The 69,912-nt window shown below is 48.0% G+C and overlaps 3 protein-coding genes across 4 annotated transcripts; 2 read left to right on the forward strand and 1 right to left on the reverse strand.

Moving 5' to 3' along the window:
• The first annotated feature begins 553 nt into the window (after positions 1–553).
• On the forward strand, positions 554–11,629 carry PLK1 (polo like kinase 1). The gene is made up of 10 exons (XM_039234441.1): positions 554–1,076; positions 1,741–1,909; positions 2,668–2,812; positions 3,798–3,891; positions 5,234–5,453; positions 9,002–9,157; positions 10,178–10,255; positions 10,422–10,576; positions 10,678–10,860; positions 11,109–11,629. The coding sequence occupies exons 1-10, from the start codon at positions 669–671 to the stop codon at positions 11,313–11,315; spliced, it is 1,815 nt and encodes a 604-aa protein (XP_039090372.1). The 5' UTR covers positions 554–668; the 3' UTR covers positions 11,316–11,629.
• A 46-nt stretch (positions 11,630–11,675) lies between these two features.
• ERN2 (endoplasmic reticulum to nucleus signaling 2) lies at positions 11,676–27,609 on the reverse strand. 2 transcript variants are annotated; one of them, XM_039234439.1, is made up of 22 exons: positions 27,514–27,609; positions 25,713–25,818; positions 25,311–25,344; positions 24,998–25,070; positions 23,557–23,629; positions 23,310–23,417; positions 22,912–23,013; positions 21,702–21,966; positions 19,790–19,868; positions 19,555–19,702; positions 19,322–19,443; positions 18,443–18,598; positions 17,997–18,174; positions 15,311–15,395; positions 14,973–15,162; positions 14,792–14,891; positions 14,481–14,683; positions 13,121–13,268; positions 12,904–13,031; positions 12,224–12,347; positions 12,070–12,137; positions 11,676–11,983 (listed from the first exon to the last, which is right to left on the reverse strand). In XM_039234439.1, exons 1-22 carry the CDS (start codon positions 27,607–27,609, stop codon positions 11,771–11,773), a joined length of 2,799 nt encoding a protein of 932 aa, XP_039090370.1. In that variant the 3' UTR covers positions 11,676–11,770. The 2 variants fall into 2 exon arrangements, with proteins under 2 accessions (XP_039090370.1, XP_039090371.1); XM_039234440.1 differs by lacking the exon at positions 18,443–18,598.
• A 17,862-nt stretch (positions 27,610–45,471) lies between these two features.
• On the forward strand, positions 45,472–48,040 carry CHP2 (calcineurin like EF-hand protein 2). The gene is made up of 7 exons (XM_039234379.1): positions 45,472–45,538; positions 45,968–46,040; positions 46,148–46,228; positions 46,344–46,474; positions 46,660–46,721; positions 47,656–47,778; positions 47,977–48,040. The coding sequence occupies exons 1-7, from the start codon at positions 45,472–45,474 to the stop codon at positions 48,028–48,030; spliced, it is 591 nt and encodes a 196-aa protein (XP_039090310.1). The 3' UTR covers positions 48,031–48,040.
• The last annotated feature ends 21,872 nt before the right edge of the window (positions 48,041–69,912 follow it).

Consider the following 69,912-nt stretch of genomic DNA (forward strand, 5'->3'; position numbering starts at 1 on the left):
GATTTCTGACTCGGGAGGTCTGGGGTAAGGCCTGAAATGTTCTAACAAGCTCCCAGGTGATGGTGATGCGGGTGGTCCCTGAGCCATATATGCTGAGTAGAGCCGCTCTATCTTCCCGAGGTGTTTAGGAGCAGCTGGCAAGCACCGGGCTTTAGTTTATTGGGGTGCCTTGGAGCTGAGGACACAGGAGGCAGGTGCTTAAGGCCCCGCCAGGTCTCTATTCTCAGAGTTTATAATCTAGAAGGCAGGTGAGTGTGGAGTAAAGTGTATGGAAAAGCTTCCTGGAGGAGGTGCATGGGAACTGCGGGAACCTCCGGGGCCGACGAGAAAGGGAGAAGCGCTGAGCTCCCCCTCTCCTCGGGCTGGGTCTCGGCATCCCCACGCCGTGTACGGTTTCCCAGGCATCCCACGTGTCTGCTGTCCGCGAGTCCCTGTCAATCAAATTTCTCCCCCCACCCCGGGCTGCGTAGGGTTTAAAGGCAGCAGCGGTGCAGAGCGCTCCCATCGTGCCGCGCGGCGGGCGGGTTTGGATTTTAAATCCCCGCGGCCAATCAGTGGCGCGTAGGCTCTTGTAACGTTCCCGGCGCCGCGTTTGAATTCGAGGAGGAGCGAAGCTGTGCCAAGTGCCTGCCTAGACTCTGCTAGGTCTGCGGAGCAACTCCGGGAACATGAGTGCGGCTGCAACTGCAGGGAAGCTGGCGCGGGCACCAGCCGACCCAGGGAAAGCTGGGGGCCCCGGAGTTGCAGCTCCCGGGGCTCCAGCGGCCGCTCCGCCGGCGAAAGAGATCCCGGAGGTCCTAGTGGACCCGCGCAGCCGGCGGCGCTACCTGCGGGGACGCTTTCTGGGGAAGGGCGGCTTTGCTAAGTGCTTCGAGATCTCAGACGCCGACACTAAGGAGGTGTTTGCCGGCAAAATCGTGCCTAAGTCGCTGCTGCTCAAGCCGCACCAGAAGGAGAAGATGTCCATGGAGATATCCATTCACCGCAGCCTCGCCCACCAACATATTGTAGGCTTCCACGGCTTTTTCGAGGACAACGATTTCGTGTTCGTGGTGTTGGAGCTCTGCCGCCGGAGAGTGAGTGTCGCTCCCTGGGGACCGTGGTTGGGGGCTCCGGGGCTCGGAGCTGCTAAAGAACAGGTGCTGGGAACCTTGGGCTAGGCATTGTCAAGGTCTCGAGGAGAGGGTGCTTTGCACTTGGAGCTGCCAGGGGAAGGGGTTGCGATTAAGTGGCGCTGGAGTCCTGTTGCTGCTAAGGAAGGCAGCTCCTGGGCGCTAGGTGTTGAGCGGAGCCGGGGAGGCGAGGATAGGACCAGAACCCTGGTAATGGACGCAAGGGCTTCCGGAGTTGCTAAGGGAGGAGTCCCGGGTAAGGGGTGCTGCAGACCCGGAGCTTCCGGAGTAGGGCTGTGTCAGGAGCGGGTGGTTGGAGCCAGACCAAGGAGCTTCCGGGAAGGGAGGCGGCTGGACCGGGATCTGCTGCTGCGAAAAGGCCTGGGGAGGGATCCTGGGGACTCCGAGTTTCCGGGAGTGGGGCTAGAAGAGGTATCCTAGGTAGCGGGCTTGAGAGGGAGCTCGTGGGAGAAGGGGTGCTGTGAATGGTTGTGGCCAGGCTTAGGCGAGAGAACAGATCGTAGCTGTCCTGGGGAAGGAATAGGGGTGAGGGTGGGCCGTTCAGGGCTACCTTTATCTAGTGCATCGGTACGGGCTCCGCATTCCTCCTCTCCTTCCCCCTACTCAGTCTCTCCTGGAGCTGCATAAGCGGAGGAAAGCACTGACCGAGCCCGAAGCCCGCTACTATCTGCGGCAGATCGTCCTTGGTTGCCAGTACCTGCACCGAAACCGCGTCATTCACCGGGACCTCAAGCTGGGCAACCTTTTCCTGAACGAGGATCTGGAGGTGAAAATAGGTGAGTGCTGGACCCGCAGGGGTGCTGGACGCCACCGGAAGTGGGAATGAGGAGGAGCTGGAAGAGGGGAAATAGGAAGAAGACAGGGAGGGAGGAAGAGAATGGTAGAAGTCTGGGCTGTTGATTGCCTCTAGAGTCGTCTTTAGTACAGAACTTTAAAATATAAAGAGCTACAAGCCAGTATCCTGGTGATGCATTGTTTAGTGCTCCTACACAGTACTTTTTAAAAAGAATTTGAATTTCTATTTTTCAAATTGGGATGCTTGACATAAAACATTGGATTTGGGACTCCTCTTATGCATATTAAACATATATTATTGGACGCTCTAGCAGTTCTGAGACAGTATCCCTTCCAGCAGCACTTTGCTCTGCTAAAAGCTGCTGTTCCTCTAGGCCCCCTGGGATTTGCCATAGTCCACCATTCCCTCTCATTTCCTCACAAACTTGCCAAATAGCAGTACTGACCTTTACTGGCTTGATCCCTAAAGGCATTTGAGTTGTGCTGTTTCCATCAACTCCCTTCTAGAAGGGCCCTTCTAAGGGGCAGGGCAGGGGGAGGGGCAAGGAGGCTCCCTGGGAGGCCCCTCCCCTGGGCCAGCAGGGTGGGTAGAAGCCTGGGCAGCCCTGCCCCCTACAAGATACAGGGGCAAAAGGGGAAATGACCCTGGTTCTTGACATTCAAACCTGTCCCAGCTTTCCGCATTGGCAGATGACAGAGGCCAGCATCTGAGCACCCCCTCTTCCTCCCTCTGTCCCAGGGGATTTTGGACTGGCAACCAAAGTCGAATATGACGGGGAACGCAAGAAGACCCTGTGCGGGACTCCTAATTACATAGCTCCTGAGGTGCTGAGCAAGAAAGGGCACAGTTTCGAGGTGGACGTGTGGTCCATTGGGTGCATCATGTAAGTTGGGAGTTGTCTCAGGACCCATCTGGCCTTAGCAGGGGCCCTTTTGGACATCTCGCCTGGCTGACTTGATCCTGTGGACCTTTCTGCCTATGGAGAGGCTGCTCCAGAGAACAGATGGCCCAAACACAAAGCCCAGTTTCCATAGCTCTCCTTGTCTCTGGTGTATCCTGTAGGATTCCTGCAGCCTGGGCTGTGTGCCTGGGGAAGGCAGGGGAGAGGGGTAGGGGTGGGGGTGAGGGTCTCCATAAATCTGCTCTAGGTCCTTGCTACTCAAAGTGTGGTCCACAGAGCAGCAGCATCACCTAGGAACTTGTTAGAAATGCAGAATCTCAGGACCCAGACTACTGACTGGATCGGAATCCAGATTTTAACAAGATCCCCGGGTGGTTCTCATGCACAGTAGAGGTTGAGAAGCCCTGATCTAGAAAGCAGTCCTGGGAGGGAGGAATTGGGTCAGGAGTTGGAGCTGGCAGGAGGCGCCTGTGGTCTGTCTGGATCAAGGCCTTCCAAGGTGGGTGGGCAGTGGGCAGAGGGTTGGGCCTTTTCAGGTGTTATCTTTTTTACTGTTGTTGACCTGGGTACTAGAGAGCTAGAAATGAGTTGTAGCAATGGCTTTTATACTTATTTGCAGTGGAGTTTTTAAAATGAAAACTCCAGGCGTTGAATATAGAACTATCAAAATGAGGCTGCTTCTGTAGGGGCAGGTACCCCATGCACTTGGACCTGATTTGTACTATCCAGCAGCATCTGGGGCCCTGGATTACTACAGGCTATAGTAGAAAAGTCACTGCTGCTGTGACTGTTCTCCTGAGTGCTCATCCCAGCCCATGGCTCCTGTGGACCTGAGGATTGTCCTCAGGACCCCAAAAGTCAGAGTTTCCAGATGCCTGGCCTCCCTTCTGGCCCTGAGATGATTCCTCTGGCATCTGGGTCTTGGCTGGGGGTCTTGAGCCAAATCTACCGACCTTGTGCTTTACAGGTATACCTTGCTAGTGGGCAAGCCACCTTTTGAGACCTCTTGCCTAAAAGAGACCTACCTCCGGATCAAGAAAAATGACTACAGTATTCCCAAGGTGACTAAAAACACTTGAAGTTTAAATTTATTTTGTTTTGTTTTCCCCCAAAAAGCTGTTGACTGAACACAGCCATATCCTGGGGACAGAGATATCCCCACTGCAAGGGGAGCCACAGAGCTTTAGTGGATTTGTGTTTTTACACAGAAATTACGGAACTTGACAGATGGGCACAAAAGCATTTATTGTAAGGGGAAAGGATCTGTAGATTCTCAAAGGTTGGGTATATAACCCAAAATGTGTAAAGAGCAAGAAAAGGGGGCCTGGAGAACAGCAGGAGGCAGATGTAGAAAGGCCACTTCAGCTTTGGTAGTGGACTTTCTCGATTTGACTGGTCTCTGCCACGTAGCAGCCAGATCACAGTGGGCAAATCTGAATCTGTTGACCTCCAGTTTCCCATTTATGAAGTGGAGTCACTACCTCTGGAGTCGCTCGCAGAGCACCTTGTAGACAGTAAGTGCTCACAGAACCCTGAACCACTGTGGTTCAGAGTGGTGTGCGTTTTCACAACCACTGCCGTCAGCGCGTTGAAAGGAATAGCCTGTTTCTGCAGAAGCCTGACTTGTGGCTGCTTTCCAGTTTGAGATCCCTGACTCATGTGAAATCAAGAGCCCCGTCTCCATAAGGACAGACGGGAAATCTGTCACAAAGGATCATTAACTGTCAGATGGGCAGATCCTGGAGGGTTCAGAGGGTTCAGAATGGGTGAGTGAGACTACCTTAGTGCTGGCTTCCCACTCAGTAGGTATGTATTCTTTCCTCATCTGCAAAAGAGAGATGGTAATAGAGACTGCCACCCCTTGTTTTTGTGAAGGGTAACAAGCTAATATACACGATGTGCTTGGAACACTGTCCTGGCACATAGTAAGTGCACAGCTAGTGCTAGACTGTCACTATGCATTTGACCTGTGCTGGGTTATCTCCCATTGAACGCTGCAGGGCTCCAGGCTCGGTACCATGTCCTCTCATTTTCCAGATGAAGAATCAAAGGCCCTAGAAAGTCAGGTTACTTGTCCCAGCTGGCATTAGGGACAGAACAGGGACTTAAATCGGGTCTTTATGACCTCACAGCCTACATTCTCAAGCACTACTCTACTGGTGAGCAATTTAAATTATGCGAGAAAAAAATTCAGAGGAAATCAGATTAATATTGAGTCTCAAAAGGAAGGAAAAGTGATCATTCTGGACAGTTGTCAACTCAGCAAAGCCAATAGTGGAGCACCTGGAAGATTTATGACCACCGAACATGCTTATGTGGGCCAGGGGCCATGGTTCCTTTGTGGCAGTGCTGCCCTTGGGTCCCCCATCACCTCCTGCTTACAGCTCTCCATCTCTGCTCCAGCACATCAACCCCGTGGCCGCCTCCCTCATCCAGAAGATGCTTCAGACAGATCCTACTGCCCGCCCAACCATTCACGAGCTGCTCAATGATGAGTTTTTTACTTCCGGCTATATCCCCGCCCGGCTCCCCATCACCTGCCTCACCATTGCACCGCGGTTTTCAATCGCTCCCAGTAGTCTGGACCCCAGCAACCGGAAGCCTCTCACAGTCCTCAATAAAGGTAAAAGAAGGGTCTGTGTAGACAGCAGACCCCCAGAGAGAGCCTAGGCTTCAGATGTGTGTTCCCCTGGTCGGGCCCTAGCAAGAAAGACAGACCTTACCATGCCTGGACCAGACCTGTTGTGCCCAAAAAGAGGAGAGTGGACTGAATGCCATGCCCAAAAAACTTCTTTTAAAAATTCCTAACATCTCTCTTTCATGGTTCATCGAAAAAATATGAAAAATTCCAAATATACATGTAGGGCATAATGCAGTGGACCCCCACCCTTCCTCCCCCACCCCACCTGGCCCACATTCAACAGTTAGCAAAATTTTTGTCACATTTGCTTAACTGTTCCATTTTTGTTTCTTTGAAATATTTTTGAAGTGAATCCCAGATGTCTTGCCATTTTACTCCCATAAGTTCAGTAGGCCTCTCTTTAAAAGGATAGCCACTTTTTAGGGGCACCTAGGTGGCTCAGTCGGTTAAGCCTCCGCCTTTGGCTCAGGTCATGATCTGAGTTTGTGAGTTCATGCCCCATGTCAGGCTCTGTGCTGACAGCTCAGAGCCTGGAGCCTGCTTTGGATTCTGTGTCTCCCTTCCTCTCTGCCCCTCCCCCACTCACTCTGTCTCTCAAAAAAATAAATGTTAAGAAATTTTTTCTTAAAGGACAGCCACTTTTTTTTTTTTTTTTTTTTATAAAACCACATGCCTTGCTTGTGTTGTCATCATGTCTATTTCTCTTCAAAGGACAAAATGAGGAAGTGCATACTTTTGGGGGGAAATCTGGAGTTTGTACTGCTATTTCTGAGTCACATTTTTTTCACCACATTATTTTGGTATTATTTCGAACTTATGAAAAGGCAGACAAATAGACAGAAGCTCCTGTATCTTATAATTCCTTTTCTCTACCAATTAACATTTTTCTACATTTACTTTACCTCTTTTTTTTAATATACGTAAAGTTACATATGCTTTTGTATGAGTGTGTGTATCCACTTTTTTCTCCCAACCACTTGAGAGTAAGTTGTATATGTCCTGTCCTTTACCACTTAATACTTCTGTATTTCCTAAAAACAAAGATTCATTCACATAACCACAGCATATGACACCATTAGCAAGTTCAAGAAATTTAACATTGATAAAATCTTGTCAGCTGTGGAGTTACTACTTTTTTTTTCTTTTTATAATTTAGAAGTGTCCAATTCAAATACAATATTATATGACTTTTACTTCTTTGATTTTATTTTTATTTTTTTTTTTTTGAAAAAATTTTAATGTTTATTTTTGAGAGAGAGAGAGACAGAGCATAAATGGGGGAGGGGCAGAGAGAGAGAGGGAGACCCAGAATCCATATCAGGCTTCAGGCTCTGAGCCATCAGCACAGAGCCCGAAGCAGGGCTCCCTCCAACTCATGAACCACAAGATCATGAGCTGAAGTCGGATGCTTAACAAACTGAGCCACCCAGGTGCCCCATGATTTTATTTTATTCTTGTATTTCTTTTCAACTGACCCTCTGGTTTCCTCACACTAATAAACATAGCTTTTTCAGCATCTATACACAAGTTCCTCTTATTAAATGATTTCTTGAACCTCCATTCGTCCTTAGAATATTTCACTAAGGATATATAATGGGTTTTTTTTTTAATGTTATTTTTTTTGAGAGGGAGAGAGGGAGACACGGAATCAGAAGCAGGCTCCAGGCTCTGAGCTAGTTGTCAGCACAGAGCCCGACGTGGGGCTCGAGCCCACGAACCACAAGATTATGTCCTGAGCCAAACCGACTGAGCCACTCAGGCGCCCCTATATAATGTTTTTAAAAAGGTCATTTGAAATGTTTTTTTTTTTCCCTCTGTGTGGATATAGCACCAATTTAATATTGCACCAATTTAACATAAATTAATTTGTTTCTGTCATAATCTAATACTGTTAAGGATTTCTTTTTTTGTTTTTGCCATTTCTTTTTGTTGGTGATGTTAATCTTGGTCACTTGGTTAGGGTAGTGCCTGATGGATTTTTCCACTGCAGAGCTACAGGTTTTCCCTTTGTAATGAATAAATAACTTGCCGAGCTACTTTGAGAAGACCCTATTTCTCCTGAAACTTTTGCCCAATGATGTTAGCATCCTAGGTAAATCTATGCATCTGGCCTGGAGCAGTTGCTACGGAGGTATTCTAATGCAAATTCTCTTCCCTACTCCTTCTAAATTAATTCATGGGAATTCTTCTATAAGGAAGAGCTGTCGCTTCTCTCTCATTTATGTATTTGGTCATTTATACCAGTGTACACCCATGGATTTATTCTTTTGGGCTATAATGTAATATTGCTATTTTATTTTTTATTTTTTTGTTTATTTATTTATTTATTTTAAATATTTTTATTTATTTCTAGGAGAGAGAGAGACAGCGTGACCAGGGGAGGGTCGGAGAGAGAGGGAGACACAGACTCTGAAATAGGCTCCAGGCTCTGAGCTGGCTGTCAGCACAGAGCCCAATGCGGGGCTCAAACCCACGAACCGCGAGATCATGACCTAAGCGAAAGTCGGATGCTTAACCGACTAAGCCACCCAGGCGCCCCATGTTTATTTATTTTTGAGAGAGAGAGAGACAGAATCTGAAGCAGGCTCTAGGCTTCGAGCTGTCAGCACAGAGCCTGATGCAGGGCTTGAACTCACAAACTATGAGATCATGACCTGCGCTGAAGTCAGATGCTTAACCAACTGAGCCACCCAGGTACCCTGTAATATTGCTATTTTAAAGATTGCTCTTTTTTCTTTTTTTTTCTTTTTGAGTTTGAACATTAAAGGTTTTTTTTTTTAACATATTTTCCTGGAAATTTTCAAACTTCCTCAAAAGTAGAGAGAATTAACTAATCTAATTAATTATTAGAATCCCCATGTATGCATCATCCATTTTGAGTCGTTAGCAACATTTGCCTATACTTATTTTGATCTGTTTCCACCTTCTCCCCCTTTTTTGCTAGGGTTTTTAAAGCACACCCCAAGTATATTATTTTCACATTTAAGTTCTTAGTATAGCATAGTTTTTTTTAATTGAAAACTCTGATCTTAAAAATATTATAAGATAAATGCCATATTCTACAAGAACTACCATGTGTTGGTGGGGAAAGAAACACTTGAGCATAAAGACAATAAAAATCATCCAGGTTTCTACCACTCAAATAGAACCTCTGAGAAAAATCTCCGCAAGTGTATCTTTTCAGACTCTTTTGACATCTATATAAAATTTAGGGGTAGAAAAAAATCTCGTTTCTATCAAATGCCCAGCTTTGGGGCAGAGGCTTGAGCATCTGAAGCTCAGTGGCTGTGTGTGGCCGTGAAACCTTCCTCAAGGGCTTACCTTGACCTGAAGGTGTGAGCACCATGTTTCTGTCACATGAGCATGGCAGCTGCTGCTCTCTAATCCCACACTGACTCAGTTTACCCAAAGCAATGGCAGCTAAAATGATTTTCTCTGGGGAGGATACCAGCTCTGGCAGACGGTCCCATGCCCCTCCCACTCCGCTGCCTTTGCACCCAGCTAATCACTGTGTGTCATCTTCTTCCCAGGCATGGAGAACCCCATGCCCGAGCGGCCCCGGGAGAAAGAGGAACCAGTGGTCCGGGAGACCAACGAGGCGGTTGACTGCCACCTGGGCGACATGCTGCAACAGCTACACAGCGTCAATGCCTCCAAGCCCTCAGAGCGGGGCCTGGTGAGGCAAGGTGGGCACTGCTGGAACCTGGGGTTGCGGGTGCCTAGGCATCTGGAGAGGCCAGGGAAGTCTCAGCTGCAGAGGGTCAGTGGCTTATCCAGGCCCCGGTCACCATAATACCTTTAGTTCCCTCATTTTCTGTAGATTAAAATCCAAATGGGTTAGCCTGGCATTCAAGTCCCCTCCTTTCTTTTCCTGATTCATTTGTTCTGTCTCCACAAGTGCCCCATCTTCCGGCACCCCAGCGTGCTGCCTTTATACATCTGCACATGCTGCTTCTGCTGTTCAGTGGACTCCTGCCTCATCTTCAGGAGCCTCGGGGCTCTTGCTCATACTGCTCCCTTCTGTAATGTACTTCCTCCACATCTGTGCATGGCTAACACTCCCCTCCTCCCAATGGCTGCCCCAGTGTGTCCCCTCCATGAGCATTTCCAGCCCCCACTCCTAGCACTTGTCTTTCCCCTCAGCTGCTGTGGATTTCTCCATAATTCTTCATTTCTGTATTTGTTTCTTGCGTTTAAATAGGGGATTATTGCATGCACCGAACATAACATTTTGACATATTTGGAATTGTGTATTGTCTCACAATTTTTTAATCATTCAGACCAGAAAATTCACTAATCCATCGGCCACTGACTCTCACCATGATAGAAGTAACTTAGAGATCTTGTCCATATTTACGCTGCTCAGCCTCTGTCCTTATAACAAGAACACAAGCTCCGTGAAGCCTGGGTTTTAGGCCATTGCTCACTGTACCTGCAACAGTGCCTGGCACACGGTAGGCCTTTGATCAGTGGATGGACTGACTGACCGAATGAATGGGACAGGGTGCTCTGCACTGGGACTTGTCTGTCCTGCTTCTTGCCAGGGCTTGGTGGTGACACAGCCCTGCTTGGCTCTTCTCTGGGTCCCAGGCCTCTTGACGGAGCCGGGGCAGGGTGCCCAGCAGCCCTCCCTGGTGTGGGCCACCTGAGTGGACTGGAGGGGAAGAGGCTGGTCCTGACCAACCATCTGTCTGCTTCTGTCACAGAGGAGGCTGAGGATCCTGCCTGCATCCCCATCTTCTGGGTCAGCAAATGGGTGGACTATTCAGACAAGTACGGCCTTGGTAGGTTGCTTCCAGAATGGGTGGGTGGCTCAGATACGGCCAAGTGACTCTTTGAGCTGTTCCAGGCTCTTGCCTTGTGTAGCTCCCAGGTCTTCTTGTCCCATTTCCACCTCCAGTGCCCCCCGCCCCCTACTGCCCCATCCTGAAGCCCCTCTCCACCTACCAGGGTACCAGCTGTGTGACAACAGTGTGGGGGTACTCTTCAACGACTCAACACGCCTGATCCTCTACAATGACGGCGACAGCCTGCAGTACATAGAGCGTGATGGCACAGAGTCCTACCTCACCGTGAGCTCCCACCCCAACTCCTTGATGAAGAAGGTAAGAGCTGGCTGGTCCCTGTGGCCTTGGGTCGTCGGGAGGCAGGCACTTGCCAGGGATCAGGCTCCAACTCTGGCCTCCCTCCCTCCTCTTCCAACCAGATCACCCTCCTGAAGTACTTCCGGAACTACATGAGCGAACACTTGCTGAAGGCAGGCGCCAATATCACGCCCCGGGAAGGCGATGAGCTCGCCCGGTTACCCTACCTGCGCACCTGGTTTCGCACCCGCAGCGCCATCATCCTGCACCTCAGCAACGGCTCTGTGCAGATCAACTTCTTCCAGGTGAACCGGCGTGGGGAAGAGTTGGGCAGGCTGCCTTTGCCTGGCAGCAGGCCCCCGGGGTTGGGTGGGGAGGGGCCGGTGTGGGACCCGTCCTTGGCATCAGGCAGTAGGAAGAGAGGGGGTGGGGGAATGGGAACCCCTCATCAGCCGAAATGTCTCCCCTCCACTCCCCAACACACACTAGCAGCTGGGGTCTTCAGTCTGCCCATAACTCCCCTTCCGTCTCTCTGCCCTCCTTTGCCTCCTAGGACCACACCAAACTCATCCTGTGCCCGCTGATGGCAGCTGTGACCTACATCGACGAGAAGCGGGACTTCCGCACATACCGCCTGAGCCTGCTGGAGGAGTATGGCTGCTCCAAGGAGCTGGCCAGCCGGCTGCGCTACGCCCGCACCATGGTGGACAAGCTCCTAAGCTCCCGCTCAGCCACCAACCGTCTCAAGGCCTCCTCCTAGGCCTTCCTCCCAGGCCTTCCTCCCCTCCGGACTGGTGCCCTTCCCCACCCCCAACAGCACCTCGGCCCGTACTGGTTAGCTCCCATGGTGCTGTTTTCTAGAATGTGCCCCCCGGCCCTGGGGGCTGGGGAGAGCTACATCATCCTTGCTGGCGGGTGTTGCCATGTAAATTATTTTTGTACATGTTCGGGTGTGGGTTCTGTGACCTCTTCCCCTTCCCTCTCAACCCCGCCATGTGAATTGTACAGAATATCGCTCTAGAATCCGGGACTGTCCTTTCCTTGCCTTTATATACATTAAACACGTGAATCTTCTTTTTCTTCTTGTAGTCCCTGAGGGGTGCCTGGGCTCTGGGCACATCTTTGCTCCAGAAGCCCCAGGCTGCCAAGTCTCTGTCTGTCTCTTTCGCTGCTGAGGCCAGCCTCAGCCACAGGCTCAACTCCTTGTCAGTGACCTCAGCTCGCGGCAGCCCCTGGGCACGGCTCCCTGGGCCTCGAGGCGGGCGGGTAGTAGGGCAGGAAGAGGCTTTCGGAGGCACAGCTCCTCATGGCCCCATACGTGTGGAGCAGCAGCTGCGGGAAGCGGGTTGTGAAGTACTGGACAAAACTGTCCGGGACGCAGCCTAGCGCCTGCCGTACCTCAGCCGGGAGCTCCCTGTAGTGGTGCTTCTGGAGGGAGTTAGAGCAGAGAGCCGCTGCTCAGCCGTGACCAGACTGCCCCGCCACCCAGGCCCCCCTCAAACCCTAGAGCACACCTTGTTCCTCATCGCACGGAGCAGGTCTCGCACTGATGTCCCCTTGTACGTCCGGAACCTTCTCAGATCTGTGGGCAGGAAACTCCTTGGCAAAGCTGCCCCCAGCAGACCCCTCCGCCACCCGGACCCACCCTGGGCCGAGCCCGGCCTCTACCTGTCTGCAGCGGCACGGAGATGTGCGTGTGCCAGTTGCACCGGACCACCGCGAGGCCCCCTGCCTCCAGCGCCATCACCAGGGGCCCCTGCTCAGGCTCCTTCTCCAGCCAGTCACTGACATCCTAGGACCCCATAGAGCTCCTGAGCCTTGTGACCAGTTTCAGAGGCCACAAAGCCAGCAGTGCCCTATGGCTTGGGGGAGCAAGTCAGCAAACACTTCTTGGTTTAGGGTAAGGATTGAAGCCCCTTGAGTAGAGCTTCTCTGTGCCATGTCTCCGTGTTACCTGCCAGGGCTTCACCAGCCTTTGAGGTAGGTACTGTTGTCCCCATTTTACAGATGAGCAAACAGGCTCCAAGGCACAAAGTCCCTTGCTCAAGGTCCCACAAATGGGGTGGGCTATCTGGGCACCAGTGTAGCACGAGTGACAACTAGGCATGGGGCGTGTCTCGTACACAGTACGAGCTGAGGCTCGTAGTAGTAGTAGCTGGGGCTGGGGAGTCTGGTAGGGGGCAGACTGGGGTGTCAGCACGGCAGCTTCTAGCTCCGAGCTTGGTTTAGAGGAGGAGCTGGGGTGCCCGGAACAGGCCACTCTTTCCCCAGCCACTCTGCCCCTCCCCTTATCACTCAAGACCCAGACTTGGGACTTTCTGGGACCGTTCCCAAGCTTTCCCTCTGACCTGGAAGAACTGGAGCTGCTTGGCTCTGCTCCAAAAGAAGGGGTGGGTGAGCACTTGGTGAGCAGAGGGGCGGGCCTGCGGCAGGGGGCTCAGCATGGCCTCAACCAGGTTCCGGGCAACCACCTTGTCTGTAACAGGGACAAACGAGGGATGGCTTCAGTCCTGGCCAGCCCCATGCTCTGCTTCCTCCCTTCTCTGCCAGGTCTAGACCCCTCACCGTGGGTCTCTTCCTCCAGGTGAGCCAGACTGGGAGCCGCTGCAAGGATGTTTGCCTGGCGGTAAAGACTCTCTCCGAAAGGGTGGCTGCCGCCAGAAAGCACGTAGTAGAACACGCAGCCTGCAGAGAAGATGTCTACTGCGCTTGTCTGGGGGCAGAGAGACAGACCTCAGGAAGCAGTCGCTGCTTCCAGGAAGCCTGCCTGGTTCGATTCTCCCATGGGTTGACACAGTAGCCAGGGCTTTGGTTCAGACTAGAATTCCAGGGTGCTTCCTGGGTGCCATTTCCTTGGCCCGGGATCTCCTCCCCTCTGCACCCTTGGAAGGGGCCCATGGTCTGCATCCAAAATCTTTGTGCCACTGAGCCACTAGCGCAGGTGACCAAGCTGTGTTCCTCCAGGTCTGGCAGGTAACAGCAGTGAGCGAAGCTGGCCAGGCACGAGGCAACGAAGTGGCACCGGCCCTCCCAGAGGTGACAGCTGGACTTAGCTCCAGCTGCTTGCCTCCAGGGGACTCTCCCTGGAGACTGAGTTTTGATTTCCAAGAGGATTCCAAAATCCAGATTATAATGTGGAATTTCCCAAAAGTTAAAATACTGGCCACTAATAAAATAAATCTGTACAGGCTCGTAACATCAGTTCCTTTGGTGGCCAGGTGCCCACCTGCTTTCTCTCAACTCAGGTGTGGCTTTGCCTAGTGCCTGACCGTTCCTGTTAACTCCCGCCTGTGTGCATGACTTCATCTTCCATTTGCACCCTGACAGCTCAAAAATCCAAAAATCCTGGGGTCTCAGACTCAAGCGTCTCTGGGGGTCAGACACTGCTCTGGGCTTCAACTCTATTTGCTCCTTCGGTGCTCCCCAAGCCCTTGGCACCAGTGGCCCTCCCCGGCTATGCGTTGGAACCAGTTGGGCCCTACTCTAGGCTAATCAGGTCAGAATCACAGTGTGTGGGGCCTGGGCATCTGGCTTTTTAGAGTCCCCCAGCGATTATGCAGCACAGTGTGGACTGAAAACCTTTTTCCAGCTCAGGATTTCTCAACACTAGTACTACTGACACCTGCGGGCGGATAATTGTTGTGGGGAGCTGTTCTGTGCATTGTAGGGTGTTTAGGCCTCTAACCCACCCAATCCAGTAGCAAGTTCTGATTCCATTGCCAGGTGTGACGACCAAGAAGGTCTCCAAACAGTGCCCAATGTTCCCTGGGCAGTGAAATAGTCCCTGGTTGAGAACAGTTCCTCTAGGGATGGAACTGTACCCACTTTACAGAGGTTGATAAAGGCTTGGCCACATCCCATCCGAAGAGGCATGCGGCCGGCAGGGAGCCCCGCGCCCTGGGGTGCGGCAGGAGGACTCACTCACAGGGCTGTCTTGGGGTAGAAGCTGTAGGAGCTCCGGTGCCATCCAGCCTTCCGTGCCAGGGATGCCCGAGCGGAGGCTGAAGCTGCAGCGGCCGGCAGGCAGCTTTTTGCAGAGGCCAAAGTCTGAGAGCACCACCCGGCCTCTGCCCTCAGGGCTGTCAGGCCCGGCGATGAGGACGTTGGAGGGCTTCAGGTCCCGGTGCACTGAGCACAGAGCAGAGGTGGGCAGAGCTGAGAGAGGCGGTGGGGAAGGCGGAGCCAAGGGTGGGGGCGGGGCCCAGGCCAGGGACGGAAGGTGGGGGCGGGGCGTACCGATGTGCAGGGAATGCAGGTGGGCCAGGCCTGACGTCAGCTGCTGCAGCGCCTCCTGGGGCTCCAGGCCCCAGCGCTCCAGCTCAGGGTTTTCCACGTACTGAGGAGGTGAGGGACAGAGCGTCACTCTGCAACCCGGGACCCCACCAACACCCCACGTCCCCTCCGAGCTCTGGCTCACCTCCTGCAAGGAGGCCTGGCAGAGCTCCAGGGCGATGTAGTGGAACTGAGGTCCCCGCTCCGTACAAAAGTAGCGGAGCACATTGGGGTGCCTGTCTGACTCCTGCAGCAGCTGGACCTCCCTCCGGACCAGGCCGAAGCACTCACGGAGCAGCCGCTTGACAGCCACGGCCCGCCCCTCCAAGTGGCCTCTGGGAGATTCGGAGAGGGAAGACGAAGGAAAAGGCTCCCACCTGCACCCACCTCGGGGAGCCTTGGGAAAGAATGGCTCCCGGAGGGACAGTGGCCAAAAGTGTGGCAAGAGCCACGCCTCCAGCCCGGCTCCTGGCTGCCACTCACCGGAAAACGAATGTCCCGCCTGCCCCGCGGCCCAGCACGTCCTTGGGGTTGAAGGAAATCTTGCCCACCACCGTGAGCTGCTCGGCTAGGGAAGATGACAGAGTCTCAGGGAGTCTCTGCTAGCTGCCCACAGCCTCCCCTCTGCTCATCCCTCCCACTCCTCTGGAATCCCACCCTCCAGGCTCAGCCTGGGACTGCCACTTCCTCTTTGTGGTCCTTGGCAAGTTACTCAACCCCTATGCCCTTGGTTTTCTCATGTGTAAAGTGGGACTCCTGTTGATGATCGCACCCAACATTACTGTGGATTAAATGAAGGTGTGGGAGAAGGGCGGGGGTATGGGCTGCTAGATTATCCTCTTTATCATTCTCCCTTCCAGGGGTTGCTGCCCAGATTAATTTCTTTACTTCCTCTGCTAGAAATCCCCCCCCCCGCCCCCACTCCTCCCTTTGCCAGTTATAATAAACCCTTTTCACTGAGGAATTGGCTTCAAACAGCTGGCAGAATGGTGAGGCTGAGTGCAGTTCCAGGAGAGATACCCCCCACGGGAGGGGGCAGCAGTGAGCATTCCCATGCTAAGCCATCCCAGAGTTAGTTCTAGAGTGGCAGGGAGCCCCTGGAATGCCTTGGTTTCCTGTTAAGAAGGATGAAGTCGGCTCAGGCAAGCAGAGGGCTGACTTGGACAGTTACACTCTAAGTGTAACTTAGTCTACACTCCAAGGGTAGACTTGGACAGTTACACTCTATCCTTTGGGTAGCTTGCAAAAGTTAGTGACCCAGGCATGGCTATGCCCTGCTCAGCTCCAAGAGACACCATTCATACATTTCAATGTATATGGCTCCCCAAGAGCCCTGAGAACACTCTACTCAGAGCTGCCCGCTCTAGCCTCTGCAATTAGCTCCAAGAAAAGCAAATGAAAATTAGCATAAGGATCAGTGAGAAGGGTACCAAGCTGTCCCTCAGTATTGCTCTGGATTATTTTGGTAAAAATTCACTCTCCTCTCTTGGCAAAATGCGGGCAGTAACCTAAATTTGAAGACCCTGGACTCTCGAGAGTGATGGTCTCAGGGCCTAGAAGCACAGGTAAGGGCAGGCCCATTTCTGGCAGCTCAGAAGGCAGGGACAGGGTTGCTGGGGTCTGACAGACTGTGGTTATGAGGGGCTAATGAAGGACAATGGGAAGAACCACAGGGCCCTTTGGTGAGAACCATTCTGGGAAAAGATGGAGTCTGGTCTGTCTGGGGAAAGACTCAGCTTGAGTCCGAAGACCCGAGGAGATGAGTGATTCTGGGGGCAGTGGGTGAGTATTATGTGGACCCTCCAGAGCCAGTGAAGTGACAAGAACAGTAACCCCTCAAGGCTCAGGCAACTTTGCCGTGAGCACCTTCTGACAGAATAGACCCTCAGGAAGGGGCGCGGTTCTGTCTCAGCAGAGGCAGGGTGAACACAGGGGTGGGTGCTGGGAGCAGCACCGAAGCATCAGGCCAAGTGTGGGGTGGGCTTCATCTGGAGTTAAGGGGCCAGCAGTGTGGCTCCATGGAGTGAGATGGGGGTTTGGGCTGTGATCAGGAGGTGCTGGCAGCAGCTCATGCTAGGCACCGAAGGCCAGTCCAGCCCAGACCCAAAGAAGCAGGAGAAATAGCCCAGATTGCCCAACAAAAGCACGTGGAGTCCCCCTTGGGACATCGCACAGATACCAGTTTGAAATTAAATAGACAAAAGAGAAGAGAAGTGTTTAAAAATAAAAAGTCCTAGGGGGCGCCTGGGTGGCTCAGTCACTTAGTTAAGTGTCATACTTCAGCTCAAGTCATGATCTCATGGTTTGTGAGTTCAAGCACGGCATCAGGCTCTCTGCCGTTGGATCCTCTGTCTCCCTCTCTCTGCCCATCTCCTGCTTGTGCTCTTTCAAGCACAGAAATAATAAACATTAAAAAATATAAAAATAGGGGCGCCTGGGTGGCTTAGTCGGTTAAGCGTCCGACTTTCGCTTGGGTCATGATCTCGCGGTTCGTGGGTTCAAGCCCCGCGTCGGGCTCTGTGCTGACTGCCAGCTCGGAGCCTGGAGCCTGTTTCAGTCTGTGACTCCCTCTCTCTCTGACCCTCCCCTGCTCACGCTGTCTCTCTCTCTCCTAGAAATAAATAAAACATTTAAAAAAATATATATATATAAAAATAAAAATACTGGTTCACACCTTTAAAAAATACTTAAAAATTAAAAATCCTAAAGAAAGAAAAAAGAACAAAATGAAACCTAGGTAATTGACTATTACTGTTACAAAATATGATGTCAGACTAACCCAAACGTTGTTAATATCACCTAGGAATGATTCAATCATAATGATGCTGGTAGCCTCTCGCAATGATTTGGGTGTTATTTTTTTCCATTCGACAGATGAGAAAATCAAAACTCAGAGGAGGAAAGAAAGCAACCTGTCAAAGGTAACAAATAGTGGAGTTAGGTCTATACCCAGTTTTACGTGCACCCAGCGTCCTTGAAAATAATGATAAAAAATCATGACAGGTATTTCTACAGTGCTTAACTACATAGAAGGCTGGCTTGGAAATATTCTCTCATTAACTCACTTGGGCTTAACCACCATACTATAATGACTTCTAATAAACCAACTAAATCTGCACCCTCTTTTCTCTGTCCCTGACTCTGCCCTTTATTGTTCACTTAAGCTCACCTTCTGGGTCTTCGACTGCCTGGGCTTGCTCTGAGGGGCTCTGAAGGCTCTTCTGGCCCTGTGGGGTGGCCCCTGATGGCTGGGACTGAGCACTCTTTGTGATGTGAGGAGGATCTGTCGGTGCCAGGAGGGCCTCCTGCTGTTTCTCCATCAGCTGCTGCTTCTTCACCAGCTGTTGCTGCTGACATACGGGGCCGAAGAGGGATCAGCCTTGGCCAGGCCCTGCCCCTGGAGGAGCCCAGCGGCAGTGCCTGAGACAGCCTGGCATGGGACCATGAACATATAAAACACAGTAGCAAGGGCTTGGGGAGCTGCTGGGAGGAAGGCAGGGGGCAGAATCAGAGTTGGGTGAGGAAGACAGCTGCTGAGTAGTCTTGGAGAAAAGGGGAAGAATTCCCTCTAGGAAGACTCTAAGACGTACCTCAGGTCATGAGCAATGGGCTTACCTGCCTCATTAGGAAGATAATCCACCCTCCCAGGAGGACAGCAGTGAGGCTAGCTGTCAACAGGTCTTGGGGTCCCAGCCCTAGACACAAGTCTGGGGTTTTCTCTTCAGGATGCAGCTCCAGGTTCCAAGGTTTCTCATGGCTCAGGCTCAGGAGCTGAGGACAAAGGAACACTCTTAGCACACTCATCCACTGTGGAACCCCCAGCCCTTCTCCATCACCCAGGACAGGGCTGCTGGGCTTAGCTGAAGGGGCAGTGAGTGATTAGTCTACATGGTGGGAAACATGGTGCTCTCCGTGGTGCTGAAACATCATTGTGTCCCAGGAGTGTGGTCTTCAGAACCCAGCTGAATACCACCGTCTCCTGGGACATCACTAAAAAATACAGATAGTCTTGGGGAATCACCAAAAATTCAGATATCCATATCCAAAGATTCTAATTCAGTGGGGTTTGAGCAAGCTCCCATGTGATTCTGATTAGCAACCAGAACTTGAAAATTACTGCTCCAGGTCATGACTGTTCTAACCTTGAAGTACTAGTGATTCTTGCCCAACCCTCTTCCAAGGGAACATGCTTTTATAGTTTTTCTGTTTACATTTTCTCACTTGATAAATATTTTGTAATTTTTACACTGAGGAATAATTAAAACTGTGATCCATATTTTACAATTTAGATAACCAATATCCTTTGAAACTTCTTATACATTTCTGGCAATAACACCATATGTGTATGTTTTTCTTCCAGGAAATTGCGTGGGATCAATTGACCGCCCCCCCCCCCCGAATGCTATTCCTAGAAGCCTGAGGAAAAGGTCCAACAGCTGCCCTCCCAACCTGCCAAGTCCCCCCTCTCATGCCCTCTGCCCTGCTAGCACTGACCTCCGGGAAGAGGGCTGGGGTCTGCATGCTCTCTGAGAGTCTGTTCTCAACAGTGCCACTCCTTGCGGTAGGATGTACCCTCAGCATTGTTGTATGTAGAACTGGGGGTAGCTCATGGTGTCCTAAGAGGCAGAGCAAAAGTCAGCTTGCTGAAGGTGACCTCAGCCTTCCAGCTCAGGAGCTGGGTTCATAGATCCTTCATCTACTCCAAACCTGAGCCAGGAGAATCTCACCAATGAGCAGCCACTGGCTAGGGAGGGCCACGCTGCCTGAGGGGTATCTGACAGCGGTGCTAGGTGAGCCCTCTCGCTCCCCTGAGACTTGGAGTGTCACTTCATCTGTGGTTGGGCCATCCATAGGGGCCAGGGTCAGTCCACGAGGCTATGGCAGAAGATAGAGAGTCATGAGTGGGGGCACTCCTCTCCTGCTGCATCCTCTCCTTCCAGCCCATCAGAGACCCCTTCTCACCACTAGGGCCACCCCTGTGTGAACCAGCGCTTTAGAAACATAGAAGCCAGCTTCGTCTTTCCCCACATACAGTGTCATCCTAATGAGGGACAAGAAAAAGAGGAGAAGCATGAGTGTTGATGATAAGTCATTTCAGTTACCACTGAACTGGTGTCTTGGTACTGTCCTCTCCCACATAGACTATGGGCTTAGCTATGTGACTTGCTTTGGACAAGGAGACAAGAACAAATGTAACACAAGCAGAGGCTTGAGAAGTGTTTGTGCTTTGGGGCTTGTCTTCCCATGTTGTTCTCTGGAACCCTGAGACCGCCATGTGAGGAAACCCAGGCTAGCCATCTGGGGCATGAGAGACCTCCTTTGACACCACCTAGGCCAAACAACCCACTAACTATGATACAGGTGAGAGAGGCCAACCAAAACTATCCAGACTCAGCCAAACCACCTGCTGACTGCAGATATTAACTAGGATAGCCCAGATCAGAAAACCACTCAGTTGACCCACAGAATCTTGAAAAATAATAAATGTTCATTGTTTTTAAGCTCTAAGCTTTGGGAGTGCTTTGTTATGCAGCAAAAGCTAACTGATACAAGCTCTATAGTCATGGTTTCTAAATCTGTATCTAGCATAGACCTCTTTCAAGAGCTCAGTTCTCTAAATCTGAACTTGTCACTTCGTTCCATACCTCCTCCTCCTCATCCCCTTCTTCCTCTAGAGCTCCCTACCTCTGAAAACAGCAGCACCCATGTGCTTCTAGAAACCTGACCATGACCCTTGACTCCTTGCTCACAATCACCAAACTCCCTGATCACCAAATTCTTACTGTTTTTCCCTCTTCATATCTCTTACTTTTCACTTATTTCCATCTCTAGTGTTGCCATCCTAGTCCATGCCTGAACTAACACAATATTCTATACGTGTGCCCTTCCTCACTATATGTCTCTAAGATATTCTTCACACTGAAGCCAGAGTTGTCTTTCTAAAATGAAAAGATGATCAAATGACTTCTTTGCTTAAAACCCTCCAATGATTTTTTCCTTAGCCTTGGGGGAAAATGTCCACACCTTTTAAATGATCCTACCAGATCCCTGCTTAACACCCTCAGACCTTACTCACTGCTCAGATCTATACTCCAGGTTTATTTAATCTCTGTTCCCTGGCTCCATGTTCTCTCTCTCTCTCTCTCTCTCTCTCTTTCTTTTTTCTATTCATCCTTCAGTTTTCAATTTAGATGTCTTTTCCTCCAGGAAGCTTTCCATGACTGCCTCTTGTCCCTGGTCTCAATTTAGGTACCTTTCCTGTATATTCCCATGGCAAATCTATACTTCTCTTATATTATTCTCTATCATACTCTTTTATAACTGCCCACTTACACACTTGTCTCCCCCACTAGACTCAGATTTCTGTAGGTGGGAACACTGGCTGTATTATTGTTCCAGAGTCTAACCAGTGATAGGTACACAGTAAGTGCCCAATTAGTATTTGTGTAATGAACTGAATGAATAGGTAATGAACTGAATGAATAGATAATCCCTGATTTTACCAGTTTTTTTTTTCCTAAGTTGGAGATTCTAGGGTATTCAGTACTGTAAGTAAGGATAGTAGTTAGTCTTTAACAATTCAGGCAGAGCACCTACCGAGCAGAATAGGCTCCATCCATACACTGCAGTGGAGACCTGAAGGCCCCTCTAGGCTAGATTTTACCCTAGAAGTTGCTGAGTAGCAGGGCTATCCAGAAGGTCCTGGGGGCACTTGGGTGGGGGTTGGTGCTAAGCACTGGTTATTTGCCAATCAGTTTGGTAAATAACCAGTTTGAAATATTTGGGCCCCTAGTTCAGCTATACAAGTGTATCATGCTTAGACATCACACCTGCCCAGAGGGCCCCTCCCCAGTCCCCGGGGATGGGCACCTACAGAAGCTGGGTGTCCAAGGCGGAGAAGTAGGTAGCCGTGCCCTGGGCACCTGAGGCAGGCAGTCGGATGTGGCCCCAGCGGAGAGCGAGGAAATGCAGGGTGTCCCGAGCCAGCGTGAGATGGGGCAGCTGATGCAGGCTGTCCTGGTGCCAGGTGTAGATTCCCACCACAGGCATGCCCAAGTCCTGTGTCCACAGCACCGTCCCACTTCCTGGGTCCACAGTTAGCAGCAGGCCCATCCCACAGGATGCCAGGTAGCTCATGTCTGCCAAGAAAGACAGGTGGGGAGATGTGGCCAGGGAGTTCAGATGTGAGGCATCTCAGAGCATCTTGGGGCGGGGGGTGGGGGAGAAGCTGCCCCGAGGTAGGTCATCAGGAGGGCCACTCAGGTGTGTGGGGTCAGGTGAGATCACCTGGAGACTTATGAAGATGTGGGAAGGTCAGTCACGGTTCACTGGGTCACTTTGATCAGTCAGGGGACCAGTCAGGGTCAACTAGAGAGCTATGTAGAATGGAGGGGTCCATCAGGGTCATCCAATGGTGGCTCAGGTGTGTGAATCAGTCCAGGTCACTTTAGAGAGGTCACTAGGATGTGGGGTAGTCATTCATGGTCTTATTTATGTCATGTCACCCAGGAGAGGTCAATCAGGGTGGCCTGGAGGTATATAGGTCACTTGGGAATCATTTAGAGTGTGAAGGGATTAGTCAGGGGCCCTGGGGGTGTCAGTTGTGATGTTTCAGTGTTACTTGCCTGCGTTCTCATGCAAAATGATGACGTCAGAGTATGAGGGGTCACTTAGGAACACCTGTAAGCTCACTCAGGCAACTGGGTGGGACAGTCATAATATCAATGGAGAGGTTAATCTTGAGGAAGTCACTTAGAGTCATCTCTCAGGGGTCGTTCAGCATTGAGGGTCAGTTAGGACTTGTGGGAACTCCTCAGAGTGTTTGAGAGTTGCTTAGGGTCACTCAGGACATGGGTAGTCATCCAGAGTTACCTGGCTCAGCTCATTGGGAATATGGAGGAGTTAGAATGTTAAGGACTGCTCAGGGTACAGGGGGGTCAGGCTGGATGTTAAGGGGTTCACTTAGGGTCATCCATCAAGGGTATGTCATTCAGAATGTGGTGGGGCCTGGTCGTAGATGCCACTCAGGGTTCCCTGAGTTGGGGACCTTGCTCCAAGGTGAGCCAGAGAAAGGCGGCACTCACATTTCCCAGGCAAGCTATCCATGGGGGGTGCTGAGTAGCGGCGGTAGGTGGTGTTCCAGCGCAGAGCCGGGGACTTGGGGTCATGCATGGTGACCGTGTACTCTGCAAGTGCCCAGAAGCAGGGTTACCAGGAATACCCATGTGATAGTCCTCCCCCACCAACCCCAGGGAGTACCATCTGGCACCCGTCCTGGAGGCCAGAGTCTGTGAGCATCACAGCCTGTCTGGGCTACTGCTGTGTCCTCAGCTCCTTGTTTAGCACTCAGTGAAATGGTTGTTGACTGACAGGTTGACTGACTGGCCTGGATTCAACTTGGATAGCCAATTGCCAGGCCTGGGCAGCACAAAAGAGGGGGCTGGATGCCCACAGCTTGGGGAGCAGGCGGGGCCTGACTCACGTGTCCGGCCGATGTAGAGGCGGGGGGTGGAGGGACCCTCTGTGGTCAGTGTCATCTGTGTCTCTCCTGACTCAGGGTCCACGACAAACCAGGCATCCTGCTTCCGGCCTGTGGAGGTAGAAAGTTGCCAGCCCTCACGATGGCCTTGGACAGGGTGTGCAGCCTGCTGTCCTGTGCCCAGCTGACCCCCTGTGACAAAGTCCCCATCCCTGCCTGATCTGGACCCGCAGGCTGGAGAGACACTTACCCGTGTAGAAGACGCCATCAGAGCTTCGACATGGGGAGGCATGAACCAGCTCGGGGATGGTAAACGGTAGCCTCTGAGAGGAAGAATTTTCAGGAAGGAGTAAGAGCAGAAAAACACATACAACCTACTCACTAGGTACAATTATTATAATTTTCATTTCCAGAGATGGTAAGTAATTCAGCTACTGTCACACAGCTGGTAAATGGCAGAGCCAGGCCTTGGACCCAAGTGGCCAGTTTCTGGAGCCAGCACACTTAACCACTTTGCTACACAGCCTCTTAACGAACTGTGGAAAATCCCATGCTCCACTCCAAGATGCCACCTGATGGATCTAGCCTGACATCCTCCTCTAAACAGTTGCAGAGACCTCAGTGCTTCAAGGACCATGACAGCCTCAGAGAAGCTGAGGATCAGTTCCAGACTAAAGGACACCCAAGAGACATGATGACCAAACACAACAGGTGATTCTGGGTCAGATACCAGATGAGGAAGACAATAAAGGACACCCATGCCACACTTGAAAAATTACTATGGACTGTGGATTGGATAATACTATCCCATCCATGTTAAATGTCCTGCTTTTGATCATTTATACTCAGTTCTTAGGAATACATAGTGCTCCTTGAGGAGTAAAGAGGTAGGTCTGCAACTCATTCACAAACAGTTCAGAAAAAAAAATTGTATAGGGGCGCCTGGCTAGCTCAGTTGGTGGAGCATGTGACTCTTGATCTCAGGGTTGTAAGTTCGAGCCCCACCTTGGGTATAGGGAATATTTAAAAAAATTTTTTTTAATCTAAAGAAAGAAAATTAAATGGTGTATATACGTTATCTATCTATCTATCTATCTATCTATCTATCTATCACCTATCCATTAAGAGAGAATGATAAAGCAAATGTAATAAGATGTTAAAAACTGATGAATCTGGGTAAAGGGAATAAAGAATTTCTTTTTACCATTCTTACATCTTTCTTTCTTTCTCTCTTTCTTTCTTTTGTTTATTTATTTTTGAGAGAGACAGAGCACAAGTGGGGCAGGGGCAGTGAGAGAGAGGGAGACACAGAATCCAAAGCAGGCTCCAGGGACTCAAACCCATAAACTGCAAGATCATGACCTGAGCCTAAGTCAGACGCTTAACCAACCGAGCCACGCAGATGCCCTGCATTTTTCTTTCTTTTTTTGGGAATTATATCAAAATTTTAAACATCTCCAAACTCCACTTGAACCACACTCTAGTACTGAGGGCAACAGGCCTGACAGCCTGCTCTGCAGACAGTTCAAACCACCACACCACTCCCTTTCAACAGGCCCCTCTGTACAGTCTTCCCAGAACGCACTCAGAGCTTCTCTACAGGACACGCAGATGCCAACCATGCGGCTCCTCATGCTCTGGCTAACAGAAGCCCAGGCCCTCTCCCGTCCCAAGCACTTTAGGAGACACACCATTAACCCCTGCTGTTTCTGGGTGCCCAAGATGTACAGGCTGCCATCAGCTGGGTCCGACAGAAAGGCTGTCCTGTGGGGCACAGAGGAACAGGGGAAGGGTTAAGCTCATGCCCCCTGGTTTCCTGAAGGCCCCGTTTCCCTCCGTCTTCTCCGGCTGGTAGGAGGCACCACACAGCTCCAGATCCAAACCCCTTCCCTTCCTTCCAACATGCCCCTACCCCCAGCCCACCGAACTCCCTCCAGACAACTGGAGGAGTGGCTTCCCCATCTCCCAGATGCCCCCTCCTTCAAAGACCGCAGGTTCACTTACTCCGTGACATACATGGGCCCTTGGATGATGGGATCTGCGGGCACAGGGACATGAAGCATGAGTAACCCCCTCCACACTGCCCACTGACAAAGCTCAAATTCATGGGGTGCTTCCTGTGGGCCAGCCACTGAGCCACTCACGTGACATTCATGGAATTTAATCCTCCCAAGAACTCTGTGAAGAAAGGTCATTACCCTTGGCCCCATTTTACAGGTGAGGACATTGAGGCCCAGAGGGGTGAAGTGACTTTCTCAAAGGCACACAGCTGGAAAGTGGGGCAGCTGCCTGAAGATACTGACTTGTTGGATTCCAGACCCCAGGCTCTTATCTTCCATGCCACGGTGACCTCCCCACCCCCCAACTCAGGGTCCAAGGAAGGAAGAATGACTGCCCCTTGCTCACCATCCTTCAGGGTCCACTTCAAGTCCCCTGTCTCCTTGTTCAGTGCGTGGAGACTTCCGTCCAGGGTGGACACTAGCAGTAGGCTCTCTGGCCTGAGGCTCTGGACCTGAAGTGGGAAACAAAGTCACCTCCTCTGAGGACCCCAGGGGCACCCCTTGTCCTCACTGATGCAAGCCTGGCTGTGACTCTTCTTCTCGCAGAGGGGGGCAGACAAAGAAGGAAGCAAGACTGGAGAAGCTACTGGCTCCCCGCCGTTGATCTCCTGGACCCTAGAGAGGGGTTACAGTGGGAGCTGGCGGGGGGCGGGGGGGGGCGGCTCCCATGGTGTCTAAAGTCTGTCCTCTTTCCCACCCCTCAATTATTTCTGGTTTTCCAAAGAAGACAGAAGGCCTTTGTGGAAGGCCTTCACAGTCTCCCTGTGAGATCGGTGCTACTGTCTCCAGCGCCAGGGAGAGAGACTGAGGCTCACACGGGTTGGGTAATTAGCCTAAAAGCACGCAGAAAGGGTATTGGCATCTCTCTGATTCCAGTGCCTGGAACTTTTTTCCTTTGTCACACTGACTGGCTTTCCTTGGGATGACCCCCTCTGCCACCCCCAAACCGGCCCAGCTACTTCTGGTGCCAGGCTCCAGGGGTCCCCTGGCCCAAGGCTCAGGGTGGCCAAGTGGGGGGAGGGCTGGAGCTGCCCTCGCATCTGGTTTCTGCTGGGCTAACTCACCTGTTCTAGCCCCTCCTTGAGCAAACAGGTGAGGCTGAGCGCCTAGCAGGAACCCTAACATCCGGGTGGCCCCGCCGCACCCCTGCAAAGGCCACATCCTGCTCCAGGACCCTCAGGTGTGGAGCTGAGCCAACGGTCTTGGTGGAGAGGCAGCAAACTGCCTCCTGGCCCCTCTCTTTCCCCAGCCTGTTTTGTGATCCGAGAAGAAACTGCAGACTAGTTGTCCACAGCTGAGTGGCTCGACCATCATCGTGTTTACAAATGTGTTTTTAATTAGCTACCATTTCTAAAATTGGAGCGATTTCACTTTTAAAAACCCGGATTTCTATTTTTTTTTCATTTCCAGCCTTTCTAATTTTTCTGGAGACATCTGCAGTGGCCACACCTGGCTCACATTCCTACTTGGCAACCGAGGGTGGACCCAGAGCTGCAAGCAGGGCAGGGGAATGGTGTGAACAGCCAACTCCATGATCCAGTTAGCAGTTCTGGGGGTTTTAGGCAGGACCAGTGGATTCTAGTCTGGGCACCTTTGCCTGCTCCCTGCATTTCTGTAAAATTAGACTTCTTACCTCCTGGCAGGGCTGGACCCGATCCCCACACCTCCTACTTATTTATCCCAGAGGTTCTGACCCAGAGGGTCCAGTGGTGGGTTAGGGAGAAAGGCTGTGAATCGCCTGAGTTTGTAAAACTGGGTGTATGGTCACATTTCTAGACAGAGGACCCTTCAGCTGATCCCACGTGTCCAAGCCGCATCCCAGGACTTTTAGGAGGCCAAGCAACACCCCCCCCAACACACACCCGCACCCCCCACCCTGTCCCGCCCCTCCACTTGCACCCCCAAGCTACAGGAGGGACGGCTGTTCCATCGACCAGCGCCTTTCCACGCTGGCACATCTCTCCAACCAGGTGTTCGTGGGGGCAATGGCAACCCCCCAGAGCCAGGGACCGACTTGGGGCCACCTGGACCCGGAGGAGGGCAAGGCATCACCGGTTGCTCCGCTGTGCCGCTCCCCTTACCCGCTCCCCCACCCGCCCTGCCCCCGGACCTGACCTGGGAGGCTCCGCAGCCGCCCCACTTCTCACCTGCGGCCCCGGCGTCCGGAGCAGCGCCGCGAGCTGGAGCAGGAGCCCGAGGCGGAGCGGGGGCCAAGGACCGCACCCCTGGGCCCCACTCGCCATAGCCGGTCCCTCAGTGCCTCCAGGGGACAGCAGGGCCCCCGCCTGGCCGGGAGGAGACTCCGCCCCGGGCTGGGCCACTTGGGTACGCAGAGGCTGGGGCGCAACCTCAGCCTGCGTCCTGCTCTTTCCCCCGCCCTTTGGATCACACTCACTTCCCCAGTCACCCTGCTGGAGATGGTTCGGGGAGGTCACCATCGGAGGCCATTCGTGGAGACTTTCTCACGTGCCAAGCGCTGTACCAAGCGCTCTACACCCTTCATTATTAGTTGATTCAATCTTCACGCGCTAATGAAAAGCTGAGGCTCAGCGACGGAATTCAAACTCAGGCGTCTGACCTCCAAGCTTGTGCTCACTGTTACTATGCTAAGGGCCTCCACTGAGAGGTGATGAAATATAGGTGAGCTGATGGACTCATTCATTCAGTAAATATTTACCTATTATGCAGCCTGGTGAGCAGGACAGATAAGGTACCTGTCTTTGTAGCACTTCCACGCCCTCACGCCTTGGCTATCAGACAGGACAGCATCAGAGCCCCCTTGCTGTGGTGGTTAGGGTTAGGGCTAGTTACGGTCCCTGCTGTAGTAGGCAGACTTCCCGACTTGGTTAGGCGGGGCCTGCAGGGGTCCATTTGGGCTCATGCATTTCTCCTTCTTCCTTGTGTAAAAATCACTGCCAATCTGAAGATCAGACAGCTAGGCTCTGCCTCTCTCTCTGCCTCCTCCTCTCTATCATCCCTGGCCTTCTTGGTCACGGCCCACACAGTCACCGAAGAGTTCTTTAGTTTGCTGGCCCATAGCCTTCCTCTACACCCCAAAGATGCCACCAACATTGGTGTCTCCAGTGTCACCTGCTACCGCACACAGCCCCGACCTATACTGTAATCAGCTCACAATTACCTAGGCCTGCCCAAGTAACCCCAACTAAATCATGCTTGGTTGGAACCCCATCCTTCTGCTGCTCCAAGAACGGGCTGCTGAGGTCACAGGTGCCTGCCTGCTTCTCCACAAAATTGCCTTTGGCTGCCTGGAGTATCCCATGCCCTCCTGCTGTGACTGACTGACAGGGGAACAAAAGACGGGCCCCTTTGCCTTAAGGTACAACCTCTGGTACAACTTATGCTGAGGAGTTTCTCACGCTTCACTCCCCCCACTTCTCTCGAAGAGTTCATCCCATCGCTGAGCAAGAATCCCTGCCTCAGGCTCTGTTTTTAAGAACCTACCTGATCTAAGGCACCCTCTAATCACGTTTTCATCAAATGTAGCCTTAGAAAACCCGACTGCCTCGTGGCGAAAGGACTCCATTAGAAATGCGTGCATCATAAAATCTTTGGTTTGCTTGGTGACCCCTTCACGCTTAGCTGTTCCAAGGCTCCCAATTGGCAAGATGGTCCTAAATTCATAGCACAAGTGATTGCTTGTCACTGTAGAAACCAACCCAAGCTACTGAGGGTGTGAATGAACCCTCCTTTATGCTTTATGTTTCGTACAACTGTACATTTCCTTGGAATGTACATTGCGTCTGTCAATTATGATTGGATTCATAGTCATTTCTCATGCAAATCAACTTGATTTGCATAGGCAACCTGCAAATGAACTCACATAAATCATTTTTGTGTGTGTGTGATGATATGAATATCACACATTGTAGAAACTGTATAAGATTCGGAGAAACAGAAATAAGAAAAAATTCATTCATGGTTCCACTTAGAAACAGAGCATCTCCATTAACATGCCTATATGTTTTAGTGGGCTACTATGCTGAAATATTAACAATGTTTTCCCCTCCAGAGCTTCATTTTCCCTGATAGCCCTTCTATTCAGGCGAGGTTGCTCTGAATTTATTGCCTTAGAGAAAGGATGAGGAACAGAAAGAAAGAAAAGGAAGCATCTTTTAGGTTTTGAGTGCTTGAATAGGGCAGGAACCTAGCCCTAAGAGAATAAATGAGGAGGATGGAAAAGTGGAAAATTCTCCCCGCTTCCTCCCTCCCCGGGCTCAGAGAGTAAGATACGGCACCTTCCTCAGCCAAAGACATGACCCCATGAAGCTTTGTGGGATCAAGGGCAGAGGGGATTTGTGTCTGGCTTCAGAGTGGAGACGCTCTATCCTGTGTCTGGGCAGCGGGGGTGGGGGATGGTTAGGGAGGTTCCCACTGTCTAGTGTGATGTGGAGGTGGGGGAATATTTCCAGATATCTGAGGGGGAGTGGGAGAGAGGGGAAGGAGAGAGAAAAGTGGGGGCGGGGGGAAGACTGCTCAGAAACAAAGAGGAACAATTGCAGCAGAAACCAGTAAGCATGAGAGACAGGACCCAATGGCATCTCAAGAGATGCCAGGTGGGACGGATGATATCAAGGACTCAGTGTCCCCTTGCCTCCTGGCATTATGCAAACTCGATGGAACTTAACCCCACCCTGGAGAAAAGCTAGGAGAAACCAGACAGAGCTGAATTTCTTCCCCCTGGCACAAAGAGAGCTTAAAATAAAATGTTAAATGGAGTTATGTGTTAAACAGAAGTGAAGTTATGTTTCTTCTCCATACCTCAATTTGTGCTCTTAAATGCTCTGCTCCTAGACAAATAGACATAAGCCAATAGCCTTTCTCCATTCTAGCAAAAGAGTGGAGAAAACAGAAATAGTGACAGGAAAAATATTCCTACCACAATAGCAATAAAAAGAAAATGCTTAGGAATAAATTTAACTATAAAGGCACAGGGCCTGTATGAAGAAAATGATAAAGTCTTATGAAGGATATAAAACAAAATGTGAACAAATGGAAAGCTGTGACCCTGTGTAGGAAGATTTCATGTAATTAAAATGTCAATTTTCTCCTAATTAGTTATAAGTATAATGAAATTCTATTAACTCGGGGCTTTAAAAACCTTGCCTAACATAAAGATGATATGCAAGAATAAATGCTTGAGAATAGTTGAGAAAAGTGTGAAAATGAAGAGTGATGGGAAGGGGGCTTATGTTACCAGATATCAGAAGATACTGTTAAACTATAATATCAATATAATTTTAGCATGGGAATTGACAAGTAGATACATATATGGGTTGGATCAAATAGAGAACCCATAAATATATATCATTGTAAGTGAGAGTTTAATAAACGACAAAGATGATATTTTAATTCAGTGGAAAATTTATGAAGTGCCTCAGCATAATTATCAAGAAGCAAGTAAATCTTTATGTCTCTTTCTCTCTTTTCCCCCTCATTCTTTTTTACTCTCTCCCTTTTTCTGCCTCTTGTATTTGCCTTTTTAAAAATTGAAGTATGGCCCACACACAATGTTACATTAGTTTTAGGTGTACCACACAGTGATTCAACAGCTCCTTACATTATGCTATGCTCACCACAAATGTAGCTACCATCTGTTACCTTTCTCTTTTTTTTAAGATAGATTTTATTTTTTATAGCGGTTTTATTTATTTATTTTTTAATGTTTTATTTATTTCTAGGAGAGAGAGAGAGAGACAGCGTGAGCAGAGGAGGGTCAGAGAGAGAGGGAGTCACAGACTGAAACAGGCTCCAGGCTCTGAGGTGGCTGTCAGCACAGAGCCCGACGCGGGGCTGGAACCCACGAACCGTGAGATCATGACCCAAGTGAAAGTCGGACGCTTAACCGACTAAGCCACCCAGGCGCCCCTTTATAGCGGTTTTAAATTTACAGCAAAACCGAGTGGAAAGGCCAGAGATTTCCTATATATTCCCTGCCCCCACACATTCATAAGCTACCCCTATTATCAACATCTCCCACTTTGTTACAACTGATGGACCTCCGTGGACACATCATTGACACCCAAGGTCTACGGTTTACGTCAGGGTCCACTCTTGAGTTGTACATTGTATGAGTTTGGACAAATGTATAATGATACGTATCCACCATTAGAATATGATACAAGGCATTTTCACTGCCCTCAAAATCCTCTGTGCTCTGCCTGCGCATCCCTCCCTCCTCTCCAATCCCTGGGAACCACTCATCTTTTTGCTGTCTCCATGGTTTTGCCTTTTCCACAATGTCATATAGTAGTTGGAATCATAACAGAGTAGGCAGCCTTTTCAGATGGGCTTCTTTTCCTACTAGTATGGTATGCCTCTAAGGCTCTGCCATGTCTTTTTTTTTTTTTTAATGTTTTATTTATTTCTGGGAGAGACAGCATGAGAAGGGGAGGGTCAGAGAGAGAGGGAGACACGGAATCTGAAGCAGGCTCCAGGCTCTGAGCTGTCAGCACAGAGCCCAACGTGGGGCTCGAACCCACAAACCGTGAGATCATGACCTGAGCCGAAGTCAGACGCTTAACCGACTGAGCCACCCAGGCGCCCCTGCCATGTCTTTTCGTGGCTTGATAGCGTCTTTCTTTTTAGCAATGAATAGTATTCTTTTGTCTGGATGTAACACAGTTTATTTATCCATTTACCTATGGAAGGACATCTTGATTACTTCCGAATCTCTGTAGTTTCGAATAAAGCTGATATAAATACCCATGTGTGCAGGCTTTCGAGTGGATCTTCTCGATTTCTTATTAAAATATATGAAATTTACAGAAAGTATACAAATCATAGGTTACACGGTGAACACATCTATTTAACCAGTACACAGACCAAGAAACAGAACATGACCAGGAACCCCACAAGGTTGCTTGTGACACATTCTAAGAGTAACCTCTATCCTGAGTTACAACACCATAAATTAGTTGTGCTGATTTTTGATATTTATACAAATGGAATCATACAGTATGTTCTCCTCTATGGCTGGCTCTTTTTTCAATTAAAAAATGCATTGTATTACATTGCACAAATTGCCACAATTACTATTATGGTAATTACTGCTATTACTATTATATGAATAGTAATTATATGAATTACTGGTAATTGCCCTTGATGGGCATTAGATGTTTTTCCTACCAGTTTTTGGCTATTATGCAGTGCTATGAATGTTCCTGCACTTATCTCTTAGTGACCGTATCTGCGCGTTTCTGTCAGCTATTTACTTAAGAGCAGACCTGCTAGATCATAGGGATGCATGCATGTTCAGCTTCAGTAGATTTTGCTGAGCAATTTTTCAAAGTGGTTGTACTAGCTTACATTTGGTGCTGCTGGTTGTAGAGGGAATTTCCTTATGCAGTAAAGAAAATATGGAACTATAAAAGAAAAAAAAACAGATATATTTAAAATATATAAAAAAGATAAACTTTAGAAAGACAAAAGATACCATAAACAAACAGCAGATTAGAAAAATATTGGCAAGACGGAAGACAAACCAGGATTAACATCTATACTACAAACTGCTCCTATAAATTGGCAAGAAAAAGACAAACAACCAAAAATTATGCAAAGACTATGAATAGGAATTCACATAAGATCAACTCCAAACATGTGAAAATGTGCTCAAAATCATGAGCAGTCAGAGAAATGCAAAAATGGGATTTTTAAAAAGTAACACATATATCACTTTATGCCCATAAATTTGCAAAAATTTAAAAGAAGGCTAAGTAATGGCAAAATGTTGATAACTGCCAAAGCTGGGCTGTGAGTATTTGGGGGCTCACTATACTATTGTATTTGTTTTCAAGATGTTTCAAAATGCCCATAATAAAAAGACGTAAAAAGCCTAAACAAAGAAAAATAAGAAGGCTAATCCTATTGCTGCCAGGGATCTCGGGACAAGCATACTCTTATATGGGGCTGGAGGAAATGGAAGTTGTTTCAGACTTTTGTGAATGCAATCTGAAAACTATTTAGAATAAAAAATGCAGGGGTGCCTGGGTGATTCAGTCTGTTGAGCATCTGACTTCAGTTCAGGTCATCATCTCATGGTTCGTGGGTTCAAGCCCCTCGTGGGGTTCTGTGCTGACAGTTCAGAGCCTGGAGCCTGCTTCGGATTCTGTGTCTCCTTCTCTCTCTGACCCTCTCCCACTCATGCTCTGTCTCTCTCCCTATCAAAAATAAATAAATATCTAAAAAAGTTTTTTTAATAAAAGATGAAAAAATGCATAGTCCCCTTGGCCTGGAAAACCCTCTCCGGGGGATCTTTCCCATAAAAATAAAATATTTTTCAAAGTTTAATTATTTATTTTGAGAGAGAGAGAGAGAGAGAGAGAGAGAGAGAAAATGAACAGGGGAGGGGCAGAAAGAGAGGGGGACAGAGGATCCCAAGCAGGGTCCATGCTGATAGCACAGAGCCCGATGTGGGGCTTTAATTCATGAACTGTAAGATCATGACCTGAGCTGAAGTCAGACGCTTAACTGAGCCACGCAGGTGCCCCCAAAATAAAATATTTTATATAAAAAATATATAGAGACATAGTTTAAAAGGTTTCTAATGGTAGAGGTATAAGGGTATTTATTGCAGCATTGTGCTTTGTGCAGATGAGTAGAAACAAAGTATGTACCTTTTGAGAAATGGTTGACCTGATTACAGAACATCCACCCATTAGGGTAATATGCAGCCACCAAAAATAATAGAATATATTTGTTAATTTGGGAAGACTTTTATGTTATGTTAAAAATAGCAAGATACAGAAAAGAGCATTATAGGAACCTATTTTCGTAAAACCTTGTGTGTGTGTATATGTAAATTATTTTATACAAGCATGGATAGAAATATAGAATGCAATGTATTGGTTTGTTGACAAAGAGTCTATGGTATACTAAAGTGTGTATATTTGTATATTATACTAATAAAGGTGTAAAAGTGGCAAAAAGGAAAAGAAAAGCTGCTCCTCCCAAATGGTTTGTCTATTCTATTTATGAAAAAGTCAATGTACATATGTGAGGTGTGTACACATTCATACGCATATAAGTCCTTGCCCAAGCAAAGTAGCTGTTTGTATACTATGTAGACCAGTGTTAATCCCCAGGTTTCCATATTCTGTTAGTTCTGCCCTTAATATTTCAGCAAAACAGAAGTCCTCCCCTCATCCCTTGAGAATAAAAATAACAATACAGATGACTTCTTGCTTTGCATATATGAACTTACTTAATCTGTTAACCAACTGGTGAGAGAGTCTTCTTCTTTCCATTCTACAGATGAGCAAAGTTTCAGAGAAGTTAAGGAATTTGCCCACATTTACAAAGCTAGTAAATGAAGGGGCAGTGATTGAAACCTAGCTCTGCTGGACTCCTGAGTCCCAGAACGTAACCTCTGTGTTGTGCTTCCTTCCCTCTATGCTTTCCTTGATGTGTTTTTCAGGGGGTTCACCTTGTCTGGATCAAGGAGCCACGGGGACAGCCGCGCCTGTTATGATCTGGACAGAAGGAGTCCTCATTGCTCATCGCCCAGCTAGCTAACTGTCAGACCACACCAGGGTTTGAGGTTAAAGCCCCCGCTGGGATTCCTCTGCGCAAACTTGGTACCCCTATTTCCCCTGGGAAACTTGTGGCCCCAGATCTCCTCTGGGGACTCACCCACGCTCAAATAGAGTGCTTGGTTATTTGTCTATCTCCTCCCACCCTGGGTCATGAGCAACCCCACCGTTTACAGCGGAGAGAGGCAAGTAAGCTCTCAGGGCCGGGTTTGGAAGGAACATTCTGTCGGAGCCTTCCGTCTTTGCCTCACGAGAGGCCTCTATCGGTAGCACTTCAGACTGTAGGTTTGTGATTCCATTTATGGGACCTGCAAAAGCAGGCACAGTAAGCCGTGCGGTTGAAGTCAGAGGACTGGTTACCCACCAAGGAGCTGAGGAAAAGAGGCTAGTGACAGCCAGGAACCTTGAGTTCCGCTTGAGGGGATCTGGTCATGCTGCGTTTCTCGATATGGGTGGCTGATTGCAGGGCACCCATTTTTTTTTCATGTTTCTTAATTTTTGAGAGAGAGACAGAGCACAGTGAGGGAGGGGCAGAGAAAGAGGGAGAGAGAATCTGAAAAAGGCTCCAGGCTCTGAGCTGGCAGCACAGAGCCTGACGCGGGGCTCAAATTCCCCAGCCAGGAGATCATGACCTGAAGCAAAGTCCCACACTTAACCTCCTGAGCCACCCAGGTGCCCCTGTAGTGCACTCCTTCCTGTATATTTCATGCGTGCGCTGGAGTGGTTCATGAGAGCTCGTTGTTACATCTCCCCAAATTTTGTGAGCTGCCAGTTCATCACAACCATTGTCAAAAATTGAATTGTATAAACCTACAATTAAATACATTATATTTAAGACAGATGTAATAAAGACTGAAAACTCATCACTTCCTAATGACTTTACTGTTCTCTCTGTTCTTGAGATGTTCACATCCATGGTATCTGCATGATGCAAGACCCATGTAATGACTGCTCCTGCACACTGCATTCCGACTCCACGCTGGGTGACATCGCATCAGGAGCTTGAAATGGGCCATAGTGGCAGAATTTACACCATGGAAGTCAGCAGATGCTGCAGAGCAAGGCTTGATTGATTATGTTGTTGATTGCCTGGCTTGAAGAAGGTGAGGCGAATGCTAATAATGCAGGTTACATTTAAAAGTGCTTTGTGTCTGGGAATGCCATACAAGAAATCCAGGAGATACTCGTCTAGTCTTGGAAACCTATGATCTGGTTCAGGAAAGATGGTGTTCACATCATGGAAGAATGAATGAAGTTCCAAAACATGTCTTTGCTGTGTTACTTTTCACTTCCTTGTTGTTAACGTAAATTACAAATCAACCAATGTGCACTTCAGAACCTCATTTGGAAAGCCGGTTGTTGAAAGTTTACCAGGACGTGGCTGGTTATACTTCTGTAAAAGGTTAAAAACAAGCAGAGAAGCAGACCTACGGATCAGTGTGCCCTTCTCGTCAAAGTGTGATGGGTCTCACACATAGTAGTTTTGTTTCATTTTCTTCACAAAATATAAGAACATTGGGGGAAAAATGTTAATTTCCCCCCAAACCAAAACCTAGACAGAAGCAGCGGGCTCACCCATCTTGGAAGTCTTTGGAAACAACCGCGAAGAAGCACCTGTCAGGTCCTTACCTGAGCGTGGGCTTCTCTTAAGAGCTCACTGGTAAGGAGTTCTTGGACTATGGCCAGGACAGTTCTTAGAGTTAAGTGTTCTTGTCTACTACCTGACAAAAGGCTTGGTTTTAAGTCTTTCCGTTACCCTGAGAAAGGATGAAGGGGAATGGCGGCCTGTAGGAGAGTCCAAGACCCCTTTCCACCCACGTTCTCCCTGTGAAAAGGTTTTGAAGTTGACTTTAGGCCTCATCACTTTGCTTTTGTTTTTTTCTCACTGATGGCTTTGAATAGTTCTTCTGGTCTCCGTTGAGACAGATGTGGTGGTAAAAAGATCTACAGCTGCTTCCTGCTGTGTTTGTGTGTGTATGGGTGTGTGTAAGTGTGTGCACATGTGTGTGTTATAGGTGTGCATGTATGTGTATGTATGAATGCATGTGTGTGTGAGTGTGGTGCGTGTGCACGTGTGTGGTTTAGAAGAGTTGTTTCCAGGTGGATACAAGTCCTTTGCCCCTGGAGTCATCCTTCCTCATCATTAAAATCCTGAGCTTGAGGGGCACCTGTGTGGCTCAGTCAGTTAGGCAACCCACTTTTGGTTTCTGCTTAGGTCTTGCTCTCACAGTTCGTGAGCTGGAGTTCTGCATTGGGCTCTGCACTGATAGCATGGAGCCTGGTTGGGGTTCTCTCTCCCTCCCTTTCTGCCCCTGCCCCGCTCTCTCTCTCTCTCAAAAGAAAGAAAGAAACGTAAAAAAAAGAGAGAAGAAAAAATCTTGAGCATGAAAGTAAGGGTGCTTATGAAATCTACTTACAGCAGGGGGCAGTAGAGTGCAGCAGTTAAATATGTGGCTTTTGCACCGGCTTCAACCAATCTTTCCCACGCACTTGCCTCTCTCAGCCAGAAAGTTTTTGTTTTTTGTTTTTTTTAAAAATTTTTTTTGTTTTATTTATTTATTTCTAGGAGAGAGAAACAGCGTGAGCAGGGGAGGGTCAGAGAGAGAGGGAGGCACAGAATCTGAAACAGGCTCCAGGCTCTGAGCTGGCAGTCAGCACAGAGCCTGACGCGGGGCTCGAACCCACGAACCGCGAGATCATGACCTAAGCGAAAGTCGGACGCTTAACCGACTAAGCCACCCAGGCGCCCCATCAGCCAGAAAGTTTTTGAACATGCACCCTCAAATGTATGTAAAATTATTGATAACTTACATACATAATTCCCACCCTAAATTAGAAACATATTTGTTATAGAATATAACAAATTGAAATTAAAAATTGAGGAAATAGTGGAGCACCTGGGTGGCTCAGTTGGACAAATGTCTGAATGTGGCTCAGGTCATGATCTCGCAGTTTGTGGATTCTCTGCTGTCTGCGCAGAACCTACTTGGGATCCTCTGTCTCCCTCTCTCTGCCCCTTCCCCACTTGCTTTCCCTTTGTCTCTCAAAAATAACTAACTTTTTTTTTTTTAATTTCTAGGAGAGAGAGAGAGAGACAGCATGAGCAGGGGAGGGTCAGAGAGAGAGGGAGACACAGACTCTGAAACAGGCTCCAGGCTCTGAGCTGGCAGTCAGCACAGAGCCCGACGCGGGGCTCGAACCCACGAACCGCGAGATCATGACCTAAGCGAAAATCGGACGCTTAACGGACTAAGCCACCCAGGCGCCCCATAACATTTTTTTTTTTAAACTGAGGAGGAGTGACTATATGGCTCAGTCAGTTAAACATCTGACTTAGGCTCAGGTCATGATCTCACAGGTTTGTGGGTTCGAGCCCTGTGTTGGGCTCTGTGCTGACAACAGCCTGCTTCAGATTCTGTGTCTCCCTCTCTCTCTGCCCCTCCCCTGCTCATGCTCAGTCTCTCAAAAATAAATAAACATTTTAAAAATCATTTAAAAAATTGAGGACATGGTGACATTAACTTTAAAAAATGCTTTGTTGAGGTGTGATCAACCATGAGCTGCACATATTAAAAAAAGTGCACAATTTAATATGTTTTGACATATGTATATGCCTATAAAACCATCATGCAATCAACATAGTGAACATACCCATCATACACAAAAGCTTCCTAGTGTCCCTTTGTAATTGCTTCTTCCCACACTTCCTGCTCCTCCACACCCCAGCAACCCCCGAGCTGCTTTCTGTCACTATAGATTAGTTTGCATGTTGTGGAGTTTCATGGAAGTGGCATCAGCCAAGACGCACCTTTTTGTGGGGAGAGGAGTCTGGCTCCTTTTATTCAACATAATTATTTTGATATGATACCCATATATAGATAGTCATAGATGAAAAGCATTAGGGATGAAATATACTTTTAAAATCAGATTTTGTTAATAAAATACTTTCTGCTCTCAGACTGCAGAGGTTTGACTTTACATTCTGGATGCTAGACTCTATTTCTTTTTACGTTGAACTAAACAAGTTTTATAATTCAGTTTTTGAATAGGGAATACATTCACATGGTCTAAAACCTAACCAGATGAGGGGCACCTGGCTGGCTCAGTTGGTGGAGTGTGTGACTCTGGATCTCGGGGTTATGAGTTCAAGCTCCACATTGGGTATAGAGATTACTTAAAAAATAAATAAAATTAGGGGTGCCTGAGTGGCTCAGTCGATTAAGAGTCTGACTCCTGGTTTCAGCTCAGATTATGATCTCATGGTTCGTGGGTTTGAGCCCCGAGTTAGGCTGCATGATGACAGTGTGGGGACTGCTTGGGACTCTCTCTCCCTTTCTCTGCCCCTCACCTGCTCTCTTTCTCTCTCTCTCAAAATAAATAAACTTTGCTTGTGCTCTCTTTCTCTCTCTCTCTCTCTCAAAACAAATAAATAAGCTTTAAACATAAATAAATAAATATAATTTAATCCCCCAAACCTAACCAGATGAAAAAGTATAAAGTAAAAAAAAAGAAAAAAAAAGTATAAAGTGACAAGTCCCCCTTCACCTGCTGTGACCCACCCACTCAAGTTGCACTGTGCCCTCCCACCTTCCAGGTAACCACTTGTGTTGGTTTCTTAGGTATCTTCAAGGTTTATTTATGCAAATATGAATGCATATGCGTACATATATTTATTTTGTATTCTCCAACTTATTACAGGAAAGATAGCATGTTTGTTCACAGTGATACACACTGTATTGCACTTTGCTTTTCTCATCTGATCTAGCTGGGTCATCTCTCCACATCACTTTATAGGAAGTCGTCGTCGTCGTCGTCTTCTTCTTCTTCTTCTTCTTTCTTAATAGCTTCCCTGTGTTTCATAGCTTGGTACTTTATTTAACCTGATGGACACTTGGGTGGTTTCCAGGGTTTTTCTGGAAAAAACTGCTGCATCCAATAACCTTGCCCATGCCATTTTACAAGTGCCCCACTGTCTCTGTAACGTGAATTCTTAGAAGGTGAATTGCTGGGCCATGGGTGTACACATTTGTAATGCTGATAGAGAGTCTCCCTATAGCCTCAGCAATGTTTACCCAGCTTTTGGGTTTTTTCCAAACTCAAAAATGAAAAACGGTATCTGAGTGTAGTTTTAAGTGGCATTTGTCTTCATAAGACTACAGTTAAGTTGGATGCTTAGTTTTTAAAAGTCTTGCCAATTGTGATGATTTCACATCATTACCTAGTATCTCAAGGCCTGAAGCATGCAAACTGCCTGGCTTATGTAGTTTTCTTGAGTTTTCCATGAGAATGGAGATGTGTATAAGTGTTTAGATTTTGACCCATTGCTTGCATCAAACCTATGTTTTAACTTATTTGAATCCAATTATATACCCAGAAATGAGGAAAACTAATAGTTTAAATTCTGTTGTCAGGAGATGAGGAAGATTACCCGTCAAAGGGGATACAGTGATTTTTCTTTCATTATCTCATTATCTGACAGACATTATTCAGTTAGATGTATGGATTACCATGCAAGTTTGTAGACATAAAACCACATATATTGCGTTTGTGGTAATGGATAGCTTTCCCTGCACTTGCTTTTTGAATTGCATATTGACTTAAGAACTCAACTTCCAGCTTAAGAGCAGTCTATTGTCCTGGATGAGAGTGTCTGTTTGCCTTAATTCTTATCATGTCAGAATTACATGGTAGGATGGGACAGTATGCTAAATCCTTTGCTTCATGCCTTCCAATGCCAAGGGAGAACTTGCTAGTTTATCTGCCTGAGGCCAACTGGCCATGTACATCTGCTGTGGCCTCTTCTCGTTGAGGGAGAGCAAAGGAAGGCATGGAAAACCCTTTGGGGATGCGTGCCTCACCTGTAATTTTTACTTTGGAATAGCCCTTAGAGTCCCCACAACAGGTGTGGACCTAGGGAGTCAGGTTTGCTGCAAAGTGACCAAGACTCCTTGGCCTCAGAGTGGACCAGGCATGGATGCCTGACTCCAGCTAAGCCAAGTAGATCTATTCTCCTGAAAATCTGAACTGATGGAAGGAGAGTTTGGGAAGCAGTGGAACTATGAGATACTGTGAGATCCAGGCCAGAGCTGGTGCTGTGGAACACAAAGTCAAGGGCAAGTCTAAATTATGGAGTAGACAGGCACCGGGAGCCTTTTAGAGGATGCTCATCTGCAAAGGGAGAGAGAGGAATACCCAGAAAGAGGAAGGCAGGGGTGGAGAATGGTCTGCCTCCAGAGGGAGCTGGGTAGCTGCCTATTCTATGTTTCTATGAGAGTCCTCTGATCCTGACACTAATACTCCTTTTCTTTACTTATTTAATGCCATTCCACAAATCCTGAGCATTTGGATTATAAATATATGGGCCACTTATACATTGGGGATGAAAGCATAAAATCATATACAGCAGTCCAGGGAACACAGTCTATTGGAGCACAATTGGGCTCTATCTCCTCGGATTAAATATTCACATGTTCTGTGACGGAGTGATTTCACTCCTTCTGCACCAGGAAAAGCTCCTTCTCCCCAAGAAAAGCTCCTGAACAATCGACAGGGTTGTTCATATCAGCATTGCTTTCCAGACCCAAGTCCGGATACCCCTCAGTGGGAGAGTGGATGCATCAACTGTGCTATAATCACACCGTGAGTACTGGTCAGCAGCCCACACCATGAATTTCAAGGACCTGTCACAACACGGGGGAACATCAATGGCATAACAGGAAGTGAAAAAGCACAAGGCTGGGACCGTGTTTGTTTGGTTCTCGGCTCTGACCCCCTCATAGGGACACGCCTGCTCAGTAACTATCGCTCACATGAATGAGTAGGAGGAACAGAGCCTGCGTGGGGAATTGTCGATTAAACCACCGGAGGGCGGAGACACGGTGGCCTCTTCTCCTCGCCTTCTATTGCCCACCCCCTTTGTCCTTTCCTTCCACTCTCCACGCCCACTTTCCCCCACCCCCCATAGATGACCCAGTCCTATTTTTTAGATTTGCTGTAATTTTTCACTGACTCTAGATCCTTGGACTCTGATTTAAATAGCCTGAGGTTGGGCCCCTAGCATCTGGCATTTAAAAAAATAGCAGGTGAGGGGCGCCTGGGTGGCTTAGTCGGTTAAGCGTCCGACTTTCGCTTAGGTCATGATCTCACGGTTCGTGGGTTCGAGCCCCGCGTCGGGCTCTGTGCTGACTGCCAGCTCAGAGCCTGGAGCCTGTTTCAGTCTGTGACTCCCTCTCTCTCTGACCCTCCCCTGCTCACGTTGTCTCTCTCTCTCTCTCTCCTAGAAATAAATAAAACATTAAAAAAAAAATAGCAGGTGATTCCAATGTGCTGCCAGGGTCACACAATTCCTTTCCTGGGGGTGTGGCTGTGGTGTTGTTTTTTTGTTTTTATATGGGCCTGTGTTAAAAACTCAGCAAATGAGAACTAAGGGCAAGTCTGCTGGGAAAGGCTTCTCAGACAGATTCCTTTCTCTTAGGAGGCACCCCCATATATATCCACATATGTTTCTGCCTAAGCAACTCTGGGGGATTCGCGCGAAGGAGGAGGCATCACTGGTAGCTGCTAGAAATGACTGCAGCACAGGGGCTATCAGGAGAAGCCTACTATTGTCCAGGAATGCCAGTGTTGCCCCAGATGCCTCCAACCCTTGGGGTGCCCGAAGGCCATGGGGTTCAGGGGAGAGAGGGGGAGCGTGGTCTCAGCCTAGCTCTGAGTCACACTTCCCTGCTGGGCTCCGTACAACCTGAGCTCAGAGGTGCAGGAAGTTGCCCCTCTGTGGACGCCACGTCCTGCATCTGCCTGCAAGCATGGGATCCAGTGAGGGCATCATGTACCCTCTCCATTGTCTCTCTCTCCTCCAGTCGTACCTGCCTGCTGCCCTGCTCACTTCTCTGTTCCTTAAGGTTCCTGTCTTGGGCCCTGTTCCCAGGAAGCAGAACCAGAGACAGGGATTCCTGTTTGTGTGATTTATTAAGAGAGTGAAGGAAGCAGGATGGGGCAGAGAATAACAGTCAAGACAAGAACATGGTCTCAGCTGGGGCATCTGCGTGGCTCAGTTGGTTAAGCATCTGACTTCGGCTCAGGTCATGACTTCACGGTTCGAGAGTTCTGACCCCAAGTCGGGCTCTGTGCTGACGGCTCAGAGCCTGGAGCCTGCTTCAGATTCTGTGTCTCCCTCTCTCTCTGCCCCTCCCCTGTGTACTCTCTGTCTCTCTCTCAGAAATGAATGAACATTAAAAAAATTTTTTTTAAAGAACACAGACAGGTCTATTTGCTCAAGTAAGGTCTATGGCTGCTTTTGCCCTACAATTCTGCAGATGAAATTCTCCCCTTTAATTTTTTTTTAAGATTTAATTTTTAAGCAACCTCTACACCCAACGTGGGGCTCAAACTCACAATCTCAAGATCAAGAGTCACATGCTCCACTGACTGAGCCAGCCAGGGGCCCCAACATCTTCCCTTCAAATGCTTCCCTCACAAAGATGTGGCCGGGAATACTGTGAAGTTGATTTAAACCCTACTTGTGTGCATGAAGTAGGAATGGGTCCTTGTGTAGTGCTTTCCTCTAGGCTTGTGATGATACTGTGTGGGTGGGAGTTGTTAATTACTCTCTGGCCTAATTTACCTTAGAGGAGAGCTGACTCAGGGATTAAGGCTGGAGAAGCTTTTTCCAAGATCAACATCCCCAACTGGCCTGAGGTGATTATTGCAGATCCCAGGGACTCTCAGCCCCTCCTGGGTTCAGAACCTAATCCTTACTCACAGCTGTGGACAGGAGTGGTTGCTGGGCTTCATTAGGAAGCAGTGTGGTTTCCCCAACGCTTCAGTCCTTGGGGGGCATCTGAAAGGGAATCAAGCCTTCCGTATGACAGTTGTGCCGTCCCTGGTGTATCTGAAAGAGAAGTAAGCACTTCTTAGATCAATATTTTCAAGGCTGTTCAGATCCAAGCCTCTGCCTGGAGGCTACGACTGGGGATTCACTACTTTTCCAGCTTCTCTCTCTCCAGGGTGGCTATGAACTTGAACCCTTGTAATAAATAGCTTACATTTTTTTCTTCTTGGAAATTTGTGTAAATGTGTTATTATGACGGGGGAAGATGGGATAATGATAGATTTAAAACTGGACACCTGTGGTGCCCATTCCTTTACAGCTGAATTTCTCAATCCTTTTTTCATGACTGCCCTTACTTAAGGAGTCTTTTTGGACTATTCTTCGCAATCATGAAATTTTAATACCACAGATATCCTATATATCTATTTATGCACTATATGTAGATCTGTTTTATACATAAAAAGAATAGGATTTTTTGCCCCCTTGGGGGGGATATGTCCCCCACTGAGGATACGTGCTTTACAAATAGTTCATAGCCGCCCCCCGGCAGCCTCCACCGTGTAAAAGCAGGAAGCAGGCAGTCTAGCAGGTGCTTTGAGGAGTGTGAGCTAATCATGTACACTGTGTTTCACAAAGTGCTTGGCACATGGCAAGTGCTAGAAAAAAGAAAGCTTTTGTTGTTGCTGTTGTTGCCATTATTATTATATTAAGCTTGGGTCACAGTGATGTTTGTAACCCCCGTCTCTGGACTGTGGATTCCCATGGTGCTTGAGGGCTGGCCAGAGGTCCAAGGTATTCCAGGCTGGAACTTCCACCAAAGGCACCACCAGGTACATAAGGACGTGGACCAAGCCGGATGGGGACTGTGCCCAGTGGACAGGCTGAGATGCCCCAATTACACATGGGACCTGGGCTCCAGGTACAGCCAACGTAAAGGGGTCTAGTGGCCTCTTAAACTTCTCTTTTCTCAGAAGCTGGGAACTGGATTTCCAGTTAAATCTCCTGATTTTTAAGCACCGACTCCATTAAACATCAACAATTATGCTGTGTGGACGGAACAAAACACACGCAACCAAGTCATACTGGCTTGTCCAGGGTTAATCGCATAGCTGGGATTCCCATCCAGGTCTTCTGCATTCAGTGATCCTCCCACTCAACCCAGCTCCCCTCTACCGCTCACGACCCTCCTCACTGCACTCTTCTTTGGGGGTCCTCCAATGTCTCTTCTTCCAGGCCCTCCTGCCAGGGGAAGGGGCCCCAGGCTGGGCCATTCGGGGGTTGGGACGAATGGGTCCAGCTCCCTCTCACCCCTTCCCCCTCCCCGCCCCCTTCCCAGAAGGACGTGGATTCTGCCTGCGGATGATAAGGTTGGGACCCCCAGCCTTACTCACCGCGGGAGCTGTGAGTGGGGGCCCCGCCCGGGGGGACTTGGGTCGGGTGTCCGGCAGCGTGAGAACGCAGAGCCGGCGGGCGTGAGGCAGGCGGGGCCCCGGCGACCTCACCACCTCGGGACGAAACGCCCCGTTCGTTGTTCGCGCCGCCCCTCTGACCTCGCCACCCCGGGCATTGTTCTCTGTTTGCCTGGGTCGCGGGTGGGAGGCGAGGCACGCGGGGGTTCCGGAGCCTGGCTCCACGCCAGGCCTGCGGCCTTCGGCCCTGGGGCCACTGGGGCGGCCGCGCCCGCGAGCTGGAGGCGAGCGGGGCCGGACGGCTCAGCAGGCGCAGCCATGGGCTCCCTCGGCTCGCACGCCGCGCGCATCCCCGACGCGGACAGCATCCGGCAGGAGACCGGCTGTGAGCGCGGCGCCGGGTTCCGACCCGGGGACGCGGGGCGGGGGGGCTGGGGCGGCCCCGGAGGGCGCCCCGGATCGCAAGCGCGGGCACCCGGGGCTCCCGGCGTCCAGGTCTGGGGCCCGTCCGCGGCCCCGGGGCTTGGCAGCCCGGCGAAGGCAGGCGGCCAGGTGTCCTCGAGCCCGGCAGGGCTGGGGGGTGGAGAGGGAGGGGGCTGGCCTCGGCGCCTCGGGCCCCGGCCGGCCGGAGCGCGGGAACATGGCTCCGGGCGTCGTCACGCCCCCTGCAGCCCCGCCGCGCGGTCCCGGGTCCCCGGCGAGCGCCCCCTCCGGCGAGTCCCAGTTCCTCGGCCGCGGCCCGGGGCCGCCGGGGGAGGGTCCGGCGGCGGGTCGCCGACGCCCGCGCGTCACCCTTCCGCCTTGCGTCCCGCAGTCTCGCAGGCCAGTCTCCTCCGCCTCTACCACCGGTTTCGGGCTCTGGACAGGAACAAGAAGGGCTACCTGAGGTGAGGGGCGCCGGCCTTCGGACCCGCCACCTCGGCCTCTCTGAGCCCCTTCCTCTCTTTAACCCTCCGCCCCCGGTCTTTGCCCTACCCGTCCGTTTACTCGACAGCCGCGTGGACCTGCAGCAGATTGGGGCTCTGGCCGTGAACCCTCTGGGAGAACGCATTATAGACAGCTTCTTCCCTGATGGGTGAGGCCTCGCTGCGGGTGGGGACATGGGGAGAAAAACTTGGTTGGGGGTGGCTAACGGAGGCAGAGGAAGGGCCCAGGCCACCACTGCCTCTGCTTCATCCCCCCCACCCCAGGAATCTGCGACTGGATTTCCCAGGCTTTGTCAGGGTCCTGGCTCATTTTCGACCTGTCGATGATGAGGACCCAGGAATGCGAGACCCCAAGGAACCTGAACCCCTCAACAGCAGAATGAACAAACTTCGCTGTGAGTTTGTGGGGACCCACTCCTCCCCAAGCGAGACCCTAGCTACACTGCACCGGTGAGATGCCCCGGGCACCTCCTTCTCACAGCGAGCCTGTCTATAGAGGACCCCTCCTCCAGGGTGACCTTCTGCTGGAAGAGAACCAGGGAAAACCCACCTACCCTCTCCCCCCTCCATTCTCTTCCAGTCGCATTTCAGCTCTATGACCTGGACCGGGACGGAAAGATCTCCAGGCACGAGATGCTACAGGTTGGAAGGACGCAAGGCCAGAGACGTGATGTGTGGAGCGTGGGTGGTCCAAGGGAAGGGTTGTGGGGGTGGGGGGTGGGACAGATGACTGGCCCATGGTGGTCGCAGGTGACTGGGGTAGTCAGTGGGAGACAGGGATTGGGTGAGGTTTAGTTTGGAAATGGGACAGGGAACAGTTGGGTATGAGGTTCGAAATAGATTCTTTTTTTAAGTTTATTTATTTAGAGTCTGTGTGCACAAGTGTGATTGGGGGAGGGGCAGAGAGAGAGAGAGAAAGAGCTCAACGTGGGGCTTAATCTCACAAACCGTGAGATCATGACTTGAGCCCAAACCAAGAGTAGGTCGCTCTTCCCGGACTGAGCCACCCAGACGACCCAATAGATCAGTGCTTCTTAACTGGGGGGTAATCTTGCCTTCTGAGTGACCTTGAGGATATCTAGAGATATTTTTGGTTGTCACACCTGGGGGAGGGGACAGTATGACTGGCATCTAGTGGGCAGAAGTAAAAAATGCTGCTAAACATCTTTCAGTATGCAGGATAGCCCTCATTTCCCCCCACAATAAGGAGTTATCTGGCCCCAAATGTCAACAGTGCTGAGATTTAGAAACTCTGGAATAGATGTTGTGATGGGGGATGGGAAGAACTGGGAATAGTGGGGAGTTGTGGTGGGGGATGGGAAGAGGTTGGGTTATAAAGCTTGGGTTTGGGTCATGAGTTTGGGCATACTGTTGAGGTGAGTGTGGAATAGTGAGGGATGGGTGGGGGTTTGAGTGGAGAAGCAGTAGCGGAAACTGGGGGGGATATGGCGGGGAGTGAAGAAATGGATGAGGGAGAGATTACGAAATTGGGAGTAACATTTGGGATGATGTGGGCAAGGTTTGAGGGATTTGGCTGACTCCTTTTGTGTATGTCTGTGCCCTCGGCTCCTCCCAGGTCCTCCGGCTGATGGTTGGGGTGCAGGTGACAGAAGAGCAGTTGGAGAGCATCGCCGACCGCACGGTGCAGGAAGCGGATGAAGATGGAGACGGGGCTGTGTCCTTCCTGGAGTTCACCAAGGTCAGAATGCCCGTAGGCCTGGGGAGTTGACGTCAGGAGTCCCTAGGACAGATGGACATGGGAAAGGCAGTTGGAAGGAGATGGGCAGAAGGAGAGGGGTAGCCAAGGAAGGGTGTGGCTTTGGGGATGGGAGAGGAGGTTGAAAGCCTAGAGGACTGGGCTCTTGACTACCACCCATCCCCCCCCCCCCCCCCCCAGTCCTTGGAGAAGATGGATGTCGAGCAGAAAATGAGCATCCGGATCCTGAAGTGACCCCTCTTTGTGCCTTTGGCTGGTTTACACAGACCAGTTNCCCCCCCCCCCCCCCCAACAGTCCTTGGAGAAGATGGATGTCGAGCAGAAAATGAGCATCCGGATCCTGAAGTGACCCCTCTTTGTGCCTTTGGCTGGTTTACACAGACCAGTTCGACCTGGGATTTGTCTTCAGCCCTGCAGAGGCAGGTCCCCAGTAAACTGTATTCTTGTGTCTAAGCTAAACTCTATTTAGGGCCAAGGAAAGAAAGCTGGAGGAGTGTGTACTGAATAAACTCTAGCTCATTTGATCTCAGATTCGTGAATCAGCGATCTTGTGGTTGCAAGCCACTGAAAACCCAATTTATGGTGACTTAAGTAAAAAAGGAATTTTATGGACTTCATTCATTTAATTACTTCATGTAATTAAAAGTTTGAAAGTATCTTCAGAATACTGGAAAAATCTGGAGTATCTTCAGACACAGTTAGCTTCAAAGGGCTTCTGTGATGCCATCAGGACTCAGTTATTCCTCAATCAGCTTTCTTTTGTGTTTGCTTTATTCTCAGGACGGCTCTTTCCTCATGGGGGAGGACTCTTTCCTCATGGGGAGGATGGCCACAAGCAGCTCCAGGCTTCCACCCTACTAGCCTAGTGATCAAGTGGGAAGGGATTTCCTTTTCCAGTAATTCTAAACAAAGAGTGTCATTGCCCTATATGGGTTCTTGTCCCCAACACCAGGGAAACGGAGTGCTCTAATTGGCCTGGCCTATGTCATGTGCTAACTGCTAAAGCCAGGAAATAAAGCCTGAAGAGTCAGGGTGGGGTAAGGAGTAGTTGCTTCAAGAAAAATGAAGTGTCATGATCAGAAGAAGGGGAATGATGCCAGTCAGGCAAAACAAGAGATGTCCATTACTGTTAGGTTGACCCAATGGAGGGATTTTTGAAGTCTGACTTTCTAAATGGGTTTTCACTGATTCCGTGGGTGCATGCCAGTGTGCTGGTGGTGGGCAGGTGGGGGAAGAGATGATGTAAAAGTAATAAACAACATGTATCTTCCTAGGGTATGAAATTATTCAAAGATTTGGAGAATAATTCCATTTTTTCATGATAAGATGTTCAAATATTGATACATCACAGAATAGAGTATAAAAAATCACATAAAACTGGGAGATTCTGGGGCACCTGGGTGGCTCAGTTGGTTGAGCACACCACTCCTGATTTGGGCTCAGGTCATGATCCCAGGGTCAAAGGATTGAGCCCTGCACTGGGCTCCATGCTGAACGTGGAGTCTACTTAAGGTTCTCTCTCTCCGCATATGCTCTTCTCCCCTGCTCTTTCTCTCTCTCTTTCTCTAAAAAACAAAAAACTAAAAAACCTGTGAGATTCTATGTCTATAGCAAAGTGCTCTGGCCATACCTATAGGAGAGGCTGTTGGTGCCCTGCTCATACCACCTTCCAGTGCTGTGCTGGACTTCTCTGGTATCAACACGTGAGGGTCAACCATGGCTTATGGCTTCCAGCTCTGCTTTCAGTGATATCATATTGGTGGCTTGAATTGGCTGTAGTGGGGATGTTTACAGCATGGACATTGGCAAATGCAACAGATCAGGGCTTTTCTGCTGAGGTGAGCCCATTGTTAAACATTTATCAGCATACCACCCGCTTGGCGTTCACCCTTACTGTACATGTTAGTGGCTTCTATTTTATATCAGCTTTATTGAATTGTAATTGATGTACAAAAACCTGCACATAATTCATATATACAATTTGATGAGTTTGGACATAGGTATACACTCATATTACCATTACCAGATTCAAGGTAATAAACATCCATCATCTCCTAAATTTCCTGTATCACTTATGGTATTTGTGTGTGTGTGTGTGTGTGTGTGTATGTGTGTGTGTGTTTAGAACACTTAACATGAGGTCTACTGGCTTAACAAATTTTGAAGTGTACAAAACCATATTATTAACTATAGGCACAGAAGATTTCTGGGACTTGTACTCATCTTCGATAACTGTAACTTTATACCTGTTGAACAATAGCTTCCCTTATCCCCCCCCCATCCTTTGATAATGACCATTCTATTGTCTACCTGTATGCATTTGACTTTGAGATGCCTCATATGAGAGGAATCATATGGTATTTGTCTTTCTGTGACTGAGTTGTTTCACTGAGCATAATACCCTTTATGCCCATCCACATTGTCACAAATGATAGAATTTCTTTCTTTTTAAAGACTGAATAATATTCCATTGTATGCATATGCTACTTTTTCTTTATCCACTTATCTGTGCCAGTGGATATTTGGGTTGTAAATAATCTTGCAATGAACATGGGATTCCACTTCTCTCTTTGAGATAGGAAATTCATTTCCTTTGGAAACATACCCAAAACTGAGGTTGGTGGATCCCATGGTAGCTCTATTTTTTTATTTTTTGAGGAAGCCGATGGCTTCTTCCTACAGCACAGATGATACTCTACCCATGGGCTTTGTCTGGCATAGGCATGTACTTAGCTCATGTGGGGGCAAGTTGAAGTGCTGGGGAGTTAATGGCCCCAGGAGCAGCTCTCAGCCAATGGCAGGTGGAGATTGGCAGATAAATACCCAGTTTTTCCACCCATCCACTGGACAGTTTAGAGGCATGTTCTCGTCACTCTTGAAATCTCTAGCAGGATTGAGCCCCGGTTACCCACAGCGTGGGGCTGCTTGTTAAAGCACCCTGTATTGGCTCCTTTCTCTCAGTCTCATCCCCACTCTCTGACTGCTGCCTCCTGGATCCTCTCACAGATAAACAATTTGCCCTCCAATCCTTTTACAGGGCACTTCTAGGGAAACCCAACTGAAGATGTACGAGACTGTCCAGAATGTACATTCACACTGTGGTTGGGGGCACTCAGAGTGCCCCCTTTATTTTAAACTTTAGAGAAATAGAGAGGAAATGGGGTGGGGAGAGGGAAAAGGGATATGGAAGGAGGGAGAGATAGCTTTCTTTTTTTTCCAGCTTATTTACATATTTTGAAAGAGTGAGAGCACACACAAGCAGGGGAGGGTCCGGGAGGGAGGAGAGAAGAAATCCCAAACAGGCTCCGTGCTGTCAGCACAGAGCCTGACATGGGGCTCAGTCCCATGAACTGGAGAACATGCCCTGAGCTGAAGTCAAGAGTCATTCACTTAACTGACTGAGCCCCAAGATATCTTTTTTTTTAATGTTTTTTTTGAGACACACAAACACGCAGAGTGTGAGCAGAAGAGGGGCAAAGAGAGAGGGAGACACAGAATCCAAAACAGGCTCCAAGGTCTGAGCTGTAAGCACAGAGCCCAACACGGGGCTTGAACTCATGAGCCATGAGATCATGACCTGAGCTGAAGTCGGCCACTTAATTGACTGAGCCACCCAGGCATCCCAAGATATCTTTCTTTATAGCAGGTCTTTTTTCCATTATAGTTTCTCAAATTTTCCTGATGGTAAATATCTGATTAAAAAGTGTAGGCCCCATTTGAGAGCTTCTGAATCTACAGGGAAATTCATATTTTTAGTATGTGATTCTGATGGAGGTTGAAGGACTAAACTTTTAGAAATACTAAAGCTTCTGGCCAGACTCCTAGTAACAGCTCTCTATTAAAAGTTATGCTGAGCGAAATAAGTCAGGCAGAGAAGGACAAATATCATATGTTTGCACGTATAGGAGGATTAGGAGGAACTTGACGGAGGAACAAGGGGGAGAAGAAGGACGGAAATGGTGGGGAAAAGGGAGAGAGGCAAACCATGAGAGACTCTTGAATGCTGACAAAAACTGAGGACTGATGGATGTGGGGGGGAGGGGGGGATGGGCATGGAGGAGGACACTTGTGGGGATGAGCACTGAGTGTTATGTGGAAACTAATTTGACAATAAACTATTTGTAAAAAAAAAAAAAAAAAAAAGTTCTCCAACATCCAGGGGTGTGTGGGTGGCTTGGTCAGTTAAGCCTCTGACTTTGGCTCAGGTCATGACCTTGAGGTGCTTTGGATTCCGTCTCCCTCTCCTTCTGCCCCTCCCCCACACCCCCAGAGACATGCTCTATCTCTGTCTCTCTTTCGCTGTCTCTCTCAAAGGTAAATAAACATTAAAAAAAATATTCTCCAACATTCATAAAACATGGAGCATTCCCCTTGCCCACAGGCTCTTGGGAAGGCCTCCCCACAATTCATGACCACTCATGCTCTATGCCCATGGTCAGTGCTAGTGACCCAACAAGGGTTCCTGGAGAACCCAGTATGAGGGGGTCCCCATGACTCTACTCCCTATTCTGGTGGATGGAAGGGCACATTAGCAAGAAACCCTCCTGATCCAGCCCAAACTCAGGAGGTTGGAGACTTTTGTCATGGGGGAAGGGGGGCGTTAGGCTGGCTGGGGTAGCACTGGCTTACCTTACCCTCTTAATATCAGCTCTGATGGAGTTGCCTGTGGATACGCTCATTGAAGAGGAGGAGGGAGCCTGGTGACCGCTGTGGGGAGCCCCTGGGCTCCGAGCAGCAGTTGCTGAATTTAAGTGATTTGTTTGCCACCTTGATTATTATTGCCATACAGTACCTAGGCTCTGTCATTATTCATTTATTTGCCTATAAACAGACTCATTTAAAATGGATACATTTGGGGTGTCTGGGTGGCTAAGTTAGTTAAGCATCCAATTCTTGATTTCAGCTCAGGTGGTGATCTCACAGTTTGAGCCCAGCTTCAGGCTCCATGCTGGCAGTGCCGATCTTGCTTGGGATTCTCTCCCCCCTGCCCTTCTCCTGCCTACACTCTCTCTCTTTCTCTCTCTCTCTCTCTCAAAATAAATAAACTTAAAAAAAATAAAAATAAAACAGATACGTTTGAGCTTATAAAGGAAAGTGACATCACTGCTGTAAATTAGACACCAGCACCAATTGTCATAAGTTAAATAACTGTACAAAAGCAGTAGATACAAAGAACCCCCCAAAAATGTCAGAAAGGGAGATTGGCACGTGCTGAAGAGTTGTAAAAGCAAACTGACACCAAACACAGCTTCTCTCCCTTGATCTGAAGGATGGAAAAAAAATTGAGAAGGAAATGGCCTTCTCACCATGAGATTCAGTGATGCTATTTAAATCTGAGAGGTTACTCTCAAAACTCATCCTGTGTACGAGTTGTGTGTTCCCCACACTGTGGGAACCACTGGCTGAGGGGCACTATAAAGAGGCAGCTGCCAGTGGGCTGGACACCCTGGTCCTCAGGCTGGCTGCTGGTCAGATTGGGTATGGAACAGGTTGGCCATGGAAATGGAGTCCACTCATTAGATCGAATCCAGAGAAAAGCAGAAAGGTGTTATGATAAAGAATTTATGGGGCGCCTGGGTGGCTTAGTCGGTTAAGCGTCCAACTTTTGCTTAGGTCATGATCTCGCGGTTCGTGAGTTCGAGCCCTGCATCGGGCTCTGTGCTGACTGCCAGCTCAGAGCCTGGAGCCTGTTTCAGTCTGTGACTCCCTCTCTCTCTGACCCTCCCCTGCTCACGCTGTCTCTCTCTCTCTCTCTCTCTCTCCTAGAAATAAATAAAAACATTTAAAAAAAAAAAAAGAATTTATTACAGAGCTGGAGATGTTGTGAGCAAAAGCTTTCTGCCGGCAGGGTCCTCAGGGAGGGACTGGAGGCAGCTCTAGGCTTGTGCTTGGGACCCTCACTTGAGAGGGGCGTCCAGAGGGGCAGGACAGCCACTGGAACTGTCCCAGCTCGTTCCATCAGGGTTACTTTGAAGAGCTTTAGCTGACCTGGAATTTTCTGGATCCGTGTACATAGCCATCTACATGTCCTGAAGAAAAGATGGGAGTTCTGAAGGGAAGCTCCTTTCCTTGCCAAGGTGACAGAACCTGAGACAGCGTATAGGGAGCCCTGGGGAGAAGGACCTCAGTAGTGATGTTGGATAGACCTAATTATGGCTGCCACTGCCTCTTCTGAACTGATCAGGGAGACAGTTAAGAGAAGAATCATGACTTTGACTCTCAAATACAAGGAAACTCTGGGTTGTCCTCAGCCCCACCCAGCCAACACCAATAAAAGTCTCTTGATGTTTGAGAGGCAATATAGAGGCTTGATTTCTGGTGATAGTCCTACACTGTGAATCAGTATGGCTCAGTTGACCAAGACTTCATTTGGAGAGTTTTGTTAGGCTTGAGATCGAATCTGCACCCTTCTAAGTACTCACTGTATAACCTTGGGTAAGTCGCTTTGCCCTTCAGGGCCTCACCTTCTATTATCTGTGAAACAGATGTTAGCAGCTACCTTGTGGAATTGTCTTGCCTCTTCCTGCCAGTAGCTGGCTGCCCCTCCCCTCCCAACACTTCATCTGAGGCCTTTTGGCCTCGTCTGTGAACTAGGACTCTGGTCTGGATCAGTCAGGATTCTTCCTGTTGTTAACTGGTTTATGAAAAATAGGAATTTATTGGTTCATATAACTGAAGGAAAGTCCAAAGGTAGACCAGACAAAGGAGAGTCTTGAAAGCTCAGAGATATCATTGGAAACTAGTCTTTCCATTCCTCATCTCTGCTTTCCTGTGTTGTTTTAATTCCTAAGCAGCAATCCCAATGGAAAGAGCCTCTCTTCCCCGACATTCCGGCCCAATGTCTCAGAAGGAAGCCTCAGCCTACCCACTGTAGCCAGGTGGATGGGCCACTCTGATTAGCCAGACCTGGTCATGTGCTCACCCCAGAAACTAGCGATTCCAAGCTCACTTGGACCAAATGCAGTGTGTGTGTGTGTGTGTGTGTGTGTGTGTGTGTGTGTGTGTGTATTCCCTAAAGGAAAATCAGAATGCAGTTGCCAGAAGAGGGCTGCATGGTAGGCAGGCAGAATCAACAAATAACCACATGAGTTAGGGGTTTTTTTTTGCAACAAATAACAGAATTACCAACTAACCGTGGCTGAAACAATGAAGACAATTCTCTCGCATGACAAGACGTTTTTGGTGGTAGAGAGTCCCAGATTCAACAATTTTATCAAGGATCCAAGATCTTTTCTCCTTCCATTCCTCAGTATATTGGCTTTTAATTCTCCAGGTTCTTTTTAAAGATTTCTTTTTTAATATTTTTTATTTATTTCTAGGAGAGAGAGAGAGACAGCGTGAGCAGGGGAGGGTCAGAGAGAGAGGGAGACACAGACTCTGAAATAGGCTCCAGGCTCTGAACTGGCAGTCAGCACAGAGTCCGACGCGGGGCTCGAACCCACGAACCGCGAGATCATGACCTAAGCGAAAGTCGGGCGCTCAACTGACTAAGCCACCCAGGCGCCCCTTTTTAAAGATTTTTTAAATGTTTATTTATTTTTGAGAGAGACAGACAGAGCACAAGCAGGGAAGGAGTAGAGAGAGAGACACACACAGAAACTGAAGCACGTTCTAGGCTGCCAGTTGTCGGCACAGAGCCCGAAGCAGGGCTTGAACCATTGAATAGTGAGATCATGACCTGAGCCAAAGTCAGTGGCACTGAGCCACCCAGGTTTTCCTGCTTCTCCAGTTTGTTGTTTCTTGGTTGCAAGATGGCTGCTGTGGCTGTAGCCATCACATCCTCATGGGGACAGTGTCTAGAACAGGTGTCTGAGTGGATGCCAAGGCAGCTAAAGCTAACCCCTTTCATTGTCCCTTTCTTTTGGTCATTGAGGACAGTCTTTCCCAGAAGTACACTGCCATCATAAACCACCTTACACTTGTCACGGTTCAGAACAAGGATACCTCTAGCGTTAAGGGAGGCCGGAGTGTCTGACATATTTAGACACTAATCATGGGAAATGGGTTTTACTAATAATGATTAAAGGGAAGAGAGACAACAGCTACGCAGTGTATTACATTCTAAGTGTGGCTGTGGTAGTGAACACCCCCAGGGTGGCTTACAACAGTGAGAGTTTATTGGTTGCTTATGTTCTGTGTCATCAGACATCTGCTCCACGTGTCCTCGGGCCGATGCTGAAGGGGCAGCCCCATCCTGTTCTCACGGCAGAACGCAAAGCACAATTGCTGCAGGAAACATGCAAACTCTTTGGCACGGACCTTACATATGACTTGTCTGCTTGGGTACCACCGGCCAAAGCGTCACATCCCAGCCTGAGGCTAATGGGGCAGGAAAGTTAACTCCTTTCACAGGAAGCCACTGCCTATCATCTGATACTCTGGTTATCTGTTGCTGTGTAAGCAGCAAATCACCCTAAACTTAGCAGCTTAAAACAACCACTGTTTTATTATACCTGTTGATTTTGTGGGTCAGGCGTTTAGGCGGGGCTCGGCTGGGCACTATCTCTGCTGCCTGAGGTGTTGGCTGAGGTTATTCTGTGGTATTGAACTAGGAGATGGTCTGTAGGGTCTCATTTGACTTTACTCACAGATCTGGCACGTTAGTGAGGACATCTCTCCAGCATAGCAATGTGAAGGTTGTAGACGTCTTCCCTGGTAGCTCAGGCTCCCATAGACAGTGTCTCAAGAGACAGGAAGTGGGACAGCCCAGGCCTGAAATTGGCACACGACCTCTACCAAAATGTATCAGGACGAAACAGTCATAGAGGAGGGAATAGACTCCCTCTCTGGAGCAGAGAAGTATTAAAAACATTATGGCCATCTTTTACTGGCCACATGTGGCCACAGGTGCAGATGCATAAAAAGTCATCTGCACCTGTGGTGCAGCAGGAAGGAAGGGAAGGAAGGGAAGTAGATTTTTAAAAAATACTTTATTTTTAAGTAATCTCTGCACCCAATGTGGGGCTCAAACTCACAATCTCGAGAGTTAGAGCCCCCGTCTCCACCGATGAGCCAGCCAGGTGCCCCAGGGAAGTAGACTTCCTAAAAAAATAAATTTTGGGGGGCACCTGGGTGGCTCAATCAGTTAAGCATCTGACTCTTGATCTCAGCTCAGGTCATGATCTCACAGTTTTGGGGGATCGAGCACTGTTTCCAGCTCTGTGCTGATACCGGGGTGCCTGCTTAGGATTCTCTCTTTCAACCTCTCTCTCTGCCCCTCCCCTGCTCGTGCAACCTCTCTCCTTCTCTCTCTCACACAAAAAATAAATAAACATTACAAAAAAATCTTTTTAAATGAATTTTGGGAACTGGTTGAGGGGATGGAATAAACAGGTGATGGAGAATAGGAGGGCTCTTTCTGTGATGAGCACTGGGTGAGGTATACAAGTATTGAATCACTAAATTCTATACCTGAAACTAATATTACACTGTATGTTAACTAACTGGAATTTAAATAAAAACTTGAAAAAGAAAAAAATAATAAAAAGTGAATTTTAAGCTGAGTCTCACCTTAGCAAATCACGTTTAGCATGAAACATTTTTTTTTTTGTGAAAATCTTTACTGTTTCCATTTTAGTCCAGGGCTCCAGGGTGGTTGAAAAACTGTGTAGTGGCTGCAGGGAGAGGTGAGGCACAAGCCCTGGCACCAGAGGGATGTCAGAGGGGCCCTCAAAGGCTGCAGGCTCCAGAGGCTCCTAGTCCCTCCAGATCAGGTTGGGGGCTGGCTCGACTGCCTGCCGAGGGGAGTCAGGGAGTCACCACCTCCTTGGTGAGTTTCACCTCCTCATCCAGGAAGTGGGTCTCCAGGAAGTCGCCGAGCTGGGGACAGAACCCAGCGCGTAGATCCTGTGCCAGGGCTTTACCCTGCTCTTCCTGGGAAGGCTCCTGAATGCCCGGGAAGAGGGTGAGGCCCTGTCGCAGGTTTTGCATCTTCTAAAGAGGTTTGCACTTCTCGTCGCCGAATCGCCCTGCAGAGCTAGGCCCTTGCGGTGGAGACAGAAGCCCAGAGAGAGGCTGGCGTGGAGGCTCGTAAGTGTGTGTCCTCCAGCGGGTTGACGCGGCGTCCACGTCGATGGAATAATTCTCGTGAATGTGGGGGCTTGTAGTTGATCTGAAATAAGGAGCTCGGCTCAGAATAGGGCATTGGTGGGTCCAGGAGGCAGAGGGCAGCTGAGAAGATGGCTCTGAAGGTTGTGACGGGAAAAAAGGCTGGAGGGTGGTCGCAGGCTGGTAGAAGGGGTGTCCCTGAGTCTCTTCCCTCCAAACACTGTTGAAGCAAGAGACAGAACCAGGGACCACGTACCATCCAGGAACGCTGCCATGAAACGCAAATTACTGTAACATAGTTATGTTAAATAGTGAATATTTATCATGAAACCCAAATAATGAAAACATAGTTATGTTAACTATTAAACATAACTATTTTTTTAATGTGCATTTATTTTTTGATGGAGCATGAGCAGGGGAGGGGCAGAGAGAGAGGGAGACCTAGAATCCAAAGCAGGCTCCAGGCTCTGAGCTGTTAGCACAGAACCCGACGCGGGGCTCGAACCCACGGACTGTTTGTTAGCAGAGCCAAAGTGGTAGGCTTAACCGACTGAGCCACCCAGGTGCCCCTAAATATAACTATTAAACATAACAAATATTTAACTAACATAACTATATTTTCATTATTTTGGTTTCATATGTTAGTGTATGATAACTATTTAACTTACAGATGCTTAAATAGGGGCACCTGGGTGGCTCAGTCGGTTAAGTGTCTGACTTCCGCTCAGGTCATGATCTCACCGGCTTGTGGGTTCCAGCCCCACATCCAGCTCTGACAGGTAGAGCCTGGAGCCTGCTTCAGATTCTGTGTCCCTCTCTCACTCTGCCCCTCCCCTGCTTGTGCTCTGTCTCTCTCTCTCCCTCAAGAATAAAGAAACATTTTTAAAAAGTTTAATAAAAAATATAGGTTAAATAGTTAATATTTATCATGAGACCAAAATAATCAAAACAGTTGGAATACTGTTACAGAAAGATCAATGGGACAAAAAAAGAAAGTAGAAATATATACAAACACACACACCCAGGACAGTCTACTTTCACATGTTTATATATTAGACTACCAAATCACATCATAAAATGAAATAATAAATGGCTTAGAAAAAAGATGTAAATGAATACTAATATAATTTTGAGGTGCCCAAGTCTTTTCTAAGAATAATCACCAAGGAAAGTATTAATAGTGTTAACTATATAAACATTTAACATTTCTGTATCTCCAGAGCAACACTGAAAAATGTAAAGGCAAAAGACAGACTGGAGAATTATTTGCATTATGTATATCAGAAAAGGGGTTAAGATCTTTTACATATAAATAGCTCTTGCAAATTCATTAGAAAAAGATGAACATCATATAGGCAAGGATATGAGCAAGACATTTTTGAAAGAAATATCCCAAAGCGTGTAAAATTGTCCAACCTCAGTGCTGATTAAATTCTAATTGATTTAGTGATTCTTCTAAGGATCACATTTGGTTTCATGACTTAAAAGCTTTAAAAATGGCCATACCCTTTGATCCAGAACTCCCATTTCTAGGAATTTATCCAAAGTGAATAATTTGACCTACCAGGGGGTACCCGGTTGGCTCAGTTGGTTAAACGTTGACTTTTTTAGTATTTTAAAATGTTTATTTTTGAGAGACAGGGAGAGGGAGAGAGAGCGAGCGAGCTCAGGCATACACGAGCAAGTGGGGGGGGCGGGCAGAGAGGAAGAGAGAGAATCACAAACAGGGACACGGGGCTGGACATGGGGCTACACAGGGCTGGATACCACAACCCGTGAGATCATGACCTGACTAGAAATCAAGGGTCTGCTGCTTAACCAACTGAGCCACCCAGGCGCCCCTGGAATAAGAGATTTATTGTGGGAGCAGGCAATCAGTGGTAACATGACCACTATGCAAGTGGGTGGCTTTTTGGAATCTGGTGTTGGGCGTGAAAGTTAGCAGCATCACCAGTTGGGAAGGAAAAATACATACGAAGTGGGAAATGCAGAAATGAGCAGGAGCCCATGAGGAAAGCATGGAACATACAAGAACAGACTGGAACCTGCATCTGTTACGACCTCCAACCTTGATGGTGTGGGTAACTGGCAGGAGAAGCTGGCTCCCATCACATGCACATGACCCAAGGTTTGGAGAAGCAGAAGGACACCCACGGTTGCTGGGGCAGCTACAGGCATGCCTGTGCCCCACGCCAATGAGATGAACCAGCAGATCAGCTTCCCAGGGTGGGACTGGCAAGGGGAGCTGACACTGACCTACAGACTATAAACATGGCTGCTGCTTCTCTTCCAGTTGCCAGACCTCGCCCACACTCTGCTCATGGCCAGCCGTAATCCAGACCATAGGGAATTCCTAAACATGTAGTCCCGGCTTAGCTAAGTTAAAGCCGGTGAAGCCACCACAATGGGATTGGTTAAGAATAATATGATATACTCATAAAATGAGATGGTATTTATCTGTTTAAAATGGTGTTGTGGATGAATATTTATTGGCATTGAAACACAGTAAGTGTAGCATGACCCTGCCTGTAAAGATCTATATTAACGTATAAAGACAAGTGTTCTGGGCCTGGGTGGCTCAGTCGGGTAAGCGTCTGATTTTGGCTCAGGGCATGATCTCACGGCTCATGGGTTCGAGCCTCATGTCGGGCTCTCTGCTGACAGCTCAGAGCCTGGAGCCTGCTTCGAATTCTGTGTCTCCCTCACTCTCTGCCCCTCCCCTGCTCATGCCCTGTTTTTCTTTCTCTCAAAAATGAATAAATAGTTGAAAAAATTAAGACTTAAGAAAATAAAGACAAGTGTTCTAAGATGTTAAACTTTTAAAACAAAAGTCTAATTGGGTCAACTCCTGTCCTTTAAACTCCGAAATAGTTTCCCACAATTTGTGAGGTCTGTTTTGGTAGCTTCCCTGGCTCTCAGTGATACAGATTACATTTGCAACCCTTCCAGCTTCGTCCCATAGTCCTGCATGTTTATTGTAATGTGCTCCAGGAATGCTAACCCCTTGAGGTTTTCCTCACTGGCACCACGTGGTTGCTCAGTGACTCACGTTTCCCTCTTTACTTGGACTGTCTTTCTCCCCAGTCTTTGCCTGGTTAGTTCCTGCTTATTATTAAAGACCTTTCCTGGTGGTGCTTCATTGAGAGATTTGCAATTCTATAGTTCCCCAAACTGTCTGAACATCAAAATAAATTATCCGGGAAGCTTAAAAAAAATACATACTTGGGCTTCACCACAGACTTTCTACAATATTAGTTGCAGAGGTGGGGCCAGGAATGCCATAGATCATTTTGGAAATAGATTTGTCTGAAGGTCACAGAGGATGCAAAATAACAATGGCTCCGACAAAATTGATGTTTATTTCCCTCCCACATACACGTTGAAATTAACATGACTGCTCTACTCTGGATGTTGGTTAGAAGGCCAGACTCCTTCTGCATTGTTGCTCTGCCATTCCTAGAAGCTTCTCTCTCCATGGTCCAAGATGGCGCACCACTGTGTCTGCATTCCAGCTGGTGGGAAGAGGGGAGGTGAAGAGGCAGGGTGCATACTTTCCACTGCAGGGCACTGCTTGGAAGTTGCATACATTACTTCCCCTCACATCCCCTGGCCAGAACTCAGGCTCCTTAAATGCCGGGAAATGCAGTCTTTATTCTGAATCGTCAAATGCAGAGCCAAAAGTTCACATTTTTTCTTTTTTTTTTTCAGGAAGAAGAGGAGAATGGATTTGAGGGACAAACAGCAATGACTGCCATAGTGTGTCTAAAAACTCAGCTTCCCAGGAGATAGCTTCTTACAGGTATGAGTGTTTGGAACTACAAGAAGCTTCTTGGAGTTGTTCTAACCAAAGGGGATATCATATCAGCATTCACCATATTGTTTTAGAATGGCCTCTTTTTGATGGCCTTCACCTAAGGATGTGGCCTCCTTAGGGGCAGGAACCATTTCTATATTTCTGAGCCTGACTGGTGCAGAATAGATGCTCACTAAACTTTGTCACAGGATTTGAATGGTGCTCCCACATATCCCATGGACATGATATATATTTTTAAATTTCTTTTTAAGTGATGGCCAAACTTTTCTAACAGTTACATTGCTCTAAACTACAGTATTTGAAATGTTATATTTTTACTTAATAATAACTATAAAGGCATAATAATTATGGCTGCTTCTTATTGGACTAAGCCCTCCACAAGCATAAAGTCATTTAATTCTTACACTAAACCTATGAATTAGTTTTTAAAAAAATTTTTTTTGATGTTTATTTATTTTTGAGAGAGAGAGAGAGAGGGCAAGCAAAGGAGGAGCAGAGAGAAAGAGAGACATGGAATCCTAAGCAGGTTCCAGGCTCTGAGCTGTCAGCACAGAGCCTGATGTGGGGCTCAAACTCAGGAACTGTGAGCTCATGACCAGAGTCAAAGTCGGACACTTAACCGACTGAGCCACCCAGGCACCCTAGTTAGGTATTTGTATTAATGGCACATGGATGTGAAATACTGTTTTCAAGGTCATGTATCTACTAAGTGGTGAAATCTGTGGTTCTTGCTCTCTTTTTTAAATGTTTATTTACTTATTTTGAGAGAGAGAGGCAGAGAGAGAGGAAGACAGAGAATCTCAAGCAGAGAGCTCCATGCAGGACTCCATCTTGGGAACCACGAGATCATGACCTGAGCCAAAACCAAGAGTTGGCTGCGTAACCCACAGAGCCACCCCTCATGTGCCTTACATGGTTCTTGCTCTTAAACATTAAGCCATTCTCTCTGTTGAGAAGTTGTTCGTTTCCAATCACAGAGGTGTTTCTTTTCATTAACTATTCTGCTGTATTTTTTTCCAATTTTGTATATGAATTCTCACAATTCTACTTCAATGTATACTAGTTGGATATTGATGGGGTTCAGGGAAGGCTGACCCCAAATATGTCACTTTGGTATATTAATTATTCTGAATTAAAATTATGTAAGAAACAGCCAGTGCCAGATGGACTCTCTGACCCTCCCCAGTGCCCCTGAAAGCAAGAAGTAAATTCCCCTCAAGGAGAGTGACCTCCCTGCACCTGGAAGAGATGGGGAATTCAAGGCTGAGAAGGCTGTAGAAACAACCCTTGTTACTTCTTCATTAATTTGCTGCCCCTGAGCCCAAACTGCTTTGTGTGTCAGTTCTTCACAAACTTATTCTTTCTTTGTCTGAAAAGTATCAAACTGTCTGTTTTGACCCTTTCTTTGACTCTGATGTTTGTACAATCTCTCATATGTACAAAGTCAAACTTGTGTTTCTCCTGTTAATCTGTCTCATGTTGGGGCACTTGGGTGGCTCAGTCGGTAGGGCATCTGACTTCAGCTCAGGTCATGATCTCACAGTTCATGGGCTCGAGCCCTGCGTAGGGGTCTGTGCTGACAGCTAGCTCGGAACCTGGAGCCTGCTTCAGATTCTGTGTCTCCCCCTCTCTCTGGCCCTCCCCTGCTCACGCTCTCTCTCTCTCTCAGAAATGAATAAAACATTAAAAAAGTTAAAAAAAATCTGTCTCATGTCAACTATTAGACCAGCCAAAGAACCTAGAAGTGAGGAAAGGAAAAGTGGTTGTCCCCTGCAATACATAAGAGATCTGCTTGTCACTTCACAGCACAAAGATAACTCACACAAGCTGTGTAGTACTGAAATCCTAACTTCTTATCAAAACCCCCACCAAACTTTTTCTTAACTCTGAGCAATATTTTTAGACTCCCTCATGAGCAAATGATTACTTGAATAACTACTAATGTTCATTAACACTCTGACATGCCAAACAGGTGTTACATAGATTAGCAAGACAAGCCTAGTCTCTCAGAGCTCCTATTCTGACAGACGATACCAAAAGCAAATATACAAAAACAATCTAATTCCAGTACAGATAAGTGGTGCTGTAAAGAAAGTAAAACACGGTGATTTTATAGGCAATGATTGAGGCTGGGGTGGAGCTGGTTTAGATAAGATGGTTGATCAAGGCCTTTCCAATGAAGTGACATTGGAGGTGGGGCCTGAAGTCTGAGCAAGTCAGCCAGGGGATGGTCAGGAGGAAGAACATTCCAACCAGAAAGCAAAGCAAGTACAAAGGTCCTGAGGTGGGAACTGACAGTTCTCAGTCAGTGAGGAGAGAGAGTTAAGAGATCTATGAAAGGAGGTGGGAGCCATATTGCATAGGCCAGTCTAAAGTTTGGATTTTATTCTAAGAGAAACAGGAAGCCATTGGAGAGTTTTAAGTGGGGCTGAAATATGATGTGTTGTAAATTTTATTTTATCTTATTTATCTTTTTAAAAAAATTTTAAGTGTTTATTTTTGAGAGAGAGAGAGAGAGAGACAGAACGTGAGCGGGGGAGAGGCAGAGAAAGAGAGGGAGACACAGAATCTCTGAGCTGTCAGCACAAAGCCCAATGTGGGGCTCGAACCCACAAATCATGAGATCATGGCCTTAGCCAAAGTCAGATGCCCAATAGACTGAGCCACCCGGGTGCCCCATAACTTTTAAATTTGTCGCTTTGGTTGCTGTGTAGAGAATGGCTTATAAGGGAGCAGAGCGGAGAAGGGTTTTGGTACTTCCTCAGTGGTTTAAACAGAACTGGAATATGACCCAGTAAATCCAATCATAGGTAATATTGACCTTAAAAATAAAAGTTTATGGGGGTGCCTGGCTGGCTCAGTTGGTAGAGCATTCAACTCTTGACCTTGGGGTCATGAGTTTGAGCCTCATGTTGGGTGTGGAGATTACCTAAACAGACAAATCTTTAAAAAAAAAAACCACAAGTTTATTTTATGGGCAAAAAATGGGCTTATTCGGGCATTGGATAGAATTACAATTCAGGACAAGCAAGCTATGGCAAAAAACATAGGCTAGTCCAACAAATGGAGCAGAGGAATGTATTTTTATGGAGAAGGTGGAGGAAGTTGGGAGGGGTTGTTTGAAGGAAAGTTCCTTGGAGTTTTCTCCAAAGAAGTTCCGGGTGATGATGGTTTCTCACTGGCTGAGTTGCAGTGGGGGTCGATTTATCATTGGAGATGCAGTGCCTATCTTTTCCTTTTGGGGGCTGTAACAGGGTTGTTTCCTCTGGTCTGTGATTGACAGTTCTTCCTGTGATTGACTACTTGTGGTTTAACGTGAAAGCTCCCCCTTCTGGCCTCCCACTTCAACGGCGTGAAGTATGGATATGTTCTACAACTTGGACGAACCCTGAAAATACTGTGCTGAGTGAAAGGAGCCATACAGAAAAAGCCACAGATTGTATAATTCCTTGTATGAAATGTCCAGAATAGGGAAATGCATATGGACAAGGAAGCAGAGTTGTGGCTGGGGCCAGGAGGGAATGGGTTTTGACTCTCAACAGGTATGAGTCCATCTGGGGTGATGAATAAGTTCTGAGACTAGGCAGTAGTGATGGTTACACAGCATTGCGAATGCATACAATGCCACTGAATTGTAAACGTTAAAATGGGGCACCTGGGTGGCTCAGTTGGTTAAGCATCAGACTCTTGGTCTTAGCTCAGGTCATGATCTCACGGTTCATGAGATTGAGCCCGAGTCAGGCTCTGTGGTGACAGTGTGGAGCCCACTTGGGATTCTCTCCCTGTTTCTTTCTGCCCCTGCCCCTCACACATGCTCTCTCTCTCTCAAAAATAAATAAACTTAAAAAAAACTTTAAAACCTGGTTAAGATGGTGAATTGTATGTTATATGTATCTTACCACCACCATATCATCATCATCACCATCATCATCATCATCATCATCTTCTTCTTCGTCATTACCTAAGGGTTTATTAAAAAGGCAGCTTCCCAGATCTTCTCTGGAGATTATGATTCCTCAGGTCTGGGGAATCCTAGGGACCTGCCATTAAAAAAAAGAAGAAAAGAGTGGAAGCAGGAAGTCCAAGTAGGACGAAGGGTGGCTTTGAGTAGGAAGGGACAGTGGAGGTTGATTGAGAAAGGCTTGGGACAGGGGCGCCTGGCGAGCTCAGTTGATAGAACGTGTGACTCTTGATCTCTGGGTCATGAGTTTGAGTCCCATGTTAGGTGTAAGGATTACTTAACACACACACACACACACACACCAAAACAAAGAAAGGCATGGGACATATTTTGAGGGTAGAGTCAACAGAACAGGCTCATGGTTTGAGTGGGGGCTAGTAAGGTACAAGAAGAATCAGAGATGGTTCATAGGTTTTTGGCTTTAGCGACAGGTTGGATGGAGAATCGTGCCATTTATAGAGCTGAGAGATTCTTGGGAAGCAATAAGTTTGGGGAAATGAAGAGTTTTGTGCCTACTTAAGCAAAGTAGTATCTTTTCTTGGAGAGAGTCCCCATTGCAGAGACTGCTAGATGCCTATTATAGCCCATCCGTTCTCCCTTTCTTTAATCACAGAAAGCTGATTTTATTTGGAGTGGCAGGGTGCCCAGCTAAGTTTCCTTTAGCAGTTAAGGATGGCCAACGAACTATAAGCACGTCTTTAAAACTCTTTAAAGAGGGGTGCCTGGATGACTCAGTTGGTTAAGCGTCTGATATCAGCTTAGGTCATGATGTCACTGTTCGTGAGTTCAAGCCCCACATCAGGCTTTGTGCTGACAGTGCTTGGGATTCTCTCTCCCTCTTTCTCTCTGCCCCTCCCCCACTTGTGCTCTCTCTCTCTCAAAGTGAATAAATAAACTTAAAAAATTAAAAAACTCTTTAAAGAGGAATATTCAGTGGGGACATCCCTCTCATCTCTTCCTCTTCTGCCTGCTTAGGACATGAGCTCCATATACTGTAATGTGAACGTGAACGACCCAGACCTTGAGGTTGGAAGTTACATGCTAAACATCAGAGAAGGAGCCTGAATCCCCAATAACCTGGTGGAGGTGCAACCCCAGTTCCAGCCTTTTCCATCGGAGAATAAACCCTACATTGTTTAATCCATGGTAATTGGATCTCTTACTAGAAGTTGAATACAATTCCATTTCCGTACTACACCAGCTATAGAAAAATATATTTCTCTAGAGCTTCCAAAGTTTGCACCTTAATTCTCCTCCTCCTTGAAGCCACATACTGAAGCTCCTAGAAATAGTTTATTCATAGTGTGTAAATCCAGTGCATCAAAAAAATATTTTCTGAACCTGCTTTTGGGTCAGTTTTCCCTAACCAACATGTGTCAGCAATATAAAACAAGCCATTTGTATCTTTAATGTGTCACTTTGGTGCAATCTCCTAAATTTTGACGTTTTAAGCATCAGACTTTGGGCATTAGTTAAAGGTGGTAATACTGAAGAGGGTGATTGGGATTCTCTCGGTACCAAGAATTATACTGGTTTCTGTCCCACAGTTGAGAACATAGGTCCTTTAGTGCACATGGAAACATTGTTCAACCCTCTCGATACTCTCCTTACACCCATAACAGAGAGTCTGGTACAGACTGGACATTGAGTTATTATTATTTTTTGAACCTCTAAAAATGGCCATTTGAAAAAGTCTAAGAGATACATGTAGATACTTTTACAGAGAACACCCAGAGGCTGTTGATGCTGATCACATCTGAGCAGCAGGAATGGAGGTCAGGGAAGGGTATGGGAGAGTTTTACTTTCTAGACTACACCTTTATTTTTTTATATTTATTTATTTATTTTGAGAGAGGAGAGAGTGAGAGACAATCTCAAGAAGGCTACAGAGCCTGATGAGGGGCTCGAACCCACGAACTGTGAGATCATGACCTGAGTCAAAATCAAGATTGAACGCTCAACCTGACTGAGCCACTCAGGGGCCCCCAAATTATATCTTTATAAACATTTTTTACTGCCGTGAGTTTCATAGGGAGTGGTTAAGAGTGACAGTTCTAGAGCCCAGACTGTGATGATTCAAACCCATTTCACCACTTGCTGGCTCAATGTCCCTGGGAAAGTTTATTTACTTTATCAAACACTTATATTGAGATTAATATGTGCCAGGTACTATTTTGAGCACTTTTTAATTTATTGTTATTGAAGTATAATTGACATACAAAGCTACAGTAGTTTCAGGTGTGCAGTATATTGTTCTGAGTACTTTAAAAGGGTACTTCGGGGGCGCCTGGGTGGCTTAGTCGGTTAAGTGTCCGACTTTTGCTTAGGTCATGATCTCGTGGTTCGTGGGTTCGGGCCCCGCGTCGGGCTGTGTGCTGACTGGCAGCTCAGAGCCTGGAGCCTGTTTCAGTCTGTGCCTCCCTCTCTCTCTGACCCTCCCCTGCTCACGCTGTCTCTCTCTCTCTCCTAAAAATAAATAAAAAAAAAAACACTAAAAAAAAAATTTAAAAAAAAAATAAATAAAAAAGAGTACTTCGTATAGAGAGGGTCCTCCATGGACAGTAACTGAAGGCTGTCACCAGCAGGAGGTGAATGAACATGGCCTTTGGTCCCTGTAAAACCTTCAGATGAGTACAGCCCCAGTTTGAGTACAACTTCATGAAACACCCTTAACCAGAAGCAGTTCCCTGATTTTTGACCCTTAGAAACTGTGGAAAGATGATGAATGTTTGTTGTTTTGAGTTAACTTTTACATTAATTTGTTATGCAGCAATAGCTAACGAATACAACCTCCCCCCCAGGAGGCTCCCTGTCTTCTTGCTTCAGTCTGAACAGGCTCTCCCTAGGCCTGCTTCAAACTGTGGACTTCCTTCCATCCTAGGAATTTACTTTCTTTTTTCCTAGTTCTACTGACTCCTGCACCCCTGTTTTTCTCTTTGTAGTTTTAATTTCTCATTTGGGTAGAGCATACTGTCTTGTGGAATCCTTAAGAAAGAGTACAGTAGTGAGAAATAATTTTGAGAGCTTACATTATTGATAATGTCTTTATTCTGCTCTTATACTTGATTGTAAGATCTCAGGGTCCAGAATTTTAGGTTGAAAATATTTTTTTTTTCACTCAAAAATTTGAAAACATTGCTTCATTTTCCTCCTAGCTTCCTATGTTGCCATTGAAGAGTATTTATCTTGGTATGTGGCTGGGTTTTTAAAAATTGAAGTATAGTTGATATACAGTGTTAGTTTCAGATGTACAACATAGATATTCAGTAAGTCTATAGGTTATGCTGTGTTCACAAGTGTAGCTACCATCTGTCACCATCCATTATTATGAAACCGTTGACTGTATTCCCCATGCTGTACCTTTCATCTCCATGACTTGTTCACTCCATAAGTGGAAGCCTGTCCCTCCCACTCCTCTTCACCCATTTGGTCCCCCCCCCCCCCCCCACACCTCTCTCCTCTGGCAACTGGCTGGTTTGCATTTGTTTTCCCTTTCTGAGAATTTTTAGGAGGCATTGGAGGTGGTGATTAAGCATGCAGGTTCTAGAACCAGACTCCCTGGGTTCAACTCTGAGACTCTGGGAAATCTGTTTAACCTCTCTAGGCCTCAGTGTCCTCATCTGTAAAGTGGGGAAAATGACAGTGCCTACCTCATAGATGTATTGTGAAGCTGCCTTACCCCACTAATGTCAGTCCTTCTCACATGGGCTAGTAGTGTAGACTACCTCTGGAGGACAGTCTAGAACATCAGTCAGCAAGCTGTTGTGTAAGGAAATAGATAGTAAATGTTTATGGCTTTGCGAGCTAGAAGGGTTCTGTCATAACCACTCAGCTCCGCCACTGTGGTACAAAAGCTTCTACAGACAAAATGTAAATGGATATTCCAACTTCAGCTCAGGTCATGATCTCACGGTTCATGAGTTCAAGCCCTGTATCAGACTCTGTGCTAACAGCTCAGAGCCTAGAGCCTGCTTCTAATTCTGTGTCTCCCTCTCTCTCTGCCCCTCTCATGCTCTGTCTCTGTCTCTATCGCTCTCAAAAAGAAACAAAAAAACATTTAAAAATATGTAAACGGATGAGCACTGATGTATGCCAATAAAATTTTATTTACACCACAGCGGGTAGTTTGGCCCACTGACCACAGGTTGATGTGATGGAGAAGACACTGTGAAAATTAAAAAAGGGAAACCTCATTACAGCCAAGAGGCTAGAAGGGAGAGCCACTTAATGTCAGTTATGGAGAGAATTGTCAACTATAGACCCCAGTAGAAGAATTGTCAATTAGAAAAGCTGC

This window comes from Hyaena hyaena, unplaced genomic scaffold, assembly GCF_003009895.1.
Source record: "Hyaena hyaena isolate Hyena2069 unplaced genomic scaffold, ASM300989v1 scaffold_88, whole genome shotgun sequence".
NCBI classification, from domain to species: Eukaryota; Metazoa; Chordata; class Mammalia; order Carnivora; family Hyaenidae; genus Hyaena; species Hyaena hyaena.

Coding starts and splice junctions, on each gene's coding strand:
- ERN2 (XM_039234439.1), bottom strand. CDS start 27,609: ATGGCGAGTGGGGCCCAGGGGTGCGGTCCTTGGCCCCCGCTCCGCCTC. Junction 23,630..24,997: donor AGAAACAGCAGGGGTTAATG/GTGTGTCTCCTA, acceptor TCTTCCTCTCAG/AGGCTACCGTTTACCATCCC. Junction 21,967..22,911: donor GGATAGCTTGCCTGGGAAAT/GTGAGTGCCGCC, acceptor CTTTCTTGGCAG/ACATGAGCTACCTGGCATCC.
- PLK1 (XM_039234441.1), top strand. CDS start 669: ATGAGTGCGGCTGCAACTGCAGGGAAGCTGGCGCGGGCACCAGCCGAC. Junction 2,813..3,797: donor TGGTCCATTGGGTGCATCAT/GTAAGTTGGGAG, acceptor TGTGCTTTACAG/GTATACCTTGCTAGTGGGCA. Junction 5,454..9,001: donor TCTCACAGTCCTCAATAAAG/GTAAAAGAAGGG, acceptor TCTTCTTCCCAG/GCATGGAGAACCCCATGCCC.
- CHP2 (XM_039234379.1), top strand. CDS start 45,472: ATGGGCTCCCTCGGCTCGCACGCCGCGCGCATCCCCGACGCGGACAGC. Junction 46,229..46,343: donor GACAGCTTCTTCCCTGATGG/GTGAGGCCTCGC, acceptor CCCCCACCCCAG/GAATCTGCGACTGGATTTCC. Junction 47,779..47,976: donor CCTTCCTGGAGTTCACCAAG/GTCAGAATGCCC, acceptor CCCCCCCCCCAG/TCCTTGGAGAAGATGGATGT.